Source organism: Ipomoea nil, unplaced genomic scaffold, assembly GCF_001879475.1.
Source record: "Ipomoea nil cultivar Tokyo-kokei standard unplaced genomic scaffold, Asagao_1.1 scaffold0878, whole genome shotgun sequence".
NCBI classification, from domain to species: domain Eukaryota; kingdom Viridiplantae; phylum Streptophyta; class Magnoliopsida; order Solanales; family Convolvulaceae; genus Ipomoea; species Ipomoea nil.
In genome coordinates this window covers 1,361,648-1,433,736 of record NW_017617306.1, presented here as the reverse complement: position 1 = coordinate 1,433,736, position 72,089 = coordinate 1,361,648, and the positions used below count along the sequence as shown (strand labels likewise).

The window sequence follows — 72,089 nt, the reverse complement described above, 5'->3', positions numbered from 1 at the left end:
GCATAACTTTAAACCTTCAAATGTATAATTTTGAACTTATGGGTGCATAATTTTAGACCTTCAGGTGCATAACTTTAAAGTTTGAGGTGCATAACTTTGAACCTTCAGGTGCATATTGTTGTATCTTCGAGTGCACATTGTTGTGTCTTCGGGTGCATATTGTTGTGCATTTGAGTACACATTGTTGTGTCTTGTAGTGCACATTGTTCTGCCTTCAAGTGCACATTGTTGTGTTTTCGTGTGCATATTGTTGTGCCTTCGGAAGGAGAGTTTAATATTCTCCTTCTGAAATTAGAATTCCACCTTCAGAAAGAGAGATTGTTCTTTAGGTCCATAAGTTTTGTTCTTCATGTGCACAAGTTTATTCTTCAACGCAATTTTTTTTAGAACCTATTCACCCTTCACACTTGATCTCGCCCCTAATTATTTTACTCATTTAAACTCAGTTATTAACCATCTAAACCAATTTTACTAGAACTCAATCATAAACTATTTAAACACATCTTATTAGAATTTTTTAAAAAAATCAAGTAACCAATATTCCTCACTGTTGGTTTTACGACTACGGGGTAATCATTCGGCGGGTCAACATGACCGATTATATGAGAAGTGAAATATGAAAGAGTATAAAAATAAAGAATTGAAAGGGAAAAATGAAGGAGACAATATTTTTAACGTGGAAACCGAATGGTGAAAACCACGGGCCTTTTGGGTAGTACCAAGCCAAAATTCCACTATACTTTGCGTGTAGTTTGAACATGTACAATTTGTGTTCTATAGATAGATGTATATGTAGAGAGGTATAGATGGATAAAGATGAAGATTGGTTGAGCTCACCATTTCTTGTATTGACTAGGGCCTTATATCTACTATACTAATAAGAGCCCAAGAGAGTTAGGCCTATAATGGGTAAAAAAAATGGCGGTCAAATTTTTTAATCAAATGAATGGCTCAGATTGATCAGATTTTAATTTTTCCTTAAGGTTTCCTAATTTATCCTTAATGAATATGATTATCCGTTAAATTTTCGGTTAAATATTATCTTTTCCATTAATTTCTGTTAGTTCACCGTTAACTTACTCATTGATTTTAATAAAATGGTCTTAGGTTCGAACTTCATCCCAATCAAAGTTGGCATAATTAGTACTCTATTTTACTCTTATTAAATTATAAATAATAATTTAGTAGCTACAACAAAAAATAATACATATGCATTTCTTTAATTTAGAATTATGTGTCTACAATGTCTTTATAAAAAAAGTTATTCATTATCATTAAATTAAATAAGAGAAATAATTTCATTAGTTATATTGTCTTTATTTTTCTCAAATATAAAAATTATTTACATTCAATTCATCAATTGATTATATTCGTTACATTGTCCCTACAATGTCATTATTAAAAAGATTATTCATTATCAATAAATTAATTAAGAGAAATAATTTTATTAGTTATATTGTCTTTATATTTCTCCAATTTAAAAATTCTTTACATTCATATTCATCAATTGATTATATTCACTACATTGTCTATTATCTTTTTTTGTGCACTATTTTTTAGTTAAATATCAAAGTCATATACAAAATAATGCTGTATATTTATTTACGAAGTATTTTATTAATACCATGAAAAAAATAAAAAAAATAAAATTAATAAAGCCAATCATATTAACTACTTGAGGGATTTGTTGACAAAGAGAGTATTCAAATCACACAAAAAATTGAAGTAAGAACTATCTCGCAATGTCCTTGTTTGACAATCAGCAGTTAGTGATTAGCGTTAGCGGATTTGACTAACGAATTATATCAACGGTGGTAAAAAGATATTTGAAAAAATTAGCTGTTTAGATTAACATGTAAAATGACATAAGGGTATACATACATTCAATAATAATAATAATAATTTAAAAAAAAAAATTAAGCCAATCATATTAACTACTTAGGGAATTTATTAACAAAAAGAGTATTCAAATCACACAACAAATTGAAGTAGGAAACTACCACACAATGTCATAGTTTGGCAATCAGTAGTTAGCTCTTCAATATTAGTATATATTTAATATTTTATGCCCTAATTTTTATTTGCTCTCCCTTATGTCCCGTATTTGGTTTCAACTATACCTATACAATTATTTTATTGACAATTATAATCAATCTTGACTATATTATCTTGCATTTGTAAACTTAGAATTATCTATTTAAATATGCAAATTCAACATTTAATTATCTATGCATGAACAATTTCAATATAATCTTGACATCATATACTTTAAAGTACTTATTTTTAAAAAAAAAACATTGGGCATTATTCCAATCGCGCAATGCGCGTAAAAAACTAGTAATAGAATAAGTACAAGACATATGGTAACGTGGTATGTTTATGGTAATTTGGTACTTGTGGTAGACTGGAAATACTTTATGAGATGTAGAGCAATTTAGGAAATATAAAGATATTTAGGTGGTGAATAGAGCTGTCATTAACCCACCTTTTACGCTGGTTGGCCCATGTGATTTTTGGCCCGGCCCGTATTGGACCCGACCCGTGTAACCCGAGTGTTACACGGGCTCAACCCGGGCCAACCCCGTGGTTGGGCCATGTAACCCACCTTTTATGCTGGTTGGGCCATGTGATTTTTGGCCCGACCCGTATTGGACCCGACCCGTGTAACCCGAGTGTTACACGGGCTCAACCCGGGCCAACCCCGTGGGTTACACGGGTTGGCCCGTTTAACCCATATTAATTATTTTTTTTATATTTTAAATTTAATTGATTTAGTCTTAAAATATTTGTTTATAAGAAGGTTTGAAGCCAAGACCTCTCAATTTAATACACTCTTATCATATACTTATAAAAAAATAGACTAATACTATTTATTGTTTATATATTGTATAATTATATATTTATATAAATCATTTTCAAAAATTATACGTTTTCATAATTATATTATATATATTTATATAAATCATGAATCATGATCATGTAATTCAGTAATTGATTTATTGATTGACATTTAATGAACTAGCATGACATATAACATAACGGATAAATAATTATAAATTCAAATATATATAATTAAATTAATCACATTATCTTTATAAGCATTATTTATATAATTAATGATTAATGATTAGTTATAACTTTATGTAAATATTAATATAATTATATAGTTAGCACAAAGTTTATTTGTTGTATTATATTATATAAACTTTATATGTTAATTAGAATTTACATGGGTGTGTATGTGACTATGTGTACTGCTCATATATATATATATATATATATATATATATATATATATATATATATAGTTATTATAATTATACACATATCTTAACACAAAAGTATAGGTTGTTTAATTGGAAAGAAGTTTGACTAGAATGGTGCTTATTGTATTGGGAGGTTTAAGGTTCAATTCTTCTTTTTGATAAAAATTTAATGGCATTTATAAAGTAATAAAGTAATATATGTGTATAAAAATAAAAATAAAAAATAAAAAATAAAAATAAAAAAACACGGGCTGGCCCATTTAGCCGCCAGCCCATGGCATACGAGTTGGGTTCAATTTCCCAACCCGCATAAGAAAACGGGTCTGGCCGGGTTAGGCCTTTTTTTTTCGCCAGCTCATATGGGCCGAGTATGCCCGTTTTGACAGTTCTAGTGGTGGAGGTGATTTGGGTAATAACTTGATATTTAGGAAAATAGTTTATATAGGTTAACTTGCTTAATCTCGCAATTGTCATATATATATAATGGCTACCAAGGATGATTGACTGTGAAGATTGACTGGCCATGATTCGAGTGCTAAGTGCCAAGTGCTGTCCAACTAGCTGAGTAGTAGTGCTGGGTATCCATCACTCACCATTGTCATCTTAGCCTCATCCTCAATCCAATTACTTCATATTAATGACAATAAAATTAGGAATACGATGGATATCAATCTACTACCTATCTTTTCATTGTATTAATGAAAATAAGATTGGGAATACGATAGACATCAATCAACTACCTATCTTTTCAAGGTTAAAGTAATATTGTCGGATAATGCCTTACTTTGGTGCTAAGAGCATTCCCATTAAGGGATTATTCATAGTTTTTCAAATAGTAAAATTTAGGGGAGAATGATATTTACTAATGGGGAGGCCAAGATTTTGGAGTTGAGCTCCTCCGGCAAACAACCAGATTTTGTCAAAATTTTTAAAAGAAAGAAAATAAGTCCAACCAGCGGGCGCGTAAATAAGCCCAACAAGCGGGCACGTGTAACGCGTTTTATTGTTTTAAAAAAAGAAAGAAAATAAATCCAACCAGCGGACGCGTGTAACACGTTTCAAAGTTACCGCCAGCTGGCGACCATTCTGAAATTAAATATTTTACATAGCAACGGCCATATTTTGGCAACGGCCAAATTTTGTTTTTTTTTTTTTTTTTTTTAATATTCTTGGTAGGGAATATCCCGACCGCCCTAGCTCTACCACGACCGAGGTGCCTTTGTCTTTGTCTTTTTGTCTTTGCAGGTAGCAGGTCGGGCTCTTTATGAAGAACCCGGTCGGGAAGCGACCGGGAATTGCCCGAGCGGTAGTGTCAACCACCGAGCGGTAGCCCTTTGGCGAGGGAGCTGATAAAGGACACGTGGCGGCTCTCTGTGGCGACAGATAGGGCACCCGGGAGGATGACACGTGGTGGCTACGTGGAGAGCATGCCGAACGACCAGATTTGTGTCTCCGGCGCAGCGGCTATAAATACCCACAGTAGCTACAGTGTAGAGGACTTTGGAAGGACGATCGATAGGTTGTTACTAGAGAATCCCGACCGCAGTCAGTCGGCACTCAGAGCAACCAAGTAGATTGTACTTAGGGCCTCTACCGTGATCAATAAAGATATTTACTTGCTTTAATTGGTCTCGGGTTTATTTTATATTGCTTACGTAGAATTAGCAGTATCATTTTGGCGCCGTCTGTGGGGAACGGTGCGAGAAAGCAACGTCTTGACGAGCACCCGGTCTCTTTGCAATCATGTATCCGTGGGCTTACAACAACTTCGCCGACGACCAGGCGGATGCAGCGAGTTCATCTGAGCACCATGCTACCCAACAGCAAGGTCAGACGGTGGATCTAAATCTTAATCTCTCACCACCGCATCCGTCTAATACATACCCGGCCGCCCAACAGCCGGTGAACTACATTCAACCGGGATACCCAACACCCGGTCAGCAATATCCACAACCAATGATGTATCCCGGTCAGTATCCATACCCGGTTCCACCTCAACCGTACGGGTATTGGCCAGGCCAACCGATGTACTACACACCCCCGGTTGGTTATCCACCGTTCACACCTGCGTACACGGCTCCAGCCGCCGCCCCTCCAGTATACCCGGCCGCTCAAGTAGAGCCGCAACATCAGCCCGCTTCCCGGGCTCGACGCTCGGCTCGTTCGCGGTTGGGGTCGGGGGGTGCTGTTGCGATGGAGGCACCACGGCAGGCCGATCAAGCACAGGAGGATCCTACCCAAGCGGAGGACCCTGAAGAAGTTACCTGAGCGGTAACTTTCGATCGTCTTCGACCAGAGCTTCGACAACGTTTGAGGCCCCAAGACCCAAACCGTCAACCGGAAGACGTGCAGATGCAGGAAGCCAGCCAGGAGGCTTCATCCGGGCATAGCGGGTCGAGATCTCATCGACGACGACGCGCTCGGGATACAGCTCAAGCTGCCCAAGCCGCCGAGCTCAACGAGACCCGAGGATTGCTTTATAACCTCCAGGCGGAGTTTGCGCAATTCAGAAACGCGCACCCTGCAACACCCCCGGTCGATCAATCGACCTTGCACCAGACGCCTTTCACAGCGACGGTGATGGCTCAGCCTTACCCGCTTGATTTAAAGGTCTCTGGAGAGAACAGTTATGATGGTCGAACAGACCCCGAAGCCCACGTTAACGATTTCTACAGCAATATGATGCTGAAGGGCGTGTCAGACGCCATAATGTGCAGGGCTTTTTGTTCCACGCTTACCGGTCGGGCGGCGGAATAGTTCTGAACTTTGCAGCCGGGCTCGATTGATAAATTTGATACCTTGGCGATCAAGTTCGTGAGGAAGTTCATTACTTCCAAAGTGGTGAGGAAGCCCCATATGTATCTGGAGAAGGCCAAGCAACTTGAAGGCGAGAGCTTGACCGACTTCCTCATCAAATGGAAGGCGGCGGTCGGGGAGGTCGAGCCCATGGATGATGCGACCGCCACCCACATGCTACACATCTCTCTCCGGGCGGGGTATTTATATCAAGATTTCATTTTACATCCCCCGACCACTTATGAGGAGGCCCTTCGAAGGGTCACAGATTATGCCAACGCCGGCGAGGCGAACGCCGTAAAACGCTCGCAGGAGGTCGGGTCTTCGTCCCGTAAACCGGCCGGCCGGGCGGAACACCGATCGGGTGATGACCATCCCCGATCCCGCACCAGGCCTGGTGAGTTTACGGCCTTGAACCGATCCGCAGCGGAGGCCATGCAATATGCCCAGTCTTGCAATCTCATCAAGCTCCCCTATCCCGATCGAGATGGTCCTGACAAGAGTAAGCATTGCGCTTACCATCGATGTGCTGGGCATGACACTGAAGAGTGTACCCACTTGCGCCAACTGTTGGAGGATTTGCTCAATTTTGGGAAGTTGGACAAGTGTGTGGGGAGGAGAGAAGACCCCAAAAGGAATACCGATCGGAGAGATCACCGGCGTTCCTATCACCGTTCCGATCGTTCTGATCATGAAGGACGCTCCGATCGGTCAGGTCAGGACCGAAGAGACGATCGAAGAGATGATCGTCGTGATGACCGACGGGACCCTGACCCTCCGTCTAGCAGCCGACCATCCACGTTATTTTCGGTGGATTGGAAGACGCTTCCCGACCGCGGAGTAATTGCCTGGTCGCCATAGTGGATTCCCGGGAGACTGGGAAGAGGCAGAAGATGGAGCCCATAACCTTCACCCTGGAAGATCAACCCAGCAGCGGCGACCACGGCATGGAGGCGCTCGTGCTCATGATTGACGTCAAAGGGACGGATGTCCAGAGGGTTATGGTAGACGCTGGCAGCAGTGTGAACGTCCTTTATTTGGACGTGTTTGAGAAACTTGGCCTTGACAGGAAGGAGCTGACTCCGGTCGGAGTACCACTGTCGGGTTTTACCGGGGCTCTTATTTACCCCGAGGGAAAGATAACGCTCCCAGTTGAGATTGGCACAGCCCCAAAGTCGATCAAGACGGAGCTGGAATTCGTTGTGGTCAACCTCCATTGCGTCCACAACATTATCTTGGGCCGACCCGCCATTATGAAGATCGGTGGGATAATTTCAATGCCCCACCTGTGCATGAAATTCCCCACCCCCAATGGGGTCGGTGTAGTCCGCGGCGACGTCTAATCCGCCCGGAAGTGTTACACCCGAGCGGTCAACAGACGTGACTCCGGCCCGTCTTCCCGGGTAAACACCATAGCCAAGGAGGAGGCTAAGGATCGGAAGGAACAACCTGAGCCCTCCGAGGAAATAGAAGAAGTTCCCCTATCCGAGGACCGACCGGATAGGAAGATTAAGATTGGCCGGGCCCTCACCCCGAGCTCCGAGCGGAAATTTTGGCCATACTCCGGGAGTATGCCGACATTTTTGCGTGGGGGCCCGAAGACATGCCCGGGATCGACCGATCGGTAATTTGCCACAAGTTAGCCGTCGATCCCGCAGCAAAGCCGGTCGTGCAAAAAACCCGGCACCTTTCTTCCGATCGCCGCGAGTGTTAGAGAAGAAGTCAAGAAGATGGCGGCGATCGAGCACATCCGACCGGTGATCTATCCCGAGTGGGTGGCCAATATTGTCCTTGTTCCTAAGCCCCCAGCTTGGAGGATGTTCATTGATTTTACCGACCTCAACAAGGCCTGTCCGCTCGACTCGTATCCTCTACCGAGTATCCACCAGATGGTCGACGAGACGGCCGGGGCCGAGTTAATGAGTTTCATGGATGCATTCAAGGGTTATCATCAAATCATGATGCACCATGAAGATGAGAGCAAGACAGCCTTCGTGACCCCGGACGGGCTGTATTGCTACCGAGTGATGCCGTTCGGTCTCCGCAACGCGGGAGCAACCTACCAGAGAATGGTCAATATGCTTTTTGCCGACCTGTTGGGCCGAACGATGGAAGCTTACATTGATGATATGCTGGTCAAGAGTCGGGACCGATCCGACCATACTCGGGATCTACGGGAGTGCTTCCAGATCATGAGAAAGTACCAGTTGCGGCTGAACCCGACCAAGTGTACATTTGTGGTTCAGACCGACAAGTTCCTCGGCTATATGATGACTAAGAGAGGAATTGAGCCCAACCCGGCCAAAGTAAAAGCGATTCTGGACATGCAACCACCTTCTACCGTTCGGGAAGTCCAGCAATTGACCGGTCGGTTGGCAGCCCTGAGCCGATTCCTCTCCAAGTTAGCCGAGCGCGCTTTACCTTTCTTCAAGGTATTGCGGAAAGTTAATGGATTCGTCTGGGACGAGGAGTGCCGAGCGGCTTTTGATGAGCTGAAGGAGTATCTCATGTCACCAATCGTGCTCTCAAAGCCCGAGCTCGGAGAAGAGCTAGACGTGTACCTCGCCGTCTCCGATCATGCAGTAAGCGCAGTATTGTGCCGAACCGATCCGGAAGGGGTCCAGCGACCGGTGTAATATGTAAGCCACGCGCTACATGGTCCCGAGCTCCAGTACTCCCGGTTAGAGAAGGTCGTCTACACCTTATACATTGCCGCGAAGAAGTTGGCTCCCTACTTCCAGGGTCGAGCAATTCGCGTGTTGACCGATCAGCCGATCGGGCCAGTCCTCCGAACTGCTTCATCGTCTGGTCGCCTAGTCAAGTGGGCGTTGATGTTGACCCAGTACGCGATCGAATACCAACCGAGACCAGCTATCAAAGGTCAGGCCCTCGCTGATTTCTTGGTCGAGTGCACCGCCCGGGATACCCGACCCCCCGAGGTTGCGGATCCCGAGACTGAGTGGTGGTCGTTAGCTACTGACGGGTCGAGTAGCAAGAAAGGAGCAGGAGGAGGAGTGGTAGTCACGAGCCCGAAAGGATTCAAAGTCTATTTTGCTCTCATGTATCAGTTCCATCCGACCAATAATGAAGCCGAGTACGAAGCCTTTGTTAACGGCTTACAGTGCGCTCGAGACTTGGGGGCTGACTACATTCGAGCTCAAACAGATTCCGCGCTCGTGGTCGGGCAGGTTCTCGGAGATTATGAAGTCAATGGAGAGCGCCTGCAGTTGTACCGAGACTTAGCCATGGAGAAGCTTGCTTAGTTCCGTGGGTATACCGTCCGGCACATACCCCGATTGGATAATGCCGACGCGGACATCTTGTCAAAATTGGCTCAAGACGCCCCGGAACATATATCGAAGATAGCACAAATTTTGGTGATCCCGAGACATATCATCCATCGCCTACCGGATCCAACCGGTAGAAGACAATTGGATCACCGATCTAAAGGAGTTCCTCGAGCACGGTTGACTCCCAAACGACCCCCAGTGTGCTCGGAAGGCCAAGCTTAGAGCCCCAAGGTTCCAAGTCTTGGACGGTCGTCTCTACAGGCGATCATACGGAGGACCTCTTATGCGTTGCTTGACCGCATTTGAGGCCGATCTGGTCATGAAGGAATTGCATTCGGGAATTTGTTCTTCACATCAAGGAGGCCGATCGTTAGCCCGTCGTATCATGCTGATCGGGTACTATTGGCCGTCCCTCCAGCTAGACTGTGAAAAGTTAGCTAGGGAATGTGAGACGTGCCAACTGTTTGCCCGGATGCCTGGACGACCGGCAACTTTCTATCAGCCGGTCACGACTGCAATTCCCTTCGCTAGGTGGGGGGTAGACATCTTGGGCCCTTTCCCTCAGCTCTCCGGTCGGAGAAAGTTCTTGATTGTCGCCATCGATTACTTTTCCAAGTGGGTAGAAGCCGAGCCCTTGGCCACGATCACATCTCAACAGTGTGCTCGGTTCCTTTGGCGCAATGTGATTTCCCGCTTTGGCGTGCCCGTGCATCTCATCAGCGACAATGGCCGCCAATTTGTAAGTCAATATTTTCAAAATTTCTTGGCCACGATCGGGACGACCCACGTCCGGTCGTCGGTGGCTTACCCTCAGGGAAACGGACAAGTGGAAAACGTTAACCGGACGATTTTGGAAGGTCTAAAAAAGAAGCTACACTCGGCTGGTCGTAGTTGGGCCGATGAGTTGCCATATGTGTTGTGGACTTATCGGACGACCCCGAGGGAAGCTACTTTGGAGACCCATTTCGCCCTGGTTTATGGAGCAGAGGCCCGACTCCCGATCGAGGCTTGGATCCCGACCGATCGAGAAAGAACCTACAATGCGGAGGAGAACGAACATGCGATGGTCGTGGATCTCGATGGGGTCGAGGAAAAAAGAGAGTTAGCCGCTCGGCGTATGGCCGAGTATCAGAAGCGGGTCAAGAGTTCGAAGGATGTTCGGGTTAACCCTCGCTATTTCCAGGTGGGAGATTACGTTCTACGACGAAGGGAGGCCAGTCAACCTTTGGAAGGCGGAAAGCTAGCTCAAAACTGGGAAGGGCCGTACATCATCAGCGCTATCATACGGCCGGGTACATACCGACTGGAGACGATAACCGGTCGGATAATCGAGGGGACTTGGAATTCCGAGCACCTCGTTATGTTTAGGCACTAGCCTATTTTTTGTAATCTTTGGACGAAGTGGGGGCTCGACCTGCGAGTTAGTCCCGGTCGTCATTTGTAATTAAATCTACGGTTGTAAATATCTATTAACTGCCTGCGAGCGGGAAGGTTTAATGTATATACGATCGGTGATTGCTCGACCGTTTGCATACGGCGGCCCGGTCGGTTATTTCCTATACTTTTAGTGCATGCAGATCAAGTTACATCGACCGAGCGAGTTTATCGATCGGTCAAATACGCTCCTCTTCGGCGGACATTCGGGTCACGCCATTTGATCGGGGAAGCCAGGAGCGTTCAGCATAATTCCCCGATCTAATCAACTTCATTCCACTATTGCACTCACTCGTCCCTCGAGAGCACAATAGTGTGGGGGCTGGGATAAGGAAGTGTCTGTAGGCCCGTCGCTCGGGAAAAACTCAACCGGGGGGGCTTACCCGTTTTCAAAATTTCGTCGAGGCCAGGAGATCGGGTAAACCTGATCAGGTTGGCCAGTATGACGTCGACATAGGTCTGTCGTTCGGGGATATCCCGAACGTGGACCTACTCTCAAAATTTCGACAAGGTCTGAGGATCAGGTAAACTCGGTCGGTTAGGCCAATGTGATGTCGAAATCTTGGATGCACGACTGGGCCATAAGGCCACAAGGTCGGATATCGAGTGAGTGGAATAGTGCACGACCAGGCTAAAAGGCTATAAGATCGAGCATCTACGATCGGTGTACGCACGTTGAAAACAAAGATGTATAGTAAAAAACGAACGGCACAAGTTGAACACAAAAGAGATTTATTAATCAAAAAACGTGCCCGGTACAACTCGGGACCGGGCTCCCGATTAGCATCACTTACACAAGGAAGCAGAATTTAAACCTATCCTACTTCTTCGTGGTCTCAGCACCGCCCTTCTTCGGCAGTCCCTCTCCGCTCGGGGCGGCCCCAGCTCCGCTCGCCTTGGTCCGATCCTTCGGATCAAAAGGTGCTGGCTCCGGGTCGGCTACGTCGTCGGGGAGTGTAGTTAAGACCAACTGGAGATCATCCCCTTCAAGGGCTTGCTCCATAATCTTCTTTGTCTGGTCGCGCATTTTTCGTTGACCGGCTTTGTACGCCCACCGGCCAAACGTCCACACCAGTTTCTCCCCGACCTCCGTACCCCGAATGGACTGGAGAAAACGAGCGCCCGATTCGGTGTCCTGGAAAAGATGTTGGGCGAGCTTGTCCGGGTCATTCTGACGAGCCCTTAATTCGGCTGCTTCCCCGATCGCCTGCTGGACGACCTGCTCTGAGAGATCCCGCTCGGCCTTAGTCTTTTTGAGCTCGGCCTCCAGGTCCCGGATCTCCTGTAATCGCCGGTTGGCGACTTTCTTTAAGGCCTCAGCTTCGTTGGCCTGTAACGCCCGCTGTTGAAGAAACTGGGCCGCTCGGGAGATCTACAGTGCACAAACAATCAAGTTAGCCGAGTGGACTTACTTAAGAGAAAACTTGAAAGAAGAAAATATGCTTACCTCAGCCAAGTCTTGACCGATTTTCTCGGCTACCTGGCTCGGGGTCAGCTTAGAGATATCCTCCTTAGCCGACCCGGCATTCCCGATCCGGGTGAGGATCGAAGAACCACCTTTGCTGCCGCCGCCTGAGGGCGTCGGGCTGTGCTGCTCGCGGCGCCGCTTTAGGGCCCCGGTCTCCGAGGCGGTCTTCTCCGTCATCTTCTCTTTTCCCTTCCCGACCGCCACTCGGGCGACCAGGACCTCCGAGGCGTCCACCACGTAGCCTTCAGTCGTGGTGACGGTCGATGCCCCTATGGGTCGGGCAACAGGAATCTCTTTTTCCCCGGCCGGCTTGGCCTGGGCCTTCTTCTTGCCAAGGGAAATCTTGGTCACCGGGCGTAGAGGAACGTCCTCGTCTCCGAAACCGGCCATCTCTGCAAACAAAAACAGTGGGTTAGGTCGAATTAAGAGTGATCGGGATATTAAGGGTCCGGAATAGGGCTGGCCTCAAACCCTTACCCTTCCTTTTACCCCGAGCGGGCCGCTTCGTAGCACTCGGGCGATTTGAAGATGCGATATTCATAAATCTCGCTCGAGATCTTGGTCACAGCATCTATGAGGGCCTGGGTCTCGATTGGGATGACTTGCTTTCGAAAGCGTTGACTCCAGACCCTCTCGACCGGGAGGATCCACGGATCATACTTTACAGAAAAGATCCGGTTCTTCCACCCCCGGTTGTTCCCGGGTAGCCCCTCAATCGAGCATTTATCCGCTCGGGACTAAGTCATCAAGAATCCACCCCCGTACACAGCCGCCAGCACCTTCGATTGGTAGACGAAGTTGAAGAGCTCCATGGTGCAGGCTAAGTTGTGCCGACTGCAGATCTGGGGGAAACACGCGATCATACGGTGCGCGTTCGGGCAAATCTGCCCGGGCATAACCTGGTAGTAGCCCAGGAATGCGGTGAGGAGGCTGGAGAAGGGGAACGTGATCGGGGCCATTAACGAATCGTAATGCATCCCGATCCACTTCCCCTGATGCCGCTCGATGATATTCCCGAGCTGTCTGCTGGTGTCGAACTCGACCCGACCAGCGAGAGTTGCCGCGATTCTGCTTGCTTCTCCTTTTGTCAGCAAGCTCGTCTGGCCTTCGACGCTCTCGCTGTTGAGGAACTCAAACCCGTCCCCGCTCGGCGATGCCGGCCCGGCCGGGTCTTCCTCATCCGCTTCGGTTTCGTTTGCCTGATGTCCTTCCTCGGGCTCGACCTGAGGGTAATCCCCTATTACCCTCGTAGGCGTTTCCCTAACGCCTTCGTCCGGGGAGTTTCGTCTGCTCGGGGACGTTTCGTCGCTCCCCGACCTGCTGGAGCTCGACCCCGATGTCCCCGACGAGCTCGATGACCCTTTTGGCTCGGGGGCTCGGTCGGGTATGTGTTGTGGTCGTTGCTCGACCTCTGGAGAATAGGACATGATGTCCACCTCCTCGCTGCTGTGCTCGATCGTGTTGTCGTAGTCTGCGATCGAGGCGTTCTGGCTATCCAAATCCGACATGTTTTCTACCTAAAGGTCGGTCGGGGTTAGTACAGGGTTCGGGAAGTTAGTTCGAAGTTAGTTCTATCCTACTCCTACGCAAAGCTAAAAGCAAAGTAAAAGCTAAAGAATAGAGAGTTTACCGATTGGAGAAACTTGGCTGAAGTTGGTAGATAAGTTGCTCGGTTGATCTGCTGAGTAGCTCGCTCGGGACTCTTAGAGGGTGCCGATTGGATCAGAAGATTGAGGAAAGTTCATTTGAAGGCCTCAAGGGCCTATTTATAGGAGAGCATTTAGGCGGAAAACCAATCCACTTGCGTGACACGACCAGCGCTGATTCCGAGGCGACCGTTGCAGTCGCAGAGGCCGGCAGTGGCCGACACGTGGCGAGGGAAGGAATGACAGCTGGCCGGTCGGTTTGATGGCCGACGTTTGGGCTTCTTCATCCCGTCCCGTTTTTTCCCGGACGGTCAAAAAGGCCCGGGCTGGGGGGCTCTTGGTAAGGAATATCCCGACCGCCATAGCTCTACCACGACCGAGGTGCCTTTGTCTTTGTCTTTTTGTCTTTGCAGGTAGCAGGTCGGGCTCTTTATGAAGAACCCGGTCGGGAAGCGACCGGGAATTGCCCGAGCGGTAGTGTCAACCACCGAGCGGTAGCCCTTTGGCGAGGGAACTGATAAAGGACACGTGGCGGCTCTCTGTGGCGACAGATAGGGCACCCGGGAGGATGACACGTGGTGGCTACGTGGAGAGCATGCCGAACGACCGGATTTGTGTCTCCGGCGCAGCGGCTATAAATACCCACAGTAGCTACAGTGTAGAGGACTTTGGAAGGACGATCGATAGGTTGTTACTAGAGAATCCCGACCGCAGTCAGTCGGCACTCAGAGCAACCAAGTAGATTGTACTTAGGGCCTCTACCGTGATCAATAAAGATATTTACTTGCTTTAATTGGTCTCGGGTTTATTTTATATTGCTTACGTAGAATTAGCAGTATCAATTCTTAATTATTATTTTTATCTATTTACTATAAATACCATGTCTTCCACAATTTCTAACACTTTTCATCCTACTCTCAATCTATTTTAATTAAGTTTCAAAAAAAAAAGTTTCCAATAAATGAAAGCATGCAATTTTAGGTGTACATATGTTACATATGTTAATTTAGGTTTATTTTACAATTATAAATTTATAAATAAATCAAATAAATAAAGAAATAATAAAAATATAGTGGAGATAAAATGGTGGGTCCACAAAAAATTAAGAAAAAAACTAAAACTAATGGGGAGAAAGATTTTTGTGATTGAGTGAGATAATGAATAATGAGATGAATGTTGAAGCCCACCAAAAACTTAAGAAAAACCCCCCAACTATTGAGGCGCAAATTATGCCCTGGAAACGTGTTCACCGTGAATGGTGAACACAAGTCCAAACGACGTCGTTTTTAGACAAAAAAAAAAAAAAAAAAAAAAAAAAAAAAAAAAAAAATCACGGATGTGGAGTTAACGGCGCACGTTTGATCAAATTATGAATTTTCTGTTATAAGATTATGAATGTAATGAAAATTCATAATCTCATAACAGAAAATTCATAATCGCATAAAAGTAAAATATTTATTAAATTATGAATTTTCTGTTATGAGATTATGAATGTAATGTAGATTCATAATCTCATAACAGAAAATTCATAATTTCATAATAGAAAATTCATAATCTCATAACAGAAAATTCATAATCTCATAACAGAAAATTCATAATCTTATAATAGAAAATTCATAATCTCATGGTTCCAAAGTGAATGTGTAGGCATGGTTCCAAAGTGAATGTGCAGGCATGGATTCATAATTTATGAATGTCCGTGATTTCGGACAGAAATGTGTAGGCATGGTTCCAAAGTGAATGTGCAGGCTTGAATTCATAATTTATGAATGTCCGAAATCATTGCTCACCTCAAATTAAAGTGAAACCGTGAAATGTGAAAATGAAGAAGAAAAGTCACGCAATTAATTAAGGAAAAAAAAAAAAAAAAGATAACAGTGTTAGTACACTGTTGGAACCGTGTTCACCATGAATGGTGAACACGGTTCCATGGCATAACGATTGCTATTGAGGAAGTCCTAAACAATATATTCTATCACTCAAACTTCCATTTCGTTTTTTTTCTTAAATCATTCTAAAAATAGTCACCAAAATTACTAAATCATACGACTGAAAAAAAAAAAGGACAATTGAGATTGTAACAACCTAGAATTATATGGAGTATATAGCTTATAATTGTTTTTTCTTCCAATGATATGCAATGTAATAATTTTGTAAGTCCAGCTTAGCTTAAGAAATACCGGAAACCTGTTCTTCCGGTGGATAAATTAATCGACTTAGCCGCGACTTAAATTTTACAATCCACAAATCCTGTCCAGATTCCTCCATGTTCTGCTTTCTCTTAACATCCACCACTACCAGTTTCTCCGTTAGCCGGTTGGTTTCCACAACCAATGTGAAATCCCCGTTCTGCCCCTCAACCCTTACCCACCCCTTCTTCCTTGTCACTCTCATCCCTTCCCCTCTGCCAATCTCCTCAACCGTGTCGCCGATTCTCTCCACTGGCTCGGCCGATAAAAACCGGTTAGCCACGACCGAGCCGCCGGGGCAATCGAACATTGGGGACAAGTTTAGACCGGAGGAATATGAGATGAGATCGAATGCATTGAAGCAGTTGTTTTCTCCGTAGGCTTCGGGGTGGGCTTTGAATTGGGGTTCAGAATCGGAATGGGTTTTAACCTCTTTGTACCCTTTCCTAAACCATGGGTCATTCTTGATTCCTTCAATGGTGATTCGGGTCAGCGGGTTTGCGTCGAGGATCCGGGTCAAGAGATGTTTCAGTTCCGGCGAGGTCCACTTGGGGACCCGGAATTCGCCCTTGTAGATTTTCCGGTACATAGCCATTAAATTGGAGTCCCTAAACGGCAAATAGCTGGCATTGAGCACGAAAAGGATGACGCCGCAGGACCACAAATCAACCTTTGCGCCGTCGTAGCCTTTCTGAGTGAGAATCTCCGGCGCCACGTAAGCCGGAGTGCCGCACAGGGTATGGAGCCTGCCGTCGGGTCGGACCTGATCCTTCACCGCGCTCAACCCGAAATCGGTCACCTTGAGGTCCCAGTTCTCGTCCAGCAACAGATTCTCGGGCTTGAGGTCGCGGTGGTAAACGCCGCGAGAGTGACAGTAACCGACGGCGGAGATCAACTGCTGGAAATACTTACGGCTGAGATCTTCGCTAAAGCGCCCCTTTACCACCTTCCCGAAAAGCTCCCCTCCCTTGGCGTAGTCCATGACGGTGTAGACCTTGGTCCTGGTGGCGAGGACTTCGTGGAGGCGCACGATATGAGGGTGGCGCAGGCGGCGCATGATAGAAATCTCCCGCATGACGTTGCCGGTGAGACCTCCTTTCACAATGCCCTGCTTGCTGATGGCTTTAACCGCGACGTTCTGGCCGGTTGGGATGACGCGGGCGTGATACACCTTGGCGGAGGCGCCGCAACCCAGGATCTTGCCCATCTCGTACTTGTCGAACAGCTTGAGTTTGGAATCGACTTCGCCATCTGGGATTTCTGGCATCAATATCCGACCAAAAGATCACTTCAATTTGGAGCATCAAAACCCAAAATTTCTGAATTCTTGCGGCGAATTTATAGCCGGAATTAAGAAACGTATGGTATCAGGAGGGGGCCGTAGAATGAATATTCCCTCTTAACAAATTTTCTAGAATTTGATTTTGATTTGAATTTTGATTGCGTGGAGATGCAGGGGAATTTCTGATATTTAAAACGGTGGCAAGAGGAATTTCAATTTTCAATTTATTATTATTATTATTATTATTGCATGAAATGCACGTTTGGATTATAGCAATTGATTTTATTAAATTTTTAAAATCCATGCCACTATAAAGAAATAATAACTAAAATTCTCAAACCCATTAAAATTTAAATATTGAATAATGTTAAATATTTTTTCACTTCTAAGTTTTTTTTTTTTTTTTTTTTTTTTTTGAAGTATCACTTCTAAGTTCTATCTTTAATAGTTTACAAAAACGACACTCTATCGACCTACACTCATTCTTATTACAAATTTAACTCCTCTCCATTCTAATTGCAATTTAGTTTCATTTTACAATATTACTCTATTTTTCATTTCATTTTTCACCTCACTAGTTTCATTATAGCAATATCAAAGTATCACTTTAATTTTACTACAGTTTCATTTAATAATAAACATTATTGTATGAGCTCTATTTTGTTGTTTCATTTTTCCCACACACACTAGTTTAATTATAATAATAATAATAAAGTATTATTTTAATTACACTTCGCGTTCATTTGACAATACATTATTATATGGTTTTGAATTTTAGTTTAATTTTCCACACACTAGTTTCATTTTAACAACATTAAAGTATCATTTTAATTATACTACAGTTTCATTTGACAATATACATTATATTGTTGAATGAGCTCTGTTTTTTAGTTTTATTTTGCATACACACTAGTTTCATTTTAACAATACTAAAAGTATCATTTTAATTTTATTATAGTTTCATTTGACAACCATGGTTCACATAGCACTATGGACCATGGTTCACTATATAACAACTGAATAGTATGTCTGCCCAAGATTTTTATTTATTTTAGGACTCTTAGCCCAAACGTGGAAATTTATATCTTGCACCATGGCGCACATAGCAATGTGCATCCAGGTACAAAACGCGCGCGTTTCTTGCTGACGTCACTCTGTCCGTCCGAACAGATCAAACCTCATTATATGTATTCAGTTAAAAGTTTATGTGTATTCAGTTAAGAGCTTATGTGTATTATGTTAACCAAACCCCATTATGTGTATTCAGTTAAAAGTTATGTGTATTGTGTTATGAGTTTATGTGTATTCAGTTAAGAGTTTATGTGTATTATGTTAACCAAACCCCATTATGTGTATTTAGTTAAAAGTTTGTGTATTATATATTATGTTAGATTATGTGTATTCTGTTAACCAAATACACATAAACTTTTAACTGAATACACATAATGTGTTTGGTTAACATAATACACATAAACTCTTAACTGAATATACATAAACTCATAACACAATACACATAAAATTTTAATTGAATACACATAATGAGGTTGGTCTGTTCGAATGGACGGAGTGACGTCAGCATGAAACGCGCGCGTTTTGTACACGAGCGCACATTGCTATATGCGTCGTGGTGAACGATATAAATTGCCTATACTAATCTAGAGGAACTTAAACAAAGAATGGACTCAAGTCCAAGTAACAAGTCAGGTCTAAAGAATGAAAGAAATAAAAGAATGGACGCAAACCCAAATAATAGGCCAGGTCTAAACACAAAGCCATAATATTACTATTATTAATTTTATTTTTTTTTTGAAAACACAAAGCCATAATGTTCTCTTTTTTTTTTTTTTTTTTTGAAAACACAAATAAAGCCATAATGTTAGTCAGCTAATTTATCAATTTTCAACTTTCAGTTTCAATTGATTTTGTTTTTATTAGATTTACCAAACAAAGCCATAATGTGAATTCCGATCACACATATAGAGGAATTGTTAATTTCTACATTTGTGTAAATGAAAGTTGTAACTTTCACCGCTTCAATTTCAATTGCTTTAATTCTTGTGCTCCATTCCTACTTCTTCCTTTACATTTACTACTCGTATATAACTTACTAGTTTTACATGCTCATTGTGCAAATGAATTAATGCTCAATGTTTATATTTAAATAAATATTTGAAAGTATATCAATGTAAGACTATATAGAAAAAGTTTATACATAGGTGATTGAATGTCGAATTTATTTATTTAAATATGTAACTCAAAGTATATGAATGCAATATAATATATAAATTCATTATAATTGTCACTAAAATGAATATTTGATAAAGAAATCCCTAGTTTAAGGAATAACTTAATAAGATTAGATAAAATAGTAAAAATTTGAACATTTTAAATATGATGTAGTCCAAAGATATTACAATGTAGTTTCCCGCTTCAATTTGTTAGGTTATTTGAATACTCTCTTTGAAGCAAATCCCCCAAGTATTTAATATGATTCGTTTCAAATTATTTTTTTTTAAAAAAAATCATGGTATTAATAAAATACTTGGTCAATAAATATATAACATTATTTTGTATTATAACTTTGATATTTAATTACAAGATAGTGTAAAAAAAAAAAAGATAATGAACAATATAATGAATATCAATTGATGAATTTGAATGTAAAGAATCTTTGCATTGGAGAAAAAAAAATATAACTAATGAAATTATTTCTCTTATTTAATTTATTGATAATGACTATTTTATTTTATTTTATTTTATTAAAATAAAGGCATCGTAGACACATATATAATTCTAAATTTAAAAAATGCATATGTATCATTTTTTGTTGGAGCTACTAATTTAGTTAATTTAACAAGAGTAAAATAGAGTGAGGAACTTAATTATGCCAACTTTGATTGGAAGGAGGTTCGAACGTAAGACCTTTCTTATTGAAATCAATGACTAAGTTAATAAAATTAAGAATAAATTTAAAAATCTCAAAAAAAAAATTAAAATTTGAATAATCTGTAGCATTTATTTCATTTAATAATTTGACGGACATTTGTTTTTTCTATCAATGGTTAATAGTTTATTAAGGACTCTGACATTTGTTTTTTCTATCAATGGTGAATAGTTTATTAAGGACTCTCATATGAATGTTTATTAAGGACTCTCATATGAATTTCCTATTTTTTTCAATCATTGGTGAATAATTTATTAAGGACTCTCATATGAATTTTCTATTTTTTTCAATCAATGGTGAATAGTTTATTAAGGACTCTCTTATGAATTTTCCCTTTTTTTTTCTATCAATGGTGAATAGTTTATTAAGGACATTTTCCTTTTTTTTTCTATCAATGGTGAATAGTTTATTAAGGACTCTCGTTGTTTTTTCTATCAATGGTGACTCTCATATGAATTTCCTATTTTTTTCAATCAATGGTGAATAAATTATTAATTACTCTCGTATGAATTTTCCCAAAAGACTCTCATATGAATATTGAATAGATTATTAAGGACTCTCGTATGAATTTTCCATTTTTTTTCTATCAATGGTGAATAGTTTATTATGGACTCTCGTATGAATTTTCTCTTTTTTCTATCAATGGTGAATAGTTTATTAATGAGTCTCGTATGAATTTCCCATTTTTTGTTCTATCAATGGTGAATAGTTTATTGAGCCTCAAACCCACAACCTCTCATATGAGAGTGCAACTTGATACCACTAGACTAAAAGGTCCTTGGCAATTGTCATGTTGATTTAGTCATATTATTTTGTGAAATTTTGACAAAAAAAGGGTAAATATTTAAATATAATCACTTTCAGTAAACAATATAATGATATCGTGTTTTGATATTACTTTGGAATAATTAAAAATGACATAAAACTAAATTAATGATATTTGTCAAAGATTTTGTGATCAAGCAGTATAATTATTGGGACATGCAGTATTGCATGCTATTAATTTAATTCAACTCTGGCCCATTTCATATCATTATTTCCATTACACCTAGTACATGTTTTCAAATAAAATATTTCCCAATCTGCGTTTCTATTCTTAGTATGCAGTCGTTTTTATTGTATCACATAGCGTATCTCTAGGTGCTATCAAATGAAGATGGGTATACATGTTTGTTTTAAATCTTCGTCTATTGTCTAAATAACTAGGGCCCATATGATTGGGGATCAATAGATACGCTGACTGCATACTTTATTAAAGATCGGTTCACGGCGTTAGGGAGAGATTTGAGTTTAAATTTAATGGAATGTCAAAAATTTCGTGGAATGAAAGGATCTTCAATATTTAAACCATGTAGTAGTTAGATTGAACTGGAAGTTCAGAAGGTAATCAATTTGCAACTTTTAGCAAATAAATCTGCCAAATATATCTATTGATCATGCTGATCAAGAAAAGAGTGACTAGGTCTCATATATATTCCCCAAATTAGACCATATATATCAACCGATACTCCTTGGTGCCAGAAGTGCGGGAGACCTATTGGTGTAAAAGATAAGAATTCACAACAATTAGATCTAGTAAAGAATTTTCATCACTCTTGAAAAATCTTAAAATTTTATGTCTTTAAAACTTTCGCCCAAAAAACGAGAAAACTCAGTAAATTTATAGGTGCACCAAATAATCACAATGCTAAGATGCGGACCAACCATATATCAACCGATGCTCCTTGGTGCCAGAAGTGCGGGGGACCTATTGGTGTAAAAGATAAGAATTCACAACAACTAGATCTAGTAAAGAATTTTCGTCACTCTTGAAAAATCTTAAAAATTTATGTCTTTAAAACTTTCGCCCCAAACACGAAAAAACTCAGTAAATTTATAGGTGCACCAAATAATCACAATGCTAAGATGCGGAACAACCATATATGAATATCTTTGGTAAATGGATAGAATCTGATTGACTTATAAATTACTATGAACATATATATATATATATATATATATATATATATATATATATATATATATATATATATATATATATATATATATATATATATATATATATATATATATATATATATATATAGATTTTGAATCCGGTGCACCCCTAGTTAGCCGAGTTTGTGAGCACACTCCCTGGTCGTTGATTTATTTTGATCAATGGTTCGGATGGTGTTGTGTTTATTCCCCATGTGTGCGTATTTCTTAAGGAAAGCTGGGGTGTTTTTGTCATTTGGCTTATGCTTTTATTATCTAATTGCTTTATTTCTGTCGTGTGGGTAGTGATTTATTAGTCTTCCCTTTTCGTTTTCTACGCTCTGCTCTCGGTGGAGTCTGTATTCCTGCGCATCTCATCTCCCTTATCGATTCTTCTTCCTCTGTTCGAAGCCTCGCAGCGATTACCCAGCGTCAAAGTCTCCATGGTTGGGTCTAGCAGGATGCAGTCCAAGTGGATTAGGAGGATACCATCTTTGTCAGGTACGGGTTCTATTTTTTGCCCTTTTTTTGTTTGTTTTGTGGGGGTTTTTCCGGATTTTGGTTGGTTTGTTACTGTAGAGAAGGGGATTGGGTTGGGATTTAGTAGGGTTTTGGGGGGGGGGGGGGGGTTGTGCGAGTATGACTGCGGGTGTTTGTTTTATTTCTGGGTTAGGGTTTGGGGGATTTGCAGTTTGGGTTTTTTTCTGTGCGTAGTGGTGACTCACTATGTGCATGTTGCGTTAATCTGGACTTGACATTACAGGGTTTGTAATTTGGGTGCCTGGTCTGTGCGTAGTGGTGCACTACCATGTGCGTGGTGGGGTTAATATGGTCTGGGCATTACATTTTTATTTTTATACACATTTGCTTTGGTAGTTGCTCATGGGGTTGATATTCTATGATGTTTTGGTTAGGGGTTTGGGATTGTGCATCATGTGTGTTTTGTTTTCTGTTTTTTTACTTCACACATCTGGTGGGTTTTATTTACATTTCATAGGTGAAGTTAAATTAAAGTTGTAAGGTTGAATTACTCTGTAAAAAATAAGTTTAATTCATATGTGTTGCATTAAATCTCTTCGTGTAGTTGTATTTACAATGTGAAGTTAAATTCAATTTGTAAGGTTGGTTTGCAGTTTTGCACAAAAAAAAAAAATGTTTAAGTGGTATGTATTGTCATTTTCATTTATAAAAGTCTATTGTGGGGTCTTAAAATGTTTGTGGGGGCTTAGAATGTTTGGTTACTTGGTCTGTGCGTAGGGGTGACTCACTAGGTGCATGTTGCGTTAATCTGGACGTGGCATTACAGGTTTACTTACAGCTTTATGGTATGTGTTTGATTGCAGGGGTGGGTTTTTTTTTTTTGCTCGGGTGTTTCGTTTTCGTTGTTATTTTTTGGTGTTTCCTTTTTTTTTTGGGGGGGGGGGGGGGGGGGGTTATCGCTGCTTGTGTGCTTTTCGACGGTGGCCGGACTGTGGCAGTTTGAGTAGGCGAGGTGGGTGTAGCTACTTTTTATTTCTTGGTTCCCGAGGTGTATAGTCGCGTTTCAACATACTCTGTGCGTGGTCGATTTATGACATGTGCATTTTACTGTGTAACTACATACTGTTTGGTTGGGGATTTTGGAGGGTAGTTTTTTCATGTGCGTTTGTTACTGTTTGGTGGTGCATACTAATTCATATGTCCATATATTAAATTCTCCTTTTTACTACTCGTCTTTGTTAAGCAATAATTGGATTCTAACATTGTAGACGGCTGATGAGATTTTTGCTGACTACGGCGTGTTCGCTATGTGTCACATGGAGTTGTATGTCGAACAGCCGTTCGCTTCATGGGACTGCGGGCTTCATAGGGGTGATGGACGGGCCATGCTTGCACTACGCGTGCGCTTTTTGTACGAAATTCTACTATTTCTGGCTAACACAGACCGTGTATCGAATATCAGTTGTGTTGTGGGTTCCGGGGGCATGCTCGTTGACACCTTATATGCTGCTTAAAATACTTTATGTTTGTCTCTTCATTCTTATTACGATGACTTTTGAAGTATTTCGTTTATTTTAATTAATTTGAACCGTTTTTTTAAATCAACTATGTGTAATGCAATTTCCCTTCTCGTCGTATTCATTTTTTAACAATTTGCTTGTGTTATTCTATTCCATGTTAATGTTCATATCTGCAGATGCACATGCTTCTCCAAGCACACGCACACACACACACACGCACACACCTTCACACATACTTGCACACACCAACATGTAGTAAAAAAACCCGTGGCATAGTAAATCAACCAAATAAATACCCATACGGGTCTAATTCAATCTTAATGAACTAACAATATCATTACACGCACACGCAGGATAATAATTGCGGATACAAAATGAAGGACAAACCAATTCCAAACCCCCTCGTAGGACCAAATAGTGGTTGCACAGTTCTGTATTGGCGTGTGCATGTTACTAGTTTTATGGTTTGTGCTTAGAATACCATCAGTTTGTGCATTGTACTGTCACATGTGATTTTGGTGTGTCGATGCTATAGTATTGTTTATGTTTTTGAGTTTGATTAGGGATCTTTGGTGCTTACCGTGAGCATGAGTTTTAATCGGTTTTCAAGATTCATTTTATCTTAGGGATATAATGTTTTGCTTTTTATAACTCGCGGTATGCGAATATTTTTAATCGGGGATGTGTTGACACTGGTTTGTGCACATTTGAATGTTGGCGTGTGCATTTTACTGTTTTTGCCCTTTAATCGGGTACGGTGCACAAACCTACCAACATACACGCACACACTAGTGTCTATAAAAAATACGTTTCATAGCAGACCAACCAAATAATACCTATACCGTCTAATTCATTCAAAATGAACTAACAATATCATTACACGCACATCCCTTTATAATAATTATTTTGGATACAAAATGAAAAACAAACAAATTCCAAACCCCCTTAATCTACAACATGCACATGCCAATTTAAACGCATGCACACACCAATAGTCTACCCATTACCCAACTGCTTTTGCACTCTTCTTTTTAATAAAAATCAGAAACAAAAATCCCCCCAATTGCTTCGTGTTCCCGTTACATATTAATTGTTCAAAACACATCAACAAAACACAATAACAAATGTGTTAAATGTTTCGTAAGCACACGCGTAGGTCCACAATGCACAAACCGACGTTCAAAATCAATTTACAATCCAAAACAGCATCACCTACCCGTGTTACAATCCAAACCCACCTATTTAAAATATGTCCTTATTTACATCATATTCCTCATTCAACCTTATCCATCCATTACAAATTAACAAATGGATGGGATGTCTACGCACATACTATTTGCTGTCTACGCATCATCTCGCCATCCTATCGGTCAAACAAATAACCCTGTACGCACCCACCTGAACACGAACACGCTACGCACGTCAATGGACTACTACTTCGTCCAACAACCACACCCCCCTCCCACCCACACCGGGGGAAAAAACCCATTCTTCAGTATATGCACAGACGTTGACATGTGAATGCACTTACCGGTATGCTCCAGTGTTGTTCCTGCCCTCCCACCGCTTCATTTTCTCCTTTAGCATTGCCTACGCCACGTTCACTTCTTCAAGCTTTGTAATAATTGAAACTATTAATTTCCATCCACAAATCCCTAAAATAATGCTTCACATTCCAATAATATTATGTTCATAAATAAATTAGAATTACAATTACTAATATAACCTTTACACTGGTAAATGTCCTTAATTACTACCCTAATTTCTTATAATCTCAACCATGGATGGAAATTGAATCAATGGTTATTAGGAGGCCTCATAGTCTCATCTATTAGAGGGGGTGCACCGGATTCGAAAACTATATAATTTTTGTATATATATATATATATATATATATATATATATATATATATATATATATATTACAAGATTTAGTATTAGTATAAAAAAAACTATTAAATGTTAACAAAAAATTAATTAGATTAGTTGGTAGGATACATGTTTAATAACAATAAGGGTCAAGGGTTTGAATCCATAGCATCAATATAGTTTTACAGTTTTTTTGACTACTTCACCTATGGCTTCAACACAGTCACGTTTTTATAACACACACACACACACATATATACATACATACATATATATATATATATATATATATATATATATATATATATATATATATATATATATATATATATATATATATATATCACATACATATACATACATACATATATACATACATACATACATATACATATACATATATATATATATATATATATATATATATATATATATATATATATATATATATATATATATATATATAACATTCTTTTATATTAATAATGAGATGTGTAATTTATAATGTGTTTTCTATTCAAATTATTTTATCAAATTAATTATGTTTCATATTTTGTTATCAATATTTTTATAAAATTTCGATGTGTTTTATTTTTCGCCCATAGCCAACAATATTTACAACTATATTTTTTAGGTAATTTATTTATTATTTTTTAAAATTATCTCTTTTGTTTTAATGTTTCGCCTTTACTGAAAAAATTTGCTGAATTCGTCCCTACTTCTTCGACCCCATCAACCGAATTTCTGGCTCCGTCCCTGTATATATGTGGAAGAAATTTAATTATGAAAATGTTATAGTTGTCAGCAACACGTACAATTGCCTTCAAAATTATTCATATTAAATGACAATCTGGATCCAGAGCTAGGCGCTAGAAGCGCCCTGATTGGTTAATGTATAAAAGGAGCAATTAATGCATATATATAGCTCAACTCGCTGATAAATGTATTCTTTTTATAACATGTACACCATTGAAATGTTAACCATGTATGTTACAAATGTGTGTTTGTGCAAAAGAGAAACAAGAATGATTATGTGGTGTAATATAAAGCGAGTTTGTAGCCTAAGGGTTCATGTAGAGACCCATCAAATATACTCTCCCATAATGGACGTCATTAAGTTTCATTACATAATTGACATAATAGTAAATTTAGATATGCAGCTGAAGAAAGTCATGATCGTATAATTATGATTTATTAAACACTAATGTTTATTTGAGAAAATCCTTGATGTACTTTTAATTCTCAAAATGAAAAAAAAATAAATAAATATCACAACATGTTTGTTGTTGAAGTACAAAGGCTTTACATAACTTGAAGTAGCAAGCAATTCACTGAGTAATTTCTTCCCGAAGTAGGAAAATGTAGAACTGAATATGTACCATTGTGTGCTTATTAAAGAGTTGCTAATGGAGTTATCTATTTATTATCTCAGTATGTGTTGATGGTATGAACATCATTAAAATACATATAGAGCTTAATGATATTAGCTCGTGTCTAAATACGGAGTTTGAAATGAAAGACTTGGAAATACTAAGTATTGTCTCATCCTGAAGATCAGGCATATCCTTGAAGAAGTTTTATACACCAGTTAACCTACGTAAAAAAACGTCTTGAAGATGTTTTATATGGATAAGTACCATTGACATATCACACTAACGACTGTCCAATAATCTCTTGAAATAGATAAGGACCATTTAGACTTGAAGAAGATAATGAGGACATTTTGGGACTGGAAGTCCATTATTCATTGCTATTGGAGCACTATTATAGAACTAGAAATTCAATAATCGCATCAAACCTGACATTTTTCTTGCGATGAAATTGCTAACAACATCTAGTGCTCCTCCTACAATTAAATATTGTAATAGTATTCAAAATATCCTTCAGTATCTTCGATTTATAAAAGATTTTGAAGTTTATGCGATAAACGAATGTGTGATTTTCATAAGCCACTTGGATATTGGCTCTTTTTTGATCTCATGATGCTTAATCCCAAATTGGTTATGTTTTGCTTTACCCCCACTGTCCTATGTGAGGACAATAAAACTTGTGTTATACAAATAATAAATGGGTATGTTTAAAGAATATTAGACAAAATATATAACGTCAATATTCAACCCACGTGAACTCCAGAAGAGTCACAAGATTATTATATAAAATGTTAACTCTAGTGACAATCTTGAATATTGTACCATATCTTTTTTCTACACTTTTTTGAAACAATGTTTTTATTTTAAAACATGTAGACTTTAAAGATTGTTATCTTCCGAGGATTGACATTTACTTGAAACAACCCTGAAGAATGAAGATTGGACTTAAAGACTAACAATTGTACTCTTTTGCAACACATGAATGCGTACATATCATGTACTCTTTTCATCACTAAGTTTTTTCCATTGGTTTTTCTAGTGTGGTTTTTAACGAGACATGAGTATGATATAGTAATGTCAATGGGGAAAGTTGCAAATAAATACATAAATAGACAAACTCCAAAATCCTGAAAATTATGCACTGAAAGCTTATAATTGTACTCTTTTTCCCTTAACTTAGTTTTTTCTCACAGGATTTTCTTAAGTTAAGCTTTTCAATAAGTCAACTGAAACGACACATGCATTACCCCATATATCGTGTACTCTTTTCTCAACTAGGTTTTCCCACATGCTTTTTCTAGCGTGTTTTCAACAAGACATGATTATGGTAAGATAATGTCTAAGGATGAGTGTTATAAATATTATTAAAGTGTGGACATTATGAGTGTATTATGTAATGGTTGTAACGGTCATCATACTTATGTTTGTCACTATTTATTGCTGTTACTATTGTGATTATATATATGCCTTGTAATGTTCTGATAAGATGTTGGCATAAAAAATTACTATGATCAGTTAAGGTCGACTTGTTCAGGACACCTCATGACTTGACCAAAAAAAAAGAAAACAAAAATACTACGATTACACTTTATCTCTGCCTCTTTTTTTTTTTTTTTCCTGCACTTTGCCTTTTATTCGTCATATCATATGATAATCCGTTTCATCGGAGAACACTACGAGCTAAAATGAAACAATTCCAACCGTAATTAAATTTTATTTGAAACAAAAAGTGATCGAATAATTGTCTGTCGAATATGTTTTTATGCGCAATTAAGTTTTAATGTCTTCTTGAGTTCACCGAACCCATAATGGCACATGGACTGTCTCACTTTTAATATAATTATAGAATAGAATAGCTGGGCAGCATACTATATGCCCCAATTTTTATTTTTATTTTAAATAGTAAAAAGAAAAAACCGCCTCCATATATACAGTGCGTTCATCCTTAATAGAGGAATATAATACTCCTATTACATGGTCTTGCATGGTAAAGAGAAAAGGATGAAAAAAAATGAAATACCGGCTTTTAAAATCGATAATATATAAACACATAAAATGTAGATATAGAATAGAATAAAAAAAAAAATTACCACAAAAAAAAAGGAATAGAATAAAAAAAGGTTGATTTCTGGAGGGAAAATGAAATGACAAGTGAGATGTGGGACAAATTGTGTATGCATTATAAGGGTAGGGTATAATTGATAGTGACAAGAGATTTTTGTGGTTGAGAAAAAATGGGGAAATTAAAAATGTGAATGATATGATGTCACAACTTACATGCTAGGAAGATAAGTAGTAAAAGCAAGAGATTTCTGGATTTTGAAGCATTGGCAGTGAAGCAAGAATGGGATCATTGGGGCCATATATTGCGGTGTGGCGCGGCTGCTTGTAAGCACAACCACAACCAAAGCTACATGTAGGTTCTATTTAGTAACTTAGTTAGCTTATCAGACAATTTTGACTTATTGATCATTATTAACTGTTTGACTTGATTAAACAATTAATATAAATGTTTGATTAATTAAGTTTTTATAACAACTTATTATTCATCTAGAATGCTAAAATTCAAAATTTGCAATCAGTTTTTTGAGAAAATCATTTTGCATGTAATCAGTTATAAGCTAACAACTAATTTACCAAACATTTTTTTATAATCCGCTAATGCTATCAACTAATCAAAGTCACTAACTCAATCAGCTAACAATTATTTACCAAACATCCCGTAATGTTGTTTGTGTCCATATTAATAATTTCATTTTTTAATGTGTGCTATGTTTTAATTTGATTCACCGTGTAATGTAATTATAATTTTGCTCAACATAACTTTATTAGTGTATAATATTAACCTTTAAGCCAATTAAACTTTTATCGAGTCCGAAAGAGTTTGGGATCTGAATTTATATTAAGCTAATCTTAAAATGATATTTTAGTACTCAAAAAAAAAGAAGATATTTTAAAACTCTGAGTTGAATCTTATAATAACCCATTTGAAATAATAACAGGTGTGTCATTACACTACATAGTAGTTAACAAATACATAAAATATGATTGTCATATAGATAAACCAAAAAGTACGGAAATCTAGGATAATATAAAAAGTTGGAACGACAAATTTACTTCAATTCTATAGATTCGACCTGAATTCATATTACTCATTTGTTAATTAATTATACTCTGCAATACATAACATACTTATCATACATAGCGTATATACTTTCGACAAGTACCTTGTAGTTTGACGGTATTATCAGAGTCCATAATGCAAGATAGATCTTGATATATGGTATAATTTGCCCAAGATTCACCATGAAATGTAAATATAATTTTCTCACAATAACATAATTAGTGTATAATATATGAATGGATTAAACAAGACCTCAAACCTTTCTAAAAATATCAATATCCATTGGACCAATCCCGAAAAGTATGTTTTAAAATCTGGGTGGCCTATTCATCGCATTAAATTTAGGGTCCATTTGAATGGACAAAAGATTCAATTTGGCAAAAAATGTCTTCTGATCTTATTTTTTAATCGGAAGGAATTTTTCAAATTCTTTATTATTTTTCATCTTTCTTCTTTTTTAAGTTAGTTTTTGGATTTTTATTATTACCATTACCACTAAATGTACTACAACACAACCACACTATCACCACAACCATGACACCAACACCACTACCACACAAGCCCCGCCACCGCCACCATCACCACAAACATCAAGACTACCACCACCAATACCATCACCACCGCCACCGCCACCACCACCACTACCACACAACCACCACCACCACCCTCACCCCCACCATAACCACCACTACTACCACACCACCGGCCCACTCCCATTACCACTACCACAACCACCACCACCACCATCACTAATACCACTACCACTACTACCAACACCAACATCAACACCACCATCTCCACTACCACCACCACTATCACCATCTCCACATATTATTATTATTATTATTATTATTATTATTATTATTATTATTATTATTATTATTATTATTATTATTATTATGTCCATTTTCAAAAAAATTAACCTAACATAAAAAATTCAATTTTTGAACTTTCATCCAAATAGAGAAAGATAGTTTTCTAACATTAAGCCAAACACTTGAAAATTAAAATATTTTTTGAAAAAGAGTCATTTCTGAAAATCATTTTCCGTAAAATATATTTCATATTTTCAAATAAACCCTTAATTTTAGATGTTTTAATTTTAACAAAACTTTTTAGCATTATATGCAAATGCAAAAAAAAAAAAAAATGAATATCACACAAATAAATAAAAAATTATAGGCACCAATGATAATTTTAAAAGTTTGAAGGACGACAAGGTTACCCAAATTCATAGGTCTGACTAGACTCAAAACCTAATTACTCATTCTGTTAATTAATTATAATACATATCAAATATAAAAAAAAATTAAAAATATAATGTTTGCATATTTCATATTTCATTTTTAATTTTTCTTATTATTCGACAAAACAAATTAAAGTAAAGAACAAAGTGGTGAATTGAAGATATATGGAAAGCGAAAGGGGCATGTTTATGTGATAACCAAATAACGGTCCGTGGTGTAGAATGTCCATTACTTGTTTACAACAAAAGCAATCCATGTGGATGGATGGCATTACACATCAAAGTAAAAAAAAAAAATCCTATTTTAGAAAACAACTCCTAATTTTCATTAAAAAAAAAAAATTCATAAGATCAGAGATGCAACTATGCAAGAATCTGACATGAGACATGAGATACAATTCAAATCAATAAATTCGCACGAGCAATTCAATTATCTTTTTAGATAATAAATTGTAAGAACAAATATAAGATTGAGCTCTGACAAATATAATGTGTGAACTTAATATAGCGAGTTAGTTGTAGACATAAAAAACACTGATTTTTCTACTTAATAGGCTGTGAAGTGTGAAATCGTGAGACGAGAAACTCACTTTCTGTGGGAAAGATACATTTATACAAATCTAAAAGTGTGTGGCGTGAGATAGAAGACTGGCTTTTTTTTTTTTTTTTTTTTTGAAGAATAGACTGGCTTTCTTTCTATTTCCTTCTACACTCCACTGTGCAAGCGTCAAATCCGTCAATTCCTAGAACACGTGTCACTTTGGCGTGTGTTGGTGTCAATTTATTTCGGGATAAAACACATACATTTTTTTAGTCATTTATAAGTATAGATAAAATTGATGGACATACGATTTTGCTTGAATTGAAAATATGAAAAGAGAGTTTTTTTTTTTTTTTTTTTTTTTGGAAAATTTGAAAAGAAAAAGTTATTCATCTTTTTATTGAAAATTTGAAAAGCAACCGTGATACCTTCGAACTATAAGGTATTTGTTTTTATCTTTTTATTTATTTATTTATTGAAGACAAGTCAAGATATTTATTGATGTAACATGACTTTTTAGTTTGAGTTGCTTAATTATGAATAACTTAACTTGGTTTACAACCTTATAACCCTTTGTCAGTGAGATTCACAAAACGTGATTCACTCAAAGCGTATATTCAAGTATTAATTGTAGAATTTTTTTTTAATTCAAAATATTACATGTACATTAGTGATGACAAGTGGGTCATGCCATGCTAACCCACATTAGAATGTGGGGCGTCACTAGTACAAAAAGAGCCATACGCGTCTTTAAAAGTAAAGACGCGTATGGCGCAGACACTGAAAGTTGGCAACGCGTCTTTACTTGGTAGTCGCGTAAAGTGGACTATACGCGTCTTTTCCTAGAAGGTAAAGACGCTTATACTGTAATATTTTTTTTTAATATTTATTTTAATTCAATAGTATCCTGTACTAATCTTTGCTCCAACAGAAAATTCCACTACCAAACAACATTTATATGAAACAACATTTATATGGTTCAAACCATTCAGCACAATATATATAATCCAACATATATACATAATTGTCTAACACAATATAATCATCCAACATCATAATTGTCTAACGCAAAATAATAATCCAACATTAATATATCATAATATATACAATGTAATTCCATCTAGTGCACCTAATAAACATTTATATGCACTCATTTACAAAATAGTCTATCCATAACCTTCGTATCTCATCTATTTCATCCTTAGAATAAGCATTTGTGTCTTGATATGCCTACAAAATTTTGGATGATTTAAAAAAACAATGAGTATATATACTATAAAATATCTTTCAAAAAAAAATATACTATAAAATATTATAATAATTAAAAATATTTAAATTGTATCACTTTGTACTCACCTCATCCAACGAAGTGTAGTTATGAAATTTTGTGCATATATCATATATGAACCTCATAACGTAGTATCCACATTCATCACTACCGGGTTGTTGAGGACACTAAAAGAAAACCACGTACACATGTATATATATATATATATATATATAGATATATGTATGTATTAGTTAATTGAAATATAACTAAGTAAAATTTTTATAGTAAACAATCATATTTTTTTTATACCTTCACATATTTCCAATTAGCATTACCCATAATCCTTTGCCCTCGTTGAATTGCAGAGGTTCGAAAAGCCCTATCATTAATGTATATATATAGAAATAACTTAATTGCCAATAAAATAATACTAAACTTATGAAAAAGACATAATTTGAAGTACATAACATTTTAATAGTTTTACTTACATATTCACGGCTTGTTTGACTTCAATTTTGCGCATACGATTCAATGGATCTAATACGTATACGATTCTTGAACTTGCATGAAGCACGAGTAGTAACCAATGATTCCTACCGTTTTTAAACTTGTAAATTATAATTTTAATTTAAAATAATTCAAATGATACTATATGAATTTATAAAACAAAAAAAAATTATTTTCTTACGTTTGATGGTATGGTGCTAAGATAAATGTCTTGTCTTTCAGCGTAACCATGGTATTCCCAATGTATGCTGTAACAGCATCCTCATTTAAGTCAACATTTCCTTTCGCAAATTGCGTTAGACACATATTTACAAAATTGCCACTGCGTCTGTACTAGGTAAGTATAGACGTGTAAAGTTGTCAATATATTTACAAAATTGCCACCGCGTTTTTTTTTTTTAAAATTATTTTACTAGTCTTTAGTTACCTAGTAAAGACCTGTATTGTTACATTTTTTTGGTCAATTCTCTACTAGTGCGTGCTGGTCCAACTAACATTTTAAAATGTTAACGAAGCTTACTCCACTTTTTTTTTCACAACATGTGAAGGTTTGCACTAAATCCCCTTAGTACAAAATCCACCAACAGATCACCCCTTGAAGACAAAGCCAGTGATAAACTGTTACACCAGATTTTTCAACTCCTAGAGTTTATTCTGCATCTTTCTAGCTACTTCTCCGAGTAGAGTTTACAAATGTTGACGAAATAAACTTCTTCTCTAACTGGATGTCTTGGCTTGTATAGGTTTGAATCTTCGCTCTTGAAACAACACAAGACTTCCTTAAACTTGATTTAAACTTTGAAACTTTTGTCTCTCTTATCTTTTCAACACTGATCACAGAAACACTTGATTTTTCAAAGCTTTCTCGCACTAGAAATTTTAAATTGACCAGCACTTTCTTCATTTGATGAAGAAGGTATTTATAGGCTGGGAGAAAATAGTTCCAATGGAGAGAAAACCATATTCAAAAAGCCTATGGACCAAATCCAGAGGGTAAGTGAGTTGTCAGATTTTCCATCCGTTGAATCCTTAAAATGCACTGAACATTTACTTTTTTGTTATACACAAAAGGGACATGCAATTAATGAAAATCGACCTTGTGATATGTTCTAAAGACTTAGTGAATGGATATCCATCTTTCGTCTGTGTGTGCGTGGTGTGTATTGCTATGATCAATAAGAGAGAAAGGTTGATGAGTTCTTACAAGTTTCATCTTGTGTTCTCTATTTTCTCTACTTCTCTATTCCGTATGTCTTATTATTTTTGCATACAATTATTGCGGTTACCATAGAATCATCCCGATATATTGTGCTAATAGATGGCCAAATATAATTTACAACAAATTTGTAAATATTTAATTATTTTCCTAGAGTGATTGGAGAATTAAAGTTCACATTTTTTTTGAGTGATTGGACAATGTGATATCGTAATTTAAAATTTTTGAACTAATAACTAATAAAGTCTGCACGATGCAAGTAAATAATAGTTTTTAGTTTCGAAAAGAAGTTATTCGACTAGATCTAGAAAATTTTATTGTAAGATATAGGGCAAACTACTTGAGAAGGTTTTGTATTATTTAATTTAATTTAATTGAACCTTTCACTAAGACGTGTGATGTGTAATCAAATCTATTGAGCAATAATAATAATAATAATAATAATAATAATAATAATAATAATAATAATAATAATAATAATAAATATCATGTACTCTTTTCATCAGTTAGATTTTTTCCCACATGATTTTCCTAGTGAGGTTTTTAACGAGGCATGAATATTTTTAAATATAATATTCATATACCTTGTATTTTTCGTGTCTAAGTTTATTTGCACAGAGTTTTCCTAACAAGTTTTTGACAAGACAAAGCCGTGGTCAAATATTGTTCAAGGGGAAGTGTTATAAATATTTCATTTATTATGGACGTTATTATTGATTTGTAGCATCCGTAACGGTTATGTCATTTATTAAAAGACTTAATTAATGATTGTACGTGTGTGTGTGTGTGTGTATATATATATAGGCTTCGAATCCGGTGCACCCCCTATTATACATGAGTCCATGAGCTCTAATGATATCCATTGATTAATTTCCCATAAATGGTTAAGATTATAAGTGATTTTAAAATTATTTAAGGACATATAGAAATCAAAAGGATTAAATTATAATTGTATTGATGTGTTTAATTATGGATATGATAGTAATGGAATCTTAAGCATTAAATTAGGGATATTATGAATGGTAATTGATTGATAAAGATATTATGCAGTCAGCTGTTGAAATTAAAAATGCGTGAAAAAGAGAAGGAGTGCAGACGAGCGGGCGGGAGAAGACGGGGAAACAAGGACCACACTTCACGAATGGCTTGTAGCAACACAGGTAGGTGCATAGTAGTGTCTAGGCATGTGCGAATGTCGTGGAAATTTGTTTCTAAGTTTTGTGTTATTGGGGCGGACGAACTATAAGTGAGGTTTGTTTGTGTGCCGATGTTAACAGCGTATAGGTATGAGCATGATTGCATAGTAGCTTGTGCAAACACCCGCGTTTATTATAAGGAGTAGAGGAAATGGAAGTTCAGCAGGTGGGTGCATTGACGAACAGTAGTCTGTGCATAGCGTGTGCGTATGACAAGGGCTACGTTTTTTGTATTAAAATTTATATTTGTTAGGTTGAATGAGCTAAATGTAGCGAGACGTGTGTGCATGCGGGACTGTTTTGAGAAAGTGTGGAACGACATGAATTTTGATTCCAACTTGTAATGATGGTAGGTTATTAATAGAGTGCGTAGACCTACATTAGTCTGTGCATAGCAGTATATAGACGGTGCGGTAATTGGTTTTGTTTGTGTTTTTTTTTTTTTTTTTTTTAAATTTATGTGCCTATTGTTATCTGTGTTATAGTTTTTAGGGACGACCTAACGTAATGGGATGTATGTGCGTATGATACAAATGTTTGTAGTATAGAAACGACATGGATTTTTATAACAACATGCAATGATGTTAGTTTGGTGGAGAGTGCGTAGACAATGATAAGTGCGTGCATAGAGTGCGATTACAGAGGCGATATTCTTTTCCTGTAGTTTACTTCACGAATGTTCGAATAGTAGTTTTGTGATTGCATAGATATGAATGCTATTATTGACCAACGACATTAATATTGTGAACAAATTAAAAAGTTATGAAAATGTTGTTGTATTGCATGTGCACCACCCATTACAGATGACGTTGCTGAACAAGAATGTGAAATGTATGTATCACCTACTGGAACCAGGTGCTTCGGAGCAGCGCGAATCTTCAGAGGGGGAAATAAAGCCTCAGCAACCTCATCGGGCTCAACATCTGAGCCATCCGAATCCGAAGCTGGTTGTGCGGGCTGATTCGGAACTTCGGCATCATCAGCCTGTGGCAAAGGTGCGACCACATTGCCAGCACTTACCGGCTCAACCGCTACAACAACTACTGGCTCACCCGCAACAGCACCTACCGGCTCAACCGGAACATCACATGGGAATGGCAAGAATTAATCAGAGTAAAAAAAAAAATCCAAAAAAAAAAAAGCATACTCAAACCCAAAACCGCATCCCCCTACTGTCGATATGTCTCTCTTTAAAAAAAAAAAAAATAAAGGCATTATAAAACTAAGGAACCAAAATAAAGAAAGCAATCCAAAAACCGATAGTGCCAATTAGCACCAAAATTGTACCGCTAACTCGCACACAACAACAAACTAATACGCACAAAACGACACCCGTAGCCACGGACCACAGTACCCCCCCCCCCCCCCCAACTCCTAAGAAATAATAAATAAATAAATAAACAAGCACCGACCCAACAACAGTAGCGCACCAACCTAAATGTAAAAAAAAAAATAGCAGTGCCAATTAGCAACTAAACTAAACCCTAACTTGCACACGATAACATACTACTACGCACAAACCACCACACCTAACTACGTGACCCCCGAAAATCCCTAAAAAAACAATAAACACGCACCAACACAATACCAATGGCGCACCAACCTAAAAGCAAAAACAACAACAACAAAACCAGCAGTGGCAATTTCCAACAAACACTTTGCCCCTAACTTGCACACGGTAACAAACTAATACGCACAAACCACTACCCGTAGCTGCGGTACCCCCCGAACTCCCAACAAATAATAAATAAATTAATAAACACGCACCGACCCAATACCAGTAGCGCACCAACCTAAATGTAAAAAATAAAACAAAAAGAAACTAGTGTCAATTAGCAACTAAATTTCACCCTAACTTGCACAAGCTAACATACTACTACGCTGCCTACGCATAAACCACCATACCTAACTACGCAACCCCAAAAAATCCAAAAAAAAAAAAAATAAAAATAAAATAAACAGGCACCGACCCAATACCAGTGACGCACCAACATAAATGCTTAACCGACAACAAAACCAGCAGTAGCAAATACCAACAACACTTTACCTAACCATATGGATGAAACACACAACCACCCTAAACATTAATCACATGCGCATTCACAACACACATGCATACCTAACCATATGGATGAAAACAAAACAATGTTCCTTAATTTCAAATTAAAAACAATTACAACAACAGGAAAAAAAATGACATCTAAAAACTAAGCAATGAAAATAAAAAAAAAATGAAATAAAAAAACATAATTAAACACGGTACCCCAAGAAACTACTAACAAAAAAAAATTATAATAAACACGCTGGTTGCCTTATACGCACCTAGATGAGTTTTTTATTTTTTTTTTATTTTTTTTTTCACACTTAACAACTCTAAAATTGGATAGAATGTACATTACAGAAGTAGATTCATCAAATTAATGCTACCAAAATCAGCATCGCGTAAGTTTTGTATCGCACTTCAGGAATCAACCCAAGGATTAGCATTACCAAAGGTGAGCTTGCCTGCTGTCCTTCAATCTATTTCATGTCCAAAATACATTGTACAACTTGCTGAAATTAAAATTAGTGAACATCCCACTAACCGATGCGATTCTTGAAGTACCCATTCTCAACAACTGAGATAAGGCTGCCTCAAGATATAGGACATTGGCAACTCTACTTGTTTTCTCAAGCTGAAGCCCTCTTGCTAGAGTTATCTCTGCGAAGAAAGCCAGTACCCCAAGGACAATCATAAGAATCAGAGAATATAAACTAGGAAGTACAAAGTTCTGGAAAGCAAAGGTACATATTCCAACAGCAGGACTTGCAAATAGACCAAATGCAAAAACTGTGAGCATTGGTTGATCAATTGTCTTGGTTCCTGCCTTTGTAAGAAGTAGCTAACTCCACCAAAAATAGATGAACATAGACCAACCAAAATTGCATAAATATGATGGCTTCCACGGACATATTCATTATTGCCTACAACATTTGACACAGATCCTTTTGTGATTACCATTGGTTGAAAAAGAAAGGGCACACCAAAGAAACTGGTGGCTAGACCAGTAAATGAAACTTAATAATGAGAAATATCCAATCACAGCTCTTAAAGCCATAAGCGTATTGATTCTTTGAGCAAAAATTTGGTTGTCCAGTTCTCTTCAACCACACAAATGACAGAATCAAGAGCAATGTATATCTTGTAAACACCATCTCAAAAAGAGAAATTGATTGACCTGTAAAAAATTCTAAAACAACATCCATAGTACAATAGATTACAGATGAGATGGCCATGCATACCAGACCAGAGTACTTTGATCTACTCCACTCCACGCACCTAGATGAGTTTCTTACAAATTTCACATGATATTGTATATTACTTTTACTCTCTGCAATTAATCAATACATGATGTCCATTCACTCACATATGCACCTACTGCACAACACACATCCACTCACCTGAAATAACTTTTGGAATGGAAAACGTTGAAATCATGAAGTTCCCTAACACAGCAAAACACCACGCATTTGAAGGAACCCAAAAAAAAAAAGCTTTTTGAAAAGGGAAACAAAACCCTACTCCAGAGCACGCTGAAACACCCCCCTGCCTCCCACAACCCAAAAACCCCGACTACAGCCGTCCTCTGCTACCACCACCCCCGCCACGGTCGAAAAACAAGCTCTTTAATTAGGGAAAAAATACCAGGGTACAAACCACCACCACACCAATAGTCCACCACCGTGACAACCCCACTCGGTAGCCCAACCCACCGCCACAGGAAGCCGCCACGCCGGCCAAAGCAGGTGCCACATGCCCCAAAAAATCGACTATCCCCCTGCCACACTGAATCGAACCAGAAACACACTCCCCATTGCCACACCAACCTAAAAACAAAAACCCACCTAAAACTAAGAAGAAATAAGCAAAGGAGAAGAAAATACATTGAGCATCACCGGACGAAGAACCCTTCAAATGCTTCAACCTCCTGGACGAAGAGCCGGCATGGAGAAACAAGAGCTGCGGGGACGAGATGAAGGAATGAAGATTGATTCCAGAGTTCTTCTCTGCCGCAATGCTTCCGAGGAGATGAGAGTGCGTGACTCCAAATAAACCACACGCATAAGGAACACACTAGTGCCAAATCAATTTTAAACGAAAAGAAAATAAATGCATATTGGAAATTACAGCCTTACCCCCAATAGTATATCGAATGGGTCTAATTACAACACCATCTGAAGCGTTAAAAAAATCAAAATCAACGTTCAGAGAGTATGCTCACGGGCTCGGTTGACTAGGGGGTGTGCACCGGATTCAAAATTCGTAAAGCATCCGTAACGGTTATGTCATTTATTAAAAGACTTAATTAATGATTGTACGTGTGTGTGTGTGTGTGTGTGTGTGTGTGTGTGTGTGTGTGTGTATATATATATATATATATATATATATATATATATATATATATATATGTTAGGAATATAGCGGAAGCAAAGAATCGATCTATAATTCTCAATTTTTGATTCTTTGCTTCCGCTATATTCCTAACATATATATATATATATATATATATATATATATATATATATATATATATATATATATATATATATATATATATATATATATATATATATATATATATATATGCTACGTGAGGGACAAAGAAAGAAGAAGAATGAATTCAAATGTTGAATTGATGTGATTACAAAAGCAAATCGAACATGCTATTTATACATTCTAAATGAGAAGAAAAAACGCCATTAGCACTTGCTATGCGGGAGATTATTGCGGCAACAGTGAGGGACGTGGGAAATGGAGAAAAACTGCATGGCGAGTGGTCTTAATGTAGGAATTTGAGCCACACAATATTTATATCCTAACAATCACCACCTTGGATCAAATTTATTATGGGAATTAACAACTGGAACAGTCGACTAAACTCAAGCACTGCTTGAACTTAGCAATAGGAAAAACTTCAGAATAGCAGGATGGATCAACATCAACTTCCTATGCGACTGAAAGAACATAAGCAACCATGTTGGTTTCATCATCACTAGCATACCTAGCAGGTTTTTTAATTGTCCTCTTAGGACGATCCATAGCAATGGAATACTCTCACTGTGGCTCAATGAGAGGTGTTGTGCTAGTAGATGCATCATCTTTAGTATTACCATAAGTGGTAGTAATACGGACAATAGGCCTGAACTCAAACTCCACCTTCTCACCAGTACTCTGCGTCTCAGTTGTACTGGGAAATTTTTCAGAAGAAAGTAGTGCATTTTCATCAAAAGTGATATCTTGACTCAGAATGATTTTCCGAGAATCAGGAGACCATAGACGATACCCTTTTGACTCAGAAGCATAACCAAAGAAAATGCATTTGACAGCTCTCGGGTTTAATTTACCCGTACTGGAATGAGCATAAGCAGGACATCCAAAAACTCTTAAGATAGAGTAGTCAACAGGATTACCTGACCAAACTTCCTCTGGAATTTTGAAATCAAGGGATGAATGTAGAGATCTATTTACCAAATAGCAAGCAGTAGAAACGGCCTCGGCCCAAAAATCACGCCGTTTCCATAACCCAGCATTAGAGAGCATACAACGAGCTCTTACCAATAGAGTCCTGTTCAAACGTTCGGCAACACCATTCTGCTGGGGTTTACCAGGCAAGGTCTTGTGCCTGGCGATTCCATTTGCCGCACAGAAGTCATTGAAATCTGACTCACAGAACTCCAAGCCATTGTCTGTCCTGAGCTTCTTGACTTTTTTACCTGTCTGAGTCTCAACAAGTATTTTCCACTTCTTGAAAATAGAAAATGCCTGATTTTTATGTTTAAGAAAATAGACCCAGACCTTACGAGAAAAGTCATCAATAATAGACATAAAATATCTACAGCCTCCCATAGATTGGAATTTAGTTGGTCCCCATAAATCGGAATGTATATATTCCAATACATCTTTGGTACGGTGTGTAGCAGTAGAGAAACTAACCCTCTTTTGTTTTCCAAAAACACAATGCTCACAAAACTGTAATTTACCCGTACCTGAACCACCAAGGAGGCCTTTCTTGCTCAGGAGATGCATGCCTTTCTCACTCATATGCCCTAGACACATATGCCATAATTGGGTGAGATCCGCATCAGACATCGATGATGATACCGCTACTGAACCTGTTACAGTACTGCCATGCAAGATGTACAAGCTTCCAGAACGAGAAGCTTTCATGAGAACAAGAGAGCCTTTTATGACTTTCAGAACTCCACCTTCAGCTATGTACTTGCACCCCAGAGATTCCAAGGTGCCCAAGGATATCAGATTGCGTTTCAAATTAAGAATATATCGAACATTGGTAAGAGTCCTGATAACATTATCATGAGTTTTAATCTGAACACTTCCAATTCCACTAACCTTGCATTGGGTATCATTACCCAGCAAGACAACATCACCATCAACCGGTTCTAGAGAGATGAACCAGTCTTTGTGAGGACACATGTGGAATGTACAACCAGAGTCCAGAATCCACTCCATTTCGCTCCGTTGGCCACCGGAGCTAACAGATAACATAACATCACCTTCTGAATCACTTTCAATAACACTAGCTTCAGCGGACTTTTCGCTCTCTTGCTTGTTCTTCAACTTGAAGCATTCAGTCACATCATGACCATGCTTCTTGCAGTACTTACAAGATTTGTTGGACTTTCGTCCTTTGGACTTGAATCTAGATTTTTTATTGCTACTCCCTGATTAAAGTGAACGACCCCTTACAGTCAAGCCTTCACCTTTGTCCTCAGACTTCTTTGGACAATAGGTTTGACTTAACACTGTCAAAAGTAAGGGTATCACTACTATTACCATACAGCATAATTTCTTTGAAATGCTTGTATGATTTAGGGAGAGAGACAAGCAATAAAATAGCACGATCCTCATCGTCAATTACGACATCAATATTTTCCAAGTCCAATAAAATAGAATTGAATTCATCCAAGTGAGACTTAATAGAAGTACCTTCCGTCATACAGATTGTGTATAGACGCTCCTTTAGGCGTAGCATGTTCGCCAGAGTTTTGGCCATGTAAAGCGTATCCAGCTTGGACCATAAATCTGTAGCAGTTGTCTCACTTACTACCTCACGTAGAACCTCTTTAGACAGGCACAAAAGAATGGTTGGACATGCCTTGTCATCCAAATCTTCCCAAGTTTCATCTGTCATTGTAGCTGGTTTCTTCTTCTTCTTCCCAGCTAGAGCTTTCTTCAAACCGTTTTGGGTTAGAACGGCTTCCATCTGAACCTTCCAAATAGAAAAGCTAATTTTCCCGTCGAACTTCTCGATATCGAACTTGGTAACAATCGACATCTTTGAAAATAATTCTCAAATAAACTTGACTTTGATACCACTTGTTAGGAATATAGCGGAATAATGCGGAAGCAAAGAATAAAAAATTGAGAATTATAGAAGTTAAATAATAGGGAAAAATATAAAACGATAAAATATAATTACTAAAATGGGAAAGTATAATATATATATATATATATATATATATATATATATATATATATATATATATATATATATATATATATATATATATATATATATATATATATATATATTAATCTCTTAAAAGGAGAAAACAAAGAAGGAAAGAAGAAGAATGAATTTAAATGTTAAATTGATGTGATTACAAAAGCAAATCAAACATGCTATTTATACATTCTAAATGAGAAGAAAAAACGCCATTAGCACTTGCTATGCGGGAGATTATTGCGGCAATAGTGAGGGAAGTGGGAAATGGAGAAAAACTGCATGGCGAGTGGTCTTAATGTAGGAATTTGAGCCACACAATATTTATATCCTAACAATATATTTTTTTTTCTTTTTTTTTTTTTTTTTTTTTGGAATAAGAGATTCGTGGTTTTCGTGGCTTATTGTGTTCTTCATCTTTTCTATATCTTCTTTATCTATGATAAGCTTAATTTCTAGGCATTATTTAGAGTAATTTTAGTTAGTGAGTTGCATAAATAAATTAAGTTTTAGGGTCTATTTTATAATAAATATTATATTATCTATATGTTACTAGTGTAGATGGGTTTTAATAAGTATTTGGTTAATGTTGCATTTTTAGTAATATAAATAGGATTTTAATTATAGTAGTATACTTATTTGTTAGTCTTATATTCAATTTTAAATAAGTGTTTTAATAATTAAGTTTTATTATGTTGGGATTAGGTTATAATTGTTTGGCTTTAATTTAATTTTGTTTTCTTTTCTTTTAGGGATTTGCGCAGCATTGAAAAAAGATAGAGATTAAGGTTGGCTTTGGTTTTTATTGGGGTTCGGCAGAACATAGAGAAAAAGGAGCAAAAATAAAAGCAAGGGAAAAGAGGAGATAGTCGAAACAGAATAGAACGAAAGAAGAGAGCAACGGGCGGCGTACGTAGCAGCGACAACGGAGCTTCAATCGCGGGTATCTTCTTCTTAGGCTTGAATTATTTTCCTTCGTCTTTATTTTTATTCTTACTTAAATTTCCAGAATACTATTTATTGAATAATTTATGCATTTAATTATTATGATTATTGGCTAGAACTTAAATTAGGGATTTGGATTAGCCTAAATTAGATTAATTGACTATTATTCAAATGTGTTGATTCTTCTAATTTCAGTTTAATAATTGAATTTGATTATATTTATTTTATGTATTTTAATTGTGGATTGTGTGACTGGCCATTGCATAATTCTAATATTAGGGTTCATGAGAAGAACTGACAGGTGAATTATGAACCTAGAACTCGTAAGATAAACACAATTGACCTAAACTAGACATAGCTTTAGGTATTTGTGGTGATATTTGATTGTTGCTTAATGGGTTTAATTAATGTTGGTGAGATATCGACGGATGATCACAGTTAATTGGATACAACCTAGTAGCTCGACGGAGTATTAGGATATATTTGAAACAATCATCACTATAGTCATAAGAATTAATACTTAGGAGAGTTAGTTAATTATCTAATAGGTGAACCCAAATCCCTAGTCTTCTCTCAATTGAAACTTCCTTTATTTTGAATTCATAAAATATTCTTTTTAATCACATTAATTCTATTTATTTGAGATTTTCCTTATCAACAATTTGATTATTAAATATAACAGTTAATAGTGTTCTTCATGGGATCGACCCTGGAATACTCCAGGAATTTATACTGTGATTGACTCTTTGCACTTGCAGATTATAGCAATCAAGTTTTTGGCGCCGTTGCCGGGGACACTTGATTAAACTGTTTTCCTTAAAATTTTCTTTTCAAATTTGTTTTTTTTTAGGTTGTTAGGTTCGTTATTATTTTATTTTTATTTTTATTTATTTAGTTTTTATTTTTTCTATTTTTATTTTATTCTGTTTATGAACTTAAGGCGATCACTGAGGCATAAAAACGCGGAATTATTTCCTATTGATCTTGAAATTGAGCGTACTTGCAGAAAAAACAGGGTACGAAGGCGGCTTGAAATGGCTGAGAACAATAGAGTGGGTCAACTGGATGACCCCGTACCACCAATAGTTCCACCTCCTCAAAATCATGCAGCTCAACCACGTCTTCGTGACATCCAAAGACCGGTAATAGCTGTTAACCCTTCTTGCATTCAATTATCTGATGCAGCTAGAAATTGTGAACTCAAGACTTTCCATCTGAATATGCTCCCTACCTTTAACGGTTTGGGAAGTGAAGATGCTTTGGGTTTCATGCGAGAGCTCTATAGTACGGTACAAACTTTACCTTTAAATAATTTATCTGAAGAAGAGCTTAGAATGAAATGTTTTCCATATTGCATGAGGGGCGATGCTAGGCAATGGTTGTTAAATTTACCAGAGGGTTCTTTAAGAGTTTGGGATGATGTTTACAATGCTTTCATGTTTAAATATTATTCATCTCAAAAGACAATGGACTATAGGAGTAGGATATGCACTTTCACTCAAAGAGAGGGTGAATTATTTCATGAAGCATGGGATCGTTTTAAATTGCTTTTGACACAATGTCTACACCATCAATTCCCATTGTTATTGTTGACACAATTCTTTTATGATGGTTTAACTCCTAATTGTCAGTCTCTTGTAGATACTGCTGCAGGTGGATACACAGGTGATAAAAATAGTGATGAATTAGAAGCTATCTATGAGAGCTTAACTACTAATTCTCGACAAAAGGCAGTGAGAGGTCGAAGGACTGCTGTGCATGAAATTAGCACACAATCTGAGTTGACAACACAAGTGGCTGAATTGACTAAACAGATGAACTTATTGATGACTCGTGATAGTTCGAATAGAGAATTTTGTTCTTATTGCAATACATATGGTCATAATTCTTCTGTTTGTATGAATGCAGAGTCATCACAACCATCTTATGAGGAAGCTTATTACATGGGATCCAACAACCAAGAAATGATCCATTTTCTAATACATATAATCCAGGTTGGCGAAATCACCCTAACTTCTCATGGAGAGATCAAGGTAATGCAAGACCAATGGGACCACCCGGATTCCAGCAACAAGGACCATCAGGATTCCAGCAGCAGCAATACAGACCTTTCCAGCAGCCACCTGCACCACAACAGTCTCAACTTCCTGCTCAGGAGAAAAAGCCTCAATTGGAAGAGATGTTTATGCAATACATGGCTAGCCAGGACACGATGATGAAGAAAATGGATGCAAAGATTGATAAGGTTGCACAGTCTAACCAAGCATCCATTCATAATTTAGAGGTGCAAGTAGGTCAGTTGGCTAAATTGGTTGCAGAAAAAGATCGGGGTAAGTTTCCTAGTACCACTGAAATAAACCCTAGGGAAGGAGCTATGGCTGTCACCTTGAGAAGTGGTAAGATATTGAATGAAATTATGAAAGAAAATGAACCCACGAGGGTTGAGAAAGAGAGTGATAAAGAAGAGGATCAAGTGCCTAAAGAGAATTCTAGTGATCAAAACCTCAATTCCTCTATAGTAAAACCTTATGTACCCCCCATTCCATATCCACAAAGGTTACAAAAGAGGAACCAGGACAATAACTTTAAAAGATTTTTGGAGGTTTTTAAAAAATTGCAGATTAATATTCCTTTTGCAGAAGCACTTGCTAATATGCCATCTTATGCCAAGTACATTAAGGAAATAATGTCTAATAAAAAGAAATTGGAAGAGTTTGCTACTGTGCACCTAAATGAGGAGTGTAGTGCTATTTTGCAAAGCAAGTTACCTCCTAAGTTAATGGATCCAGGAAGTTTTTCTATTCCTTGCACTATTGGTAATACTGTTATTGATAAATGCTTATGTGATCTAGGTGCTAGTATTAACCTTATGCCTTTAACTCTTTTCAAGAAGTTGGAAATAGCTGAAATGAAGCCAACAACAATCTCTCTTCAAATTGCTGATAGATCAGTCAAGTACCTGCTTGGAGTAGTGGAGGATATCTTGGTAAAAGTTGGTAAATTTTATTTTCCTGCTGATTTTCTGATTCTTGACATGGGTAGTGATACAGATACATCTCTTATACTTGGTAGACCATTTTTGTTAACAGGAGGAGTATTAATTGATATGCCTTTAGGGAAATTGATTTTTAGAGTAGGTAAAGAAAAAGAGGAATTCTCTATATCTAAAGCTGTAAAATTACCAACTTTTGATGAATCATGTCTTTTTGTTGATGTTATTGAGAAGCCTTCAGAAGAAGAATTTGTTAAGCATTCACCTAGTGAAACACCACATCAACTTGAACTTAAACCACCTTCATTGCGGTTCAAATACGAATTTTTTAGTAACAATGATACTTTTCTTATGTTTTCTTATGCTCATTTACTTCATGCAAAAGAAGAGAGATTGTGGAGAACATTGAGTAAAGCTTGGCATGACAAAAATAATTTTTGGAGAGAATTCAATGTAGGGCAAGAAGTTTTGTTGTCTAATTCTTGTCTTAAGTTTTTTCTAGAGAAGTTGAAGTCTAGATGGTTTGGTCCTTTCATGGTCACTAAAGTTGGTTCGTATGAGGCCATAGCGATTGCAAGAGAGAGAAAGAGACCATTCATGGTTGCTTCACCAAAAGGCAGCCCCGGAAGAAACTGGCAACTAACAGGGAAGTTTCCTGTTTATTTCATTTTCTCATACTTGCTTTTATATTTAACATTGAGGACAATGTTGAGTTTGAGTGTGGGGAAGGGACAGTAAGATTAGGGGATGTTTTATGCAAAATAGGCAATATCAAAAAAAATTCTGCATTTTTCTTGCAATTTTCTGCAACATTTTCTGCATTTTTCTATTTTTCTGCATTAATTTTCTGCATTTTTTCTGGAATTTTCTGCATGCATTTTTCTATTTTTCCTGCACTAATTTTCTGCATTTTTATGGAATTTTCTGCATCTTTTCCTTCATTTTTCTGCAATTTCTTAGCAAATTAAGTTTAAAAACTACCATCTAATGACTATGTTGGTTGGGAGATAATTTCTAGTGTTTTGGGAGTGCATAATATCAATGAATGTGTTTGGCTATATGTATGCTTGCATAGAGTTAGTAGTCAAATTCTGTCACACCGTGAGCTTTTGAGCCTAAAGGTTGCCCACTGCAACTGATTTTCATTTTGAGTGTTTATTGCCTTCTTTGATTGTGTTACTTCTAGAACTTGCTTTATACCATTTCAGAACTACATGTTATATGATGACACGAGAATGATTTAGGCATTAGGATTAGCCTTATAGCCTATAAAATGACCACATCCTTATACATGTTATATTTCCCCTAGTGAACCATTTTGAGCTTTATAATAAATATATAAAAGACATTTTTCTTCATTAGCCAATTCCAAAGAACCTTAGCTCATAAAAAGAAGCCTTTTAACCCGTCCTTGAGTCAGTAGAAGTCATTATTTTATTTATCTGTGCAAGATGACCAAAAGTGATGAAGTATGGGTGAGATTGGAGTTGAAAGATGATTGTACAATTGGTTTTCTTTGAGTGAAGAATTGTTTGTGATCAAAGGATGTGAAAATGAAAAAAAGAACAAAATGATATGTTCTAAATTATAGGTTGAAAATCTTGATAGTCCAAATTTTGGTGCTCATTTTATTCTTAAAATGATTTTGTGAGCAATGAAGGCATGATAGAAATTTGGTGATTATGGGAAGAGTACCATTGAGGGTTGTGTGAAAATGAGGAGCAATCTATTCGGTTTTACCGAAGAAAAAAAGAAAAAAAAAAGAGAAAAAAAAGAAAAAGGAAAAAAATGGAAAATGAGACTTTGAAGTTGTTTTGGGAGTTTATAGCGAAAAGGATGAGGAAGAATGAAGAAACGATGGTTTGTTTTGGTAGAGTTCATTGTATTGGTTTACAAGTTCTTGCTCTTGATATGGTGAAATTATGGCTCTACTGATTCCTTGGACTTTATTTGTATTTCCTTATATCCTTTCTTTCTTAAACCACATACCTTTGGCCCCATTACAACCCATAAATAAAGACCTTTTGACTCGTGTTCTTCATATAATGTTGGTAGTGAAGTTTTGGTGGACAAGCAAGCCTATGGCAAGTGCACTCTCAATAGGGGATGGTTTGTACCTTTCTTATACATATATTTGTGATAGATTGAGTGAACAACCGTGAGGACTACTATTCTCTATTGTCTTGTGTGCGTATGACTTTGAACTCTCATGAAGTATTATGTGTTCACAAATTTCTTTGAATTGAATTCCTAGTTCACATGGTTATGGTTGGTAGTTTTACTTCATTGCATAAGTTTGCTTGGGGACAAGCAAAACCTTGAGTGTGGGGAAGTTTGATAAGCTTAATTTCTAGGCATTATTTAGAGTAATTTTAGTTAGTGAGTTGCATAAATAAATTAAGTTTTAGGGTCGATTTTATAATAAATATTATATTATCTATATGTTACTAGTGTAGATGGGTTTTAATAAGTATTTGGTTAATGTTGCATTTTTAGTAATATAAATAGGATTTTAATTATAGTAGTATATTTATTTGTTAGTCTTATATTCAATTTTAAATAAGTGTTTTAATAATTAAGTTTTATTATGTTGGGATTAGGTTATAATTGTTTGGCTTTAATTTAATTTTGTTTTCTTTTCTTTTAGGGATTTGTGCAGCATTGAAAAAAGATAGAGATTAAGGTTGGCTTTGGTTTTTATTGGGGGTTCGGCAGAACATAGAGAAAAAGGAGCAAAAATAAAAGCAAGGGAAAAGAGGAGATAGTCGAAACAGAATAGAACGAAAGAAGAGAGCAACGGGCGGCGTACGTAGCAGCGGCAACGGAGCTTCAATCGCGGCTATCTTCTTCTTAGGCTTGAATTATTTTCCTTCGTCTTTATTTTTATTCTTACTTAAATTTCCAGAATACTATTTATTGAATAATTTATGCATTTAATTATTATGATTATTGGCTAGAACTTAAATTAGGGATTTGGATTAGCCTAAATTAGATTAATTGACTATTATTTAAATGTGTTGATTCTTCTAATTTCAGTTTAATAATTGAATTTGATTATATTTATTTTATGTATTTTAATTGTGGATTGTGTGACTGGCCATTGCATAATTCTAATATTAGGGTTCATGAGAAGAACTGACAGGTGAATTATGAACCTAGAACTCGTAAGATAAACACAATTGACCTAAACTAGACATAGCTTTAGGTATTTGTGGTGATATTTGATTGTTGCTTAATGAGTTTAATTAATGTTGGTGAGATATCGACGGATGATCACAGTTAATTGGATACAACCTAGTAGCTCGACGGAGTATTAGGATATATTTGAAACAATCATCACTATAGTCATAAGAATTAATACTTAGGAGAGTTAGTTAATTATCTAATAGGTGAACCCAAATCCCTAGTCTTCTCTCAATTGAAACTTCCTTTATTTTGAATTCATAAAATATTCTTTTTAATCACATTAATTCTATTTATTTGAGATTTTCCTTATCAACAATTTGATTATTAAATATAACAGTTAATAGTGTTCTTCGTGGGATCGACCCTGGAATACTCCAGGAATTTATACTGTGATTGACTCTTTGCACTTGCAGATTATAGCAATCAATCTACATTCTCATTGATCCATATGTTTGAGCCAATAGGCTGGTTACAACAAAAGTAAAGTTTTGCTAAAAAAAACGCATAAAATAATAATAATTATTATTAGGACTCTATGTATTTGAGTCACACTATGACTCCCTATCTTAGCTAGTCTCGTTATGATTCTCTCTTGTATATATTCCTTCAGTTTGTATAGTTGTATTTAATGTGAATTTAATACAGTTCATACGGTTCTCATATGGTATCAGCTAGTTAGGATTTTTTCGCTCCCATGGTTGACGGATCTGTTAATTCTTCGAAAAGACCGTTTCTGATGTTATCGTTACCTCCTCCGTTTCTGTGGCTGTCAATTTGTTTTCTACTGCACATCACTTTATCAGTATTAAGCTAACCCATAAGAATTATTTGCTTTGGAGGACACAAGTGGTGCCCTTTTTACAAGGACACGGGCTCATGGGGTTTGTTGACGAAAGCGACCCATGTCCGGCGACTTTCCTCCTTGTCACCGCCGATGCCATGCCGCAACCAAACTCAGCCATGCTGTGTGGTTTCGTTATGATAAAGCATTTATGTCAATGCTAATTTCCTCTCTCTCGGGGGAAGTCATGGACATTGCCGTTGGATGTCGGACGTCGGACGTCACTGGAGGTTTGGGAGTCAATAGAGTTGTCACTGGCCTTCTCCTCACGTGCCCGGTCACTGCATCTACTCGGCCAACTCCAATCTCTTCGTCAAGGAGATTCGTCCATGGCCGATTACATAGGCCATGCACGTGTTATTACGGAAGACATAGCATTGGCCAATTACTGTCACTCTTGGTTCGTGGACAACCCGTCTTTCTCACGGAATTGGCTAAGTTTCTTGGCATGCAAGAGTTTATTCGTAGCGCCGACGGCGATAGAGCATCGATGGCTGTATTTACTGCCCAGCGGGAAGGGCAATCTCGCTGCTCCAATCGCGGTGGTTGCGATATGCAGAATAAAGGCGGCGGCGATGGGCAGCGCGATGGAGGTGGGCGGCAGTAGGGCGGATGTGGCGACGGTGGTCATGGCCGAGGTGGCCACAACGGCTGCAATGGTCAATCCAAATGTTAGATTTGTGGTCGCAATGGTCACACCGCTCTTGGATGTTACAACCGTTATGATCCCCCTCCTCAAGCCAATTTAACATATCAAAACAATGGTTCAGATATTAATTGCTCTCAGGTATGGATCCCTGACACTAGGGCAACCAATCATGTGACTCTAGATATTGCAGCCTTATCTACATCTGAAGAGTATGCTGGTAATAACACTTTGCGTGTTGGTGATGGTAAGGCATTATCTATTAGTCATGTTGGTCATGCTTCCTTTAAAACCCCATCTAGGTCTTCTCAACTATCCAATATCCTTCTTACTCCCAATTTGTCTACATCTTTATTGTCTGTTCAAAAATTCTCTTAAGATAATAAGTTTTTTTTTTATTTTTTATTTTGTTTCACCGGTCTTTTTTTGTTGTCAAGGATATCAATACCAAGAAAGTGTTGCTACGGGGCAGTAGCTCAGGGGGTTTATACACACTTCCTATCACTAGTTCATCTCCCTCTGCATTTCTTTTCGCTCGTGCATCTGCGTCAGTGTGGCATGATCGCCTAGGACATCCACATCATCGTGTTTTACATCGTATTCTTCAGTCTTGTTCGATTAGTAGGTCTAGCAATTCTATTCGTTGTAATTTCAGTTTATGTAATGCGTGTCAATTGTGCAAATTTGTGCGTTTCCCATTGCCACGTGTTGAGTCATCTACTTCCAATATTCTTGACTTAATATATGCAGATATTTGGTGTCCAGCTCCCTTATTATCTATAGATGGTTTCTGTTATTTTGTTATTTTCGTGGATGACTACTCTCCTTACACTTGGTATTTCCCCATGAAATTAAAATCTGATCTATATCCTATCTCTGATAAGTTTCATACTATGGTTGAACGTTCCTTCAATAGGAAAATTAAAGCCATGTCTTTACAATATAAATTTTGGGATTTTGCTTTTGAGACTACAGTTTATTTAATCAATAGGATGCCATCTATTCTATTGCATAACCCATCTCTGTCATATTCTTTTCTTCGTGTCTTTGGGTATCTATGTAATCCTTATTTGAAACCATATAATCGTCATAAAATGTCTTATCGGTCGTCTCCATGTGTCTTCTTAGGATATCATGAGTCGTTTCGGGGGTATAAGTGCATGAACTTACAAACTAATAAGATTTATGTGTGCAGGCATGTGCGGTTTGATGAGGCAGTATTTCCTTTTGCTACTAAGAATGTTTTGCAGCCACCTCCACCATCGCAAAATAGTCCGCGGGCTGAGTTAGTTCTCCATCCCACTCCTACCGCCACTATCGTACCTGGACAGCCCCACCACACTGTCCTAGATACGGTCAGCGACGGTGCTACTGCACCGGAACAGTCCGGTCCTCAGCTGGCTGCCCCCTCTAGACAGTCCGGACATTAGGCAAACACAACGCACGGGCAGCCTACTGCCTGGCCTCGTGGCCGACCACGAGGCAAAACTGTGAAATCTACCACTCAAACTCATGGGATGGGCACTCACATTCGGTCTTAGACCCCTCCATCGGCTTTGACATTTCATGTTTGTCCTATGGATCCACTTGTTACACATGCAGTTAAATATCCGGAATGGCGTGAAACCATGGACCTAGAGTTGAATGCTCTTCTTCAGAATCAAACATGGTGTTTTGTCCTATCTCGAGTGGGTATGAATGTTTATTGGGTGTAAGTGGGTTTTTCGTACTAAACGTAAGGCATATGACTCCATTGAGAGACACACCGCAAGATTAGTAGCAAAGGGGTTCAATAAAGTGCCTGGTCAGGATTTCTTTGATGCATTCAGCGCAGTGGTGAAACCCACTACTGCCAGGTCACTTCTATCCTTGGCTTTATCCTCTGGTTGGATTATTAGGCAGCTTGATGTTCATAACGTCTTCTCAAATGGAAATTTGTCTGAAATTGGCTACATGAAACAGCCACCTAGTTATATTGATGCTCAGTATCCCACTCATGTTTGGATATTGAAATGCTCCTTGTACGGTTCAAAACAGGCTCCTAGAGCTTGGTTTGACCGCCTTACATTCATTCTTACTATCGATTGGGTTCCAAGCATAAAAAACATATGTCTCCCTATTCTATTACTCTTAGGAGTCTGCTTGTGTATATCTGCTGGGTTTGTAAGAATCAAAGAATTGTTGTTAGAGCTTCTACTGATGTAGAATATAAAGCTCTAGTAGATGTCTGTGCTGAGTTAATTTGGATAGTCTCATTGCTGTGTGAGATCAAAGTGTCAGGTATTACTGTTCCAAAATTGTGGTGTGATAATTTTGGTGCTACGTATATGTGTGCAAATTCCTATTTCATGCTTGAACCAAGCACGTGGAAATTGACTACCATTTTGTTCGAGACAGAGTTGCTCCGGAGACATTCAAGTTAACTTTATCTCAACAAAAGATCAACTTGCTGACATCTTTACAAAAGCTTTACCTAGTCCTATGTTTATTTCTCTTAGAGACAAGTTACAAGTTACTAGTATACCTTTTGCTTGAGGGGGAGTATTAGGACTCTATGTATTTGGGTCACACTATGACTCGCTATCGTAGTTTCCCCATGATTCTCTATTGTATATATTCCCTCAGTTTGTACAGTTGTATTTAGGGAAAATGGCGAGTTTGGTCCTGAGCTATAATGGTAGTGACGACTCAGTCCTTGAGTTATGACCGTCTCCATTTTTAGTCCCTCAGTTATGAGCGAAGTGGCGCATTTAGTCCCCGACCGTTAAAACTGACGGAAAAATTTAAAAATATTTAAAATTTTAGGGGTAAAGTAGAAAATTCACATTTTATTCACTTTCTTATATTGAAACCACTTTTGCAACATTATTTTCAACTTCCTAGCATTCTATTTCAAGGTTCTTCAATTCCAAAAGCAATTCAATAATATTCGAACGACTTGTTAGTAACCTGAGTCTCGTATAAGGAACCTGTGAGTCAGTACAAACAAGAGAACACTTGATCGTTGTCTTCAAGCATGTAAAACACACCATCCTAAAAGTTTCTGACTTCCCTTACGAAACATAACGGTAATCAAACCATAACTTTTGAAATACAAGAAGATATCAAATTTCTCAGGTTATTTGTATGACAATTCACCAAGGAAGTAACTTCAGATTTTTAGTACGTAAAATTCTTTCGTAAGCTCTGCAATAACTTAACCAAGAATCGTATATCATGACAATATATGAAAATTATATTTGATATATATCCAACACCTCATCTGTGTTCTTAAAACCAGAGTAATGAATGAGGAACCTAAGACTCAGTTATGAAAATTCTAAAAACTAACTATTGCATATGAAAAAATTTTACATACTAAAAATCTCTTAAGTTATTCCGTTGGTGAATTCCTCATAAAAGCAACCTGAGAAATTCGACATCATTTTGTATCTTAAAAGTTCTGGTTTGATTACATTTAATTTGTTGCTTAGTAAAGAAAATTGAAAATTGATAGGATAGTGTGTTTCACATGTCGATCTGAAGACAATGATCAAGTGTTTCTTGGTTTATGCTAGGTCTTAAGTTTGTTATACGAAAGCTAGGTTCCTAACAAGTCATACTAAAGTTATTGGAATGCTTTTACAATTGAACAATATTGAAATAAGAGGCTAAGAAGTGAAAAATAATATTGTGAAAGTGGTTTTGATATAAGAAGGAGAATAAAATTTTAATTTCCTACTTTACCCCTCAAATTTTAAATCTTTTTTAATTTTTCCGTCAGTTTTAACGGTCGGGGACCAAATACGCCACTTCATTCATAACTGAGGGACTAAAAATGGATACGGTCATAACTCAGGGACTGAATCAGAACTTGAGTATAACTCAGGGACTAAAGATGTAATTTTCCCTTGTATTTATTGTGAATCTAATACAGTTCATACAGTTCTCATCCTAATAATAATAAAAAAAAAACACATCATAATGCAATGAAATTGAGTTGAACTCCAAATTGGCTTAAGATTAATAAATCCGCCCCTTATATACTCAAAGTAAAGTTTTTCTCCCTTATTATCTCACAAGACACATAAATAGGACGAATGGAGTACAAAATAAGTGTCAAACACGGTTAAAATCTGAGTTAATTCTAGATTTAATATAATCTTTTGATTATATATCACTCATTTCTAATTTTAGTCATTCAATTTTAAAGTTATCAAATTTAGTTATGAAACATTGAATTGTTTCAAATTTTAATCCACTATATATGAACGAAGGTAAAATTGAAAAATCATGACCATTGCATGCATTGAATGCGTACACTAAGTAATATTTTAAATTTAAGGTTAAGATGATCTGCAGGTGGTTGGTGTATGAGGTAGCTAGCATTGAATATTTGATGGACTAGTGTGGAACTTATACAACCTGCTGAATATACTAAATTTCCCTCGTGCTGCCACAACTAAAGCCTAAAAAATGGGTGCAGTCAAGTAAGTGTGCCTAAATATGTTATATCTAATCTGAATTTCACACGTGCTGTGACAAATTAAATAAAGGAAAGGACTGCAGTGAAGTAAGTGAGCCGCCTAACTATGTTGAACTTGAACCAATAATTAATTTCCATCTCTTTGCTTAATCATCATTTCCAGGAAATTACTATACACCCAAATTACTATATGCTCATAAAATTGGTATGGCGTAGGATTGAAAGATTGTTGTCTTTTAGAGGAGCGACAATCCCTAGTTGCACTGGAATGGACAGTCTAGAAGACTCTAGAAATTCTAAATGCTATACTCCGAAAACATATGATTGTACTCTTTTTTCACTTATCTAATTTATTTTCTCCCATTGGGTTTTCTAAGGATAAGGCTTTAATTGAGGCAACTGATGCAGGTGCACTTGAATGGATAGTTCTGAAGACCCTTGACATCTTGAAGATTATGCTCTTCATATGGTTGCACTATTTTTTCCTTAGATAAGTTTTTTCCACTGAATTTTCTTAGGCTAAAGTTTTTAATCAGGCAACTGGTTCAACACATGGTTTAACATATTTCGTGTACTCTTTTCCTCCTCTAGGCTTTTCCCAGGACCGGTTCTGAGCATGTCTAACATGTGCGACCACACATTGGGGGCCCCATATTTAAAAAGAATATTATATTTGTATATATAGTATACATGATTTTAGGCTTAGTGCAGGGAGATTGGACCAATTTGTGATAGGTGAAATTGCTATGATCAATAAGAGAGAAAGGTTGATGAGTTCTTACATCTGGTGTTCTCCATTTTCTCTACTTCTCTATTCCGTATGTCTTATTACTTTTGCGTACAATTGCTGTCGTTACCGTACAATGCAACCATCCCGATAGATTGGGCTAATAGAAGGCAAAATATAATTTACAATAAATTTGTAAATATTTAATTATTTCCATAGAGTGATTTGAGAATTAAAGTTCACATTTTTCTTGAGTGATTGGACAATGTGATATAGTTATTTAAAACTTTTGAACTACTACGTAATAACTAATAAAGTCCGCAAGATGCAAGTAAATAATAGTTTTTTGGATTCAAAAGAGTTATTCGGTTAGATCTATACATTTTTATGGTAAGATATAGGGCAAACTACTTGAGAAGGTTTTGTATTATTTAATTTAATTGAACCTTTCACTAACACGTAGGATGTGTAATCAAATCTATTGAACAACAACAACAACAACAACAACAACAACAACAACCACAACAGTAATAATAATAATAATAATAATAATAATAATAATAATAATAATAATAATAATAATAATAATAATAATAATAATAATAAAAAACACATCATAATGCAATGAAATTGAGTTGAACTCCAAATTGGCTTTTAAGATTAATAAATTCCTAATATACTCAAAGTAAAGTTTTGCTTCCTTATTATTTCAGCATACATGAGTCTCACAAGCTACACTTAGTTTGTTCTTTAAGGTTTAAACATGTGGTAATTTTCTCTTAAACATGATGGAAAACCTCTCGTTCCAACGCTCGACCGAAGACCAGGACCTCCCGGTGCGAAGCACGAAAAAAGCCTAAACGGAATGAATCCATGCATGTCGCGCATGCAACCGACGAAAGCGCTGGAACGATGACGCTGGATGATGTGGAGATCGTGCACGAGACGCAGTCGATGCGATGGTGGAGGCGGATGAGCAGTCTCCAGCCGCGGATCAAGGTGGTGTGGCGGTTTCGCTCCCTGCGATAGCTCCTTCGACGACCCAAACGCAGGCACCACCGCGACGAACGTATGCAGAGAGTGTAGCTGGGCGGTTCATGGCGGATCACGACCCGCAAATGGACCTGCAGGAGCCAGTGAATGTTCGAGACAACCTTAATGAAGAGGAGGAGGACGATCCTTTATGCCCCACGATCAGATTGTCCAAGAAGGAGGTGGTGGCGATCCGCGCTCCATGGAGGAAGGCTTTGATCATTAAGGTGATGGGTCGGCGGGTGGGGTACGCATATCTACTTCGAAGGCTGACATCAATGTGGAAACCGAAAGGGAATATGGACTTGATCGCTATTGACAATGATTACTACCTAGTGCGATTTGGATCCATCGACGACTTGGAGTTCGCTATGTACGAGGGCCCTTGGATGGTTTAGGACTACTATCTGATCGTGAAGCCATGGGAGCCGGGCTTCGACCCTTTCAACGACACTACGGAGAAGGTGCTGGTTTGGTAAGAGTACCTAGTCTACCTGCTGAATACTTTGATATTATTTTTCTTAGGAAGCTTGGAAATCGCATCGGGCGGAAGGTTCGGGTCGATCAGGCCACAAGCCTGGTGTCTCGCGGCATGTTTTCCCAAATATGTGTTGAGATCGACATGAGAAAGCCCTTGATATCGAAGTTCACGTACGAAGGAAAAGTTAGGCACGTCGCGTATGAAGGTATGCACATGGTGTACTTCTCCTGTTGGTTCTATGGACACGCAAAGGATGCATGCCCGTCTTTGAGAAGGCTAGAGGATGACCGAGGTGATGGCATGGCTGACGCCGCAGTGGCGGAGCATTACGGGGTGCGTCCTGGCAATACAGAGATCATGGACCCCAAGATCCTGTATGGAGCGTGGATGATCGCACCAGTGCGACGGGGAAGGCCAACATCGAAGCCAGCGGAACGCACACATCGTCAGGCCAAAGTGACAGAGGCAGAGTCCGCAATGGGGTGACGGTCCAAGCTTTGAAATACACGCCGCTGATGGGGGAGGATAACGGGGACGTCTTGGCTGATGTGAGAGAGGAAAGAACAGAGAAGGCGGACGGCTGGTGCTCAACAAGCAGGAAGCATTGCGCAGAAAATAGAGCAGCTAGGCATAACACAAAAGGACGCAGACCGAATGTCATAGCTTCGGAACAACAAATCGCAAACGACCCTCCGGTAGCTCAGGGTTCTACGTCAAATGTGGGGGTAAATGCGGCCAGAGGGCAGAGGCAAACTGATAGTAGATCGAGGAGGGCCACGGAGGAGGATGAGCATGTGGTTGTACGGGGTGCTCAAGGCAGCTTGGTGATACGGTCATCGCGAGTGTACGTAGGGGACACTGGTGGCACCACTCCATCGCCGGTTTTGTAACACCCACAGATTTCAAGATATTTAAAACCTATAAAATAAAGGCTAATCTCTTATTAATTCCCAAACAGAACATAACTAGACATAGTAGTCGGGGTGCTGTGCCACATCTGAGCTGGAGAACTCAGATGCAAAGGCTAAACTAACTAACAAAGCATAAGCCATAACTAATACCCAAATACAAATCAAGGCACACAGGTCATCTCATCCAGTCTAGAACTAACTAACTAGGTCCACGGGTCCACTAGCGCGCTCCGAAGCTACTCACGGTTCTTGAAAAACATTCGATATAACAACCGTCAGCGAATAATGCTGGTAACACACTCTAACGCGTTAAGTACAATATAGGTAGATATAAGGCAAATCATTTTGAAGCCTGGAATACATATATACTTAGGAAACTCTAATTTAAAACCGAGAATAGACTCAATCAAGCAATGGCAGACACATTTAACACAATTAATCATACACATAAAGATTCTAGCATACATCCTAAGGTCACAAGGCTAGCCAATATTAATCATATCAGTGTCCAATTACTATTTCAGTCACAATCAACAATAAGACACGTATGCACATATGGTGGTGCCACAGGACCCTTCACGTGCCCATACACGAAGGTCAGTGCATATAGCTCTGAAATGGCCCCGCAACACACTACTTGTACCGCAGCACAAGGGGATTGATCGCAACCAATCAATGAACCACAGCTCATTTATATCATAACGTTTGATCGCAACCAAACGGTGGATCGCAGCCCTATTATCATGTATATCTGATTGCAACCAGATTATATATATATATATATATATATATATATATATATATATATATATATATATATATAGTCAGGTTCCTGTGAGGTCAGGTCTTCCCGTGCGGTCAGTGCGGCATACACCATTAGGTATGCATAAATGCACCACACAGCGTTCGTAAATATACCATTATGTGTGGTGCATTTTTTGACATTCCATTCTGGTGTATTTTCGAACACTGTATAGTGCATTTATGCATACCAAATGGTGTATGCCGCACTGACCGCACGGGAAGACCTGACCTCACATGAACCAAAATATATATATATATATATATATATATATATATATATATATATATATATATATATATATATATATATATATATATAGGGTTGAGTTCAAATGAGGACAACAATATATAGAGGACTGTGAGGACAAATAATGGGCACACAACAAATTTATACCAGGCACACAACTTAATACATAATGGCACACAAGAATAAATGTAACATCAGGTTTCTAACCCAAGCACTATAAATTAACAAATCTAGCACGCGACATACAAACTGTGGCACACGACTACATTCTGCCATGCACACGACATACCGGCTAATGGCACATACTAAATCTGTCCTCACAATCCTCTATAATATACTTGTCCTCATTTGAATACACATCTATATATATATATATATATATATATATATATATATATATATATATATATATATATATATATATATATATATATATATATATATATATATATATATATATATATATATATATATATATATATATATATATGTAAAGCAGCCGATGGTTCTCAACCCATCCAACTACCTGTATAGCCGACCGATCACAACCGGTCGGGTTAATACCTGATGGTTCTCAACCCATCAGATAGTCATTATAGCCAATTGATCGCAACCAATTGGGGTATCAATGTATCATGCACAATTAACATAGAAGCCAAACAACATGCAACCCACATTAGCACATAACGAGGGGGAATCATCGGGGAACACTTATCCTAATATAACACATCACATTAAACCACTCATGACGCTCCTAAGGGATCATACACCTTCCTCCTAGGCCAACGGGTTACCAATTCAACTAGCATGCAATACACAAGACTCTTTTATCATAGGAACGGTGCCCGATATATCCAACTAGACTCTCACACGACAAACGGGATACACCGGGACACAACGGGGCACGGGGAAACATCAAACGGGGAAAAACACCATGGTTGACACCAAAATTCCAGCGGGTGCCCGGCGGGCAGTCGCCTGCCCGCTGCGAATTGGGCACGAGCAGCAGGTAGGTGGCGGGTACCCCTGCCCCCACCTACCCCCAACTGATACACAGGCAACTTTAGGGCCCCAGGATCCTTCGTGGAACCCGAAACCATGTCCAAACACATTCAAATACAGACGACGACACCATGTATTCAGGTAATGGATTTAAACCAAGGACCGCACCAAATACATCATAACCCGACTCCTAAACATGTCAAGACTCAACACCCGAACATGCAAAATCCCACCCCAAACGTACCAAAACCACATAATACGAAATCCACGTTTATTACCCTAGGGCTCTAGTCATAATTGAAACACAAGTTTGTTTATATAATTTATCATAGAATCAAGAACATCAAGATGATCACATATGCATCAAGCTTAACACATAAACATCAAGATTATTTCATAAACTCAATATCAATCTCAGGCAAAGCTTTATCAAGACTCGAGCACAGAATCATATATCAAAGGAGCCAATGATGAAGATATAGCAAGGAAAATAGGTTTTGTTGAGACATGGGTTACCTCTTAGCCTTAATTAATCCTACATTGGCTATTAAGGTTCTTCTCTAATATTTCCCTCCGATTGATCTCCCTAGGCTTGGTGGTGATTGATCTCCCTAGGCTTGGTGGTGGGGAATGTAACACCCCGTGTTACGGCCTTCAATCCCGGATTAATTATTTAATTAATCCCGTTAATAATAATTAAATATGATTTAATTATGTTAGGTTCACCTTTAATTAATTAGTAAGGTCTACCATGAACCGTGGACCCTTGCCCGAATAAGAGTCTTAAGCCTGTTAGGAATAATGGAAGTAGGCCTTTTATTATTCAGATTATGATTAGGATCCTCTTTAATTAATATGGCCCACTATGGACCGTGGACCATTATCCCTAAAACAAACCCTAGCCCTATAAGGAATAGAATTAGAAAACGCATACAATTCAGGCCCTAACTAGGAGTCTTAAATATATAAATAGGGAACTTAGGAGGCACCTAGAATCCCCACCACAATAATCTCTCACCACCCAAAGAGTTCCAAGAATCCCCTTAGGAGAAATCAAGAAATCAAGAAAGCTTAAAGAAAGATCCTTCATAGCCAAGGAATTAATTAAGGCTAAGAGGTAACCCATGTCTCAACAAAACCTATTTTCATAGCTATGATTCCCACTTAGGGTTTCCCCCATATTATTGTGTATTGGCGAGATATGATGATTATTATTGATGTTTGATGTGATGATCCCATGAGGGATCTTGATGATCTTGATATTGGGAGATTCTTGATGATTATAGAATTCTTGATGATTATATAGAGTTCTTGATGATTATGTGTTGTTCTTGATAATTGTGTGATGCTCTTGATGTTTATGTGTTATTCTTACCGAATCTTGCAATTAGAAGACGAACCGTATACTTGTTGATATAAAAGTGATTAGAACCCTAGGTTGTATCGTATGATCTTATTCTTAGATTGTCGGGTGGGGAAATCGCATGTTTGGGTGTTGATTATATTTAAAAAAGCATGATAGGTTATGTGTCGTCCGTCTCTTGGGAACTCGTGGGAAGAGAGTTGGGAACTCGTGCTAAGAACCCACGAAAACCTTAAAAGTCAAAATGCTAAGGGTGGATCGGGACTCCTCCAAACCATGAACATCGTTCGAGCAAATTAGAGGACTCCTTACAAGTTGAATGGAATCAAGAACTACGTAGTCCATGGTGCCAAGCAAAAGGGTGAAGAGCACATTCGCGCCAAGACTTCAAGGGTCATTAAGGACCCACAAGGAAATGAGGTGACTCGTAAAGTCGCCGAGTCATCCCACAACGAGATTTGGTAACCGACTGCGCTTTAAAAAGAAAAAGGGCACGCAAGGACACCTTCAGCATTAAAAATAACACAAAAAGGGCACAGCAATGCCGAACCTCGGGTAAGACATGAAGTCTTACTAAGAATTTCATCCACTAAAGAGAAGATGAAATTCAATAAGAAAAGAAATTCAGCCCAAAGTCCATCGACTCCCAAGAGACTTTGGGAAGAATTTGGGAAGTGCGCCCTAAGAGATTGGCTTGGTTGACTCAACTTGGTCAAGACCTTGGGCGCATTAAAGAAGTAAGTGTTGAACCACCACGGGAAATTCCCTCAAGAAAGAAGAGAAGGATAAAACCTTAGCCTGGGAACCAAGGTTTAACAAGGATCTTAAAGTCAAGCAAGTACCAACACCAAGGAAGGAGGATCATCAGCTCGTCGACGCACCGTGATCAAAGCATCTAACCAGATTATTCACTTGGGATCGAGAAACCTTAACCCATCCTAGCCGAATTCCTTTCCCTCCCTCGGAAAATCGGCCCCCTCCTTATTTCAGAACCCTTTCTACCCTTCAGACCCCATTCTTAATCCCATGTTTTAACGATTCCATACAAGTGACAACCTCACAACCTAAGTTGCAACCTTGAAAACTTGATCCTAATTCCTGAATTCACCGTGCCCTCAAGTTTGAAACCCACTCTCTTGGCCCTGTAAACCTAATCGTCCCCAAAAACCCAACACGCATAGGCGTACAAGTATACAATATCCCCGTGGAATACCTTCTCTATAGGACCACGGTTCTACTCTTGACTCGTTAACCCTGCAATGATTTCCAAGCTTCGGGGACGAAGCTTCTCGTAAGGGGGGGAGAGTGTAACACCCCGTGTTACGGCCTTCAATCCCGGATTAATTATTTAATTAATCCCGTTAATAATAATTAAATATGATTTAATTATGTTAGGTTCACCTTTAATTAATTAGTAAGGTCCACCATGAACCGTGGACCCTTGCCCGAATAAGAGTCTTAAGCCTGTTAGGAATAATGGAAGTAGACCTTTTACTATTCAGATTATGATTAGGATCCTCTTTAATTAATATGGTCCACTATGGACCGTGGACCATTATCCCTAAAACAAACCCTAGCCCTATAAGGAATAGAATTAGAAAACGCATACAATTCAGGCCCTAACTAGGAGTCTTAAATATATAAATAGGGAACTTAGGAGGCACCTAGAATCCCCACCACAATAATCTCTCACCACCCAAAGAGTTCCAAGAATCCCCTTAGGAGAAATCAAGAAATCAAGAAAGCTTAAAGAAAGGTCCTTCATAGCCAAGGAATTAATTAAGGCTAAGAGGTAACCCATGTCTCAACAAAACCTATTTTCATAGCTATGATTCCCCCTTAGGGTTTCCCCCATATTATTGTGTATTGGCGAGATATGATGATTATTATTGATGTTTGATGTGATGATCCCATGAGGGATCTTGATGATCTTGATATTGGGAGATTCTTGATGATTATAGAATTCTTGATGATTATATAGAGTTCTTGATGATTATGTGTTGTTCTTGATAATTGTGTGATGCTCTTGATGTTTATGTGTTATTCTTACCGAATCTTGCAATTAAAAGACGAACCGTATACTTGTTGATATAAAAGTGATTAGAACCCTAGGTTGTATCGTATGATCTTATTCTTGGATTGTCGGGGTGGGGAAATCGCATGTTTGGGTGTTGATTATATTTAGAAAAGCATGATAGGTTATGTGTTGTCCGTCTCTTGTATTTGATTTGTTAATTGTCTACGTGTTGTCGTTAATTGCGTTGTAAAGTGTCTAAGCATGGTTTCGGGTTCCACAACGGTTCCCGGGGCGTAGAGTGATGAAAAGAGTCAGTGGGGGGTAGGGGACCCGCCACCTACCCACGGCCAAGAAACACCGCCCGGCAGCGGGTAGCCGGCGGGCGGGCAGCTGCCCGCCGGCGACCCGCTGCCCGGAACAGTATTATCCGGCGGGCAGCCGGCGGGTGGCCTCCACCCACCGGCTACCCGCTGGAAATTCATCCCACCCGGGATCCCGGCTTCCCCGTTTGATGTTCCCCCGTTCCCCGTGGTGTCCCAACGGACTCCGTTTATCGTGCCTATGTCTAGTTTGATGTTTCAGGTACCGTTCGTAGGTTTATGAGTTTATTATATTGCATGCTAGTTGAATTGGTATCCCGTTGACCTAGGTGGAAGAAGTATGAACCCCTTAGGACTATTCTTAGTATGTGATGGATCACGCATAGGTTTTGTTATACGCTTTCTTCCCCTTCCCAATGTGTAATGTGGGTTGCATGTGCTTGCTATGTGTTATGTGTGTGTGATATCCCAATTCGGTTGCGATCGGATTGGTTATCCTGAGCTGCGGTTCAGAAGCTGGCTGCGGTCAGATTGATACTCTTGGGCTGCGGTCCACCGTTTGGTTGCGATCGAACGTTTCTATACGAGCTACGGTTCGTCCTTTTTCCTGGCTGCGGTCAGATGACATTCTCTTGGGCTGCGGTCCACTGTTTGGTTGTGATCAAACACTATGATGAGCTGCGGTTCATCGGTCGGTTGCGATCGACCCCTCCGTGTTGCGATACGGGGCAGGGTGCTGCGGGGCCGTGTCAGAGCTATATGCGCTGACCCTCATGTATGGGCATGCGATTGGTCCTGTGGCGCCAACAAAGTGTGTTATGTGTTGTGACATGGACGAGTTGTGATTACGAGTGTCTTGGGGATGTGACTATGGGATTTATATTGGGGATTGTTCATGTTGGGTTATGATCATTGTTTATGCTTTGCCTTATCTGCCTTATCTGTTGTGAACTGCATATGCTCGTTATAATTGTTGCTTGTGTCTGGCCTTATCTGTCGAGTCATTCCCGGTTTTAAAGCTAGAGTTCGTAGGATATATCTTCATGCTCAAAATGGTTTTCGTATATCTATATATATCTCTATATGTATTGTATTTCAACGCGTTGGAGTGGGTTACCAGCATCTCTCGCTGAACAAATATATTTGGCTTTCAGGCAGAAGGTTAAGTCACTGGAGCGAGCTAGAACTTGGAGTGTAGAAGTAGATAGTCTCCCTTTCGGCCTGCGTGCCACGTTTATGTAATCACACTTCGAGGATATTAGTTAGTTAGCCTGTGCACTTGGGTTCTCTAGCCCAGGTGTGGCATAGCACCCCGAACGCTTGTATTATATCTTGGGATTTAATAAGATTCTACCTTTATTATAAGTTTTGAAAAGTCTTGAAAATCTGGGGTGTTACAGGGAATCTCCCGGGAATATTTTCGTGTAATATAACTATGGGTGGTAAGGGTTCTAATTGCTTTCAAATCCCCTATTTATAGAATCAGGAATCCTAATCATAATCTGAATAGTAAAGACCTACTTTCTTTATTCCTAATTGATATATAGGTTAATGATTCCTAATTAGAATCTGACTAGTAAAAGGTTTACTCTCTTTATTCCTAATAGGCTTAAGACTTTAGTTTAGACAAGGATCCACGATCCATGGTGGACCATATTAATTAATTAAAGGGAATCCTAACAAAATTAAATCCTTTTTAATTATTATTAACGAAATTAATTAAATAATTAATCCGGGATTGAAGGCCGTAACACGGGGTGTTACAGGTTTGGCATCACCCGACGGAGCATCATGGTAATCTGCCGGAGCAATTTGACGACGAGGGGGATGTGGTAATGGACCTTGAACTAGGCTCGGCGAAGCAATTTCATGGAGGTAACGTGGCAACTCTTTGAGCGCCCCACTTTTGGCTTTCTTGGTTTCTTTTTGTTTGTTTGCTTGTCTGGTTTTTGTTTTTCTGGCCTTCCCTCCCTTGTTTGGTTTTATGGATTGTATCTTCTGGAATTTTCAGGGTGCGGGTAGTAAGCGTTTTTTTCGCGCCCGTAAACAACTCCTCCAGATGCACAAACTGTGCATCTTGGGTCTTTTCGAACCAAAGGTCTTGGGTACCCGGTTAAATGTTATTTTCATGAAAAACTCGGTTTCTCGGATTGGGCCCGGGTGGAAGCCATCGGCTTCAGTAGGGGTATCTGGGTCTTCTGGAAAGACCCGGTTCAGGTCGAGATCCTTTTTACTCACGCGCAGTTTGTCCTCTTGCAGGTACAAAAAACTGGCCAACCTCCTTGGTCCTTAGCAACGGTTTATGGGAGCCCGACCCACCACTTGCGCCGGCGGCTTTGGAGGGACCTCAGACAAACAACACGTGGTATTGATGGGCCCTGGATGGTCGCCGGGGACTTTAATTCGGTCCTGAACAGGGACGAAACCTGCAACTACAGCTCCTTCTCAGATCATAGAAATTCTTATTTCGCTAATTGGATCCAGGATGAAGGGCTCATTGACATGGGTTTCGCTAGGCCAAGACTCACATGGATAAAGAATAGCATGGATATGACCTTTAAAGGAGCCCGGCTTGATCGGGCCATGTGTAATGCTGATTGGCGCACTAGGTTCCCAGGTGCGTGCGTTACCCATTTAACACGTTTAGCATCTGATCATGCGCCTTTGTTAATTCAGGTAGAGGGCGCACGGCAACCAACGCAGGCAGCGCCCTTTATATTCCAGGCAGCCTGGACCACCAATCCGGAGATGTATGAAGTGGTAAAGAGACACTGGAGAACAGATCAAGACATCGTTGGAAATACTCAAAACATGGTAAAGGAGCTATCGATTTGGAATAGAAACTCCTTTGGAAACGTGTTCATTCGTAAGAAGGTCATTCTGGCTCGACTACGAGGTATTCAGGCAACCCTAGCAACTAACTTTCATAGAGGACTCACTAAACTGGAACTGAAACTTTGGAAGAACCTGGAAGAGATCATGCACCAGGAAGAGCTTATTTGGTTCCAGAAATCTAGAGAAGACTTGATATGCTCAGGGGATAGAAACACCACGTTTTACCACGCAGCCGCAACGGTACGCAAGTCGCGCAACTTAGTGCATCAGCTCAGAAACGAGAACGGGACATGGATTACCAGGGTGAGCGAGTTACGCGACCACGTTAGAAACTTCTGGATTTAGCTATTCTCAAGGGCCGGGGATAGAGACTCAGTTCATTCTTTGAACACTTCTTTTCCCCACTTACGGGAGTTGGACTGGGCGTGTTTCAACAGGCCGGTTTCGAAGGAGGAAGTCCAGTCTGCCCTAAAGGATATGAAACCTTTCAAGGCCCCGGGGCCAGATGGTTTTCACGTAGGTTTCTACCAACAAACGTGGGACAAGACCGGGGATAGCGTTTTCAGCCTCGTCATAAAGGCTTTTGAGACAGGAACTCTTCCGAATGGCTTGAACGACACTATTATTGTGTTGATTCCAAAAGTCCAGACACCGGAGACAATTAAGCAATTCCGGCCCATCAGAATTTGCAACGTCAGCTACAAGATCATTACTAAAACAATTACGAATAGGCTCAAACTTATCTTGCCTAGGCTAGTAGGACCTTATCAAGGCTCCTTTGTCCCTGGGCGACAGATATCGGACAACGTCATAATCTTCCAGGAAGTAATGCATTCTATGCGAGAGAAGAAACGAAAAAAAAGGTTACATGGCCAAAAAATTGGACCTGGAAAAAGTGTATGATCGTCTGTCCTAGGAATTCATCTAGGATATTCTAGAACAAGCAGGTTTCACTAATATGCTGAAAAGCCTCATAATGACGTGCATCAGTACCCCCAGGCTTTCGGTGATTTGGAATGGGGAACGACTTGAACCCTTCACCCCGTCACGGGGGATCAGGCAGGGCGATGCAATATCGCCGACAATTTTTATGCTCTGCTTGGAAAGGCTAAGCCAGCTCATCACCTTGGAGACCGACAAAAATGTTTGGAAAGGTATTAAATTAGCTAGCAATGGACCTACACTAACTCACCTTTGTTTTGCAGATGATATGGTTCTCTTCATGGATGCCTTGACCGGTTTTGCGGTATGGCGGGGCAGAAAGTCAACCTGAGCAAGTCACAAGCTAAGTATACTTTTCAAAAAATACCAACCCGGGGCTTGCAGAGGTAATAATGAACCACTTACATATAGAGAGCACTAAAGACTTGGGAAAATACCTTGGAGTCCCGGCACTTCACAGACGTGTGACATGCAATACCTTTTCAACATTGCTTGATAGAATTTCGGGTCGCCTTGAAGGCTGGAAAGTGAAGACCTTATCTCTGGCTGGGCGAGTAGTCTTGGCGAAGTCAGTCCTCAACGCAATCCCGGCTTACACTATGCAGACGGTGGCCTTACCAAAGAACCTATGCCTGGAGATCGAGAAGAGGACTAGACGTTTCATATGGGGAGGAAGTTACCAAGAGAACGAGCTGAGTCTTGCAAAAAAGGAGTTGGTGACAACCACGAAGGGCACGGGGGGACTGGGGATCAAACGCATGCGTGATCTGAACACTGCCTTTATGGCAAAGTTGGGGTGGCGTATAAAATTAGAGGGGAGCAGTTTCTGGGTACAGACACTAAGTTCAAAGTATGGTAATCCCGGGGGGATACCGGAGACCCACCACGCTCTCGAAAGGCGTCCAATGCCTGGCGAGGAATTATGGCAGCAAAGAAAGTTACGAAAACTGGTACAAAACGCGTGGTTCGTAATGGCAGAACTACGCTGTTTTGGATGGATCGATGGTTATCACTGGTGCCACTGTACGAAAGCCTGCATGTCCCTCTGGCTCTGCCCGAGCTCTACGCGACTGTAAGGGACTATTGTCTATTGGGATGAGTATCGCGGCTGGAAGTGGGAACTTCTGGAATCGGCACTGTCGACAGAGAAGAAAGAGCGTCTTGCAAGTTACGTCTTCACGGAGGACCACTTGCACGATGAGATTGGGTGGGCGCCAGAAGCGAATGGGAGGTTCTCGGTTAAGTTAGCCTACAACTAAGCGGTTAACCACACAGTGAGCTCTGAGGATGGCAGTTGGAGGCAACTTTGGCGCGTGCAAGTCCCTGCTAAGATGTGCAGGGAGGAGTGGCTTACCGCGAACATGAAAGGAGAGGCGCGAGGAGGTTTTGAGGCAGACTGGCCAGAGCGATTCTATAGCAGGCTGTGGTGGATCTAGAGGTGGCGGAACGATGAGATTTTCAACTCCAAGATGCTGACGACTGCGCAGAAGTTGGAGTGGCTAAAGAGACATGATGTGGAGATCAAATTGGCGTTTGACAAGTGCCTAAATACGGCCACAGGGTGCACGATGCCTACCACTGTCCAGGTGAGCTAGAAGAAGCCGGCCATTGGCTGGCTAAAGCTTAACGTGGACGGATGTTGCGGAGGAACGGGCATGACAGGTTGCGGTGGTTTGTTGAGGGATGCGCATGGGAATTGGCGGCGGGGTTTCACCTACAACATTTGGAAATGCACAACGTTGGAAGCAGAGGCCTGGGGAGTCTTGTTGGAGTATTGGAATAAAGGCTACATGATGAAGAAGAGAGAAGAAGTCGAGAGAAGAAGAAGATGATCTTATTGATTAAGAGAGATTGGAGGATACACTGGTTTATATAAGGGAAAAAGAATAGAAATAAAAGGGAAGGGAGGATATTACATTTTTATCCTCCAACACCCCCCCCCCCCCCCCCCCGTAAGCTGGAGCATGTAGATCCTACATGCCCAGCTTAAACACAAAAAGGTAGTGAGGACTGCTACTGTAAACATATAGCGAAGCAAAACAGAGCTTTTAGTGTAGAAACATCTCCATCAATACTTCACCGCTAAGTGCCCACAGCCTAATTGAGCCATCATGTGATGCAGAGAGGACTCCTAAATCAGGCATCACAGCCAAGCCTCGAACTGTATCTGTATGGCCAACAAAAGTGTGGGCACATG

General features: G+C 38.7%; 3 protein-coding genes across 3 annotated transcripts; 1 reads left to right on the top strand and 2 right to left on the bottom strand.

The window, feature by feature from the left end:
- Positions 1 to 15,975: 15,975 nt before the first annotated feature.
- LOC109179211 (CBL-interacting serine/threonine-protein kinase 14-like) lies at positions 15,976 to 17,597 on the bottom strand. The gene is made up of 2 exons (XM_019328768.1): positions 17,415 to 17,597; positions 15,976 to 17,384 (listed from the first exon to the last, which is right to left on the bottom strand). The coding sequence occupies exon 2, from the start codon at positions 17,354 to 17,356 to the stop codon at positions 16,070 to 16,072; it is 1,287 nt and encodes a 428-aa protein (XP_019184313.1). The 5' UTR covers positions 17,357 to 17,384; positions 17,415 to 17,597; the 3' UTR covers positions 15,976 to 16,069.
- Positions 17,598 to 33,509: 15,912 nt separating this feature from the next.
- On the bottom strand, positions 33,510 to 49,211 carry LOC109179189. Its single transcript, XM_019328749.1, has 7 exons — positions 49,204 to 49,211; positions 48,418 to 48,421; positions 34,401 to 34,500; positions 34,201 to 34,305; positions 34,022 to 34,091; positions 33,799 to 33,897; positions 33,510 to 33,672 (listed from the first exon to the last, which is right to left on the bottom strand). The coding sequence occupies exons 3-7, from the start codon at positions 34,448 to 34,450 to the stop codon at positions 33,583 to 33,585; spliced, it is 414 nt and encodes a 137-aa protein (XP_019184294.1). The 5' UTR covers positions 34,451 to 34,500; positions 48,418 to 48,421; positions 49,204 to 49,211; the 3' UTR covers positions 33,510 to 33,582.
- Positions 49,212 to 59,391: 10,180 nt separating this feature from the next.
- Positions 59,392 to 59,937, top strand: LOC109179171. The gene has a single exon (XM_019328734.1). The coding sequence runs from the start codon at positions 59,392 to 59,394 to the stop codon at positions 59,935 to 59,937; it is 546 nt and encodes a 181-aa protein (XP_019184279.1).
- Positions 59,938 to 72,089: the final 12,152 nt, after the last annotated feature.

Bases quoted from the DNA above. Each gene is read 5' to 3' on its own strand.
- LOC109179211 (XM_019328768.1), bottom strand. From the start codon at position 17,356: ATGCCAGAAATCCCAGATGGCGAAGTCGATTCCAAACTCAAGCTGTTC.
- LOC109179171 (XM_019328734.1), top strand. From the start codon at position 59,392: ATGGGAGCCGGGCTTCGACCCTTTCAACGACACTACGGAGAAGGTGCT.
- LOC109179189 (XM_019328749.1), bottom strand. From the start codon at position 34,450: ATGGTTACGCTGAAAGACAAGACATTTATCTTAGCACCATACCATCAA. The intron at 33,898-34,021 runs GTATAAAAAAAA...GTTTTCTTTTAG, and splicing joins CTAATTGGAAATATGTGAAG to TGTCCTCAACAACCCGGTAG. The intron at 33,673-33,798 runs GTGAGTACAAAG...AAAATTTTGTAG, and splicing joins ACTACACTTCGTTGGATGAG to GCATATCAAGACACAAATGC.